Genomic DNA, 72089 nt, shown 5'->3' on the forward strand with positions numbered 1-72089 from the left:
TAAGTTAGGGACCAACAGTACAAATTACCCCAAACCAAAGGGACCATTCATGTAATTTACTCAATTTTTGAAGTCTTTTATGTGCTGTTTGTTTTTTCTAAAAAACCACTTCAGATCATTTATTGTTGCGCCGTGCAACACACGCGCAACATTTGACCTTTCGCAGCTGTTTGTTTTTCAGAAGACTTCCGACTTAAAAATTGTTGCGCGTGTGCTGCGTGGCGCAACACTAAACCAATTGCTTCAAACTTCTTCACGTCTTACTTTAACTTACTGCAGCAGTCTGCAGACGTTAAAAAACAAACATATTTTTTATTAAATGTTGCAGCCGTTTGTTTCACCTCTTCTGCTATAGAGGGTTGCAGAGGTGGTCCGCACACTGCAGACATTTTCGATTCGAAAAAACAAACAACACCTTAGTGTTACAGAATTATACTTTTGGTCCTTGTATTTTTTTAAATCCTTATATTTTTAAAGTTATATAAAATATATTTGGTTGTGTAGTTTTAAATTTAAGGAGGATTTACGGGTCGATGTATTTTTTTAATTTACAAGAGGAAATAATCAAAAGACATATTTGGTCTTTATAGCTTTAACTTTTTCAAATAAAACTTTTGTCTATAAACTTTTTAATTTGTATGAATTGTATTTCGGTCTATGTAATTTTGATTTTTCGAAATTACACTTTTGGTACGTTTAGTTTTTAATTGAGTAAATTATGCAAATGACCCCTCTGGTTTGGCATAATCTACGGGCTATCGCTAATTATTTTTTCTTAACTCTGATCGTCCCTAAAGTGTAATTTTGTTGTCGGTTTGGTCTCTTCTAAATCTTAAAATTTAGAGCTTAAAAAGACTATGCCGTTTTTTCTTTTTAAATTTTGTGATTATCATTTTCCTTTTTTAAATTGTTAATTATTATTTATTTTAACAATAAAATAAAGACAAAACTTCACAAATGGTCCCTGTGATTTCCGAAAATATCAAGTTTAGTCTGTAAGTTCAAAAAACATCACAGATGGTCCCTATGGTTTCAAAAATTTTAACAAATGGTCCTTTTCGCTAACACCGTTAGCTTTTGGCCGTTAAGTAAGGGGTATTTTTGTCATTTCACTACCCAGGGACCATTTATGAAGTTTTTTATTACTTTTTTTAAAATAAATAAATAAATTAATAAAATTTAATTTGCAGGTCTAAATGTATCCATCGTGTTCATCTATGAACAACTTAACATACAATCGGAATCGATTTGTTTAAATCTGGAAATCAAAACTCGGTGTATCAGGTTTTTCGTTTGTACATGAGTGAAGAATCTGAGAACTCGTCCGGTGAAGTTGATTCGGGTGAATCCATATTCATTTCGGTGATGCTCCAAATTCGATGGATTTTCTCTAGTAAATCCATCTTCATTCCAAGGAAGCTGATATATTTTAACAGTTTAAGAAAAGAAAAAAAAACATGAAGAAACAGACGGAAACTGATAACTGATTTCCATCTTCTGCAACTTATTTTTTTCTCCCCTGAATCCCAATGTGGAAGATGGTTCCTGGTCCAACTCCGACAGCCATTTTTTCTGGCCAACAACTCGCTGGAAAAGAAGAGAGAAAGGTTTGGTGTCTAATCTCCACTACAGATCTCATCGGATGAGATGAATCAACCTAATTCCTTATTGGGTTCTTCTCGCAGGACTTCAAATCGGAAAACTCATCAACCAATAAGTTGTTTTGAATATAGGGGAAAAAAACCCAACAGGAGATGTCAATTTAGCGTATCTTTGTTTGGGTTTCAAGTGATCTGGCTGAAAGATACAGATGATATGGATGAAGGTTAAGATGATTTAGTGTTTGTATGCGTGCTGTTTTTAGTGGATCCCAAAGAAGACGAAGATGCATATGTTCTCCAAAAACAATGGTGTAGAGAGAGAGAGAGAGAGAGAGAGAGAGAGAGAGAGAGAGAGAGAGAGAGAGAGAGAGAGAGAGATGCATATGTGCTGTTTTTAGTGGATCCCAAAGAAGACGAAGATGCATATGTTCTCCAAAAACGCGCGAGAGAGAGAGAGAGAGGTGAGGCCCTTTAATATTAAATAATTATATTTTTTTTTCTTTTTTTTTTTTTAAAAAAAATATGGCAAACTTCATAAATGGTCCCTGTGGTTGTGAAATGACTGAAATACCCTTCACTTAACGGTGTTAGCAAAAAGGACCATTTGTTAAAAGTTTTGAAATCAGAGGGACCACCTGTGAGGTTTTTTGAACTTAAGGACTAAAGTTGATATTTTCGAAAACCACAGGGACCATTTTTGAAGTTTTGTCTAAAATAAATTAAAAATAATCCCTGTAATATATCTTATCTCTTCTGTAAAGCAAACGGAGAACATAGGGAGAACCCCATTAGACGCTAGTCGGACAACATCCGCCGGAAAACACTGGAATCGACGGACCGCCGGGCCACAACATCGAAAACCCGCCGATCTGCACCTCCCCCTTCTTACTCTTTCACTCTCTTACTTCATCTTCTTCATTCCATCTATGACTCTAACCAAAATCATAATACAGTGAAGAAATCGGATTCCAAATCATTCAAGATCCAAAATTGAACCACAAATTACTCTAATGAAAAAAGTGGATCTGTGAACTCGGCCTCTTACCCTGTGCTCAAATGTAAATCAGTTATGGTTTTCTGAAGATGTAAAAATTGAAGAAATTTATTCAATAAAGATGGAGAAGTCGATTTTGTTTGTAGGTAAATGTATGGCAGGAATCGATTTTGTTCTTCTGTATCGGAGGAAAGAAGGAGAGGCTACTTGAAGATGGAAGCCGGTGGCAAATGCTTGGTGACGGAGACAAGTTGCGGTATAAAGCATTGATTTTGTGTGAAACAAAACATCAAACACCGCGGTGCTTCACCTTTCATATCCGACCAAGTGAGAGAGACGATAGAGACGATTGGCAAGTGGTGGTCGGCTTGCAGGGTCGTCGTTGTGACTTGTGAGTCACAGTCTTGCATCGATATTTAGGGAAGAAAGGTGTGATTTTGGGGTTAGGGTTCCATCAGTTATGAAGCAGGTGTGCATTGGAGATTGGATGCTAATCGATGGTGAAAACGGAAACCATATTCGTATAAGAGAGATAGAGAAGTAAGGGAGTTGGGTTCGGAGGTGGGACCTTATAGATGTTTTTGATTAAATTAGATTTTTTAAATAAAAAATAAATAATAAATAAATCTAAAAATAAAATTATAAGAATAAAATTGTTAGCAGGATCAACGTGTAACAAAATTATATTTTAAAGACCGTAGGAGTTAAAGAAAAAATACTTGAGACCAAACTTAAAGATTACCCTAATCAATGGGACCATTCGCTCTTTATAAACTTGAAACGAGTGAAATTACACTTTTGGTTCGTGTAGTTTTTAATTTAAAATGAGTGACTAGCACTTTTGGTATCTATAGTTTGCAATTTAAGTCTAGACTTTGATATTATGTACAAGAAGATTAAATTACACTTTGGGTCATTATGGCTTTTTATAATTATTTATTAAAGAAAATTGAAAATTTAGCCAAAAATCCTAATTATTTTGTGGAAAATAGCAAAAAAAACCCAAAATTGCATTTTTAACCACTAAAATCGCAGATGGATTAAACTCATCTGCGGTTTCGCCAAGCCACCTACAAATATACAAGTGGTTAAAGCACAGACGTTCTTTAGCCACTTGTATATTCGCAGGTGAGATTTTTTTTGATGTATATATATACCTTGTTTTTCAGTCTAAAATTGCAGATGGACTATGCGATTTCCTCTCGTTTTCACCTGCGATTTTTTTTACTACGAAATTGATGAGTTTGACTACGAAACAACATTATTAGATATAAACTTTTGCAAAAAATTATCAGTTTAGTTGTTATTTGTTTGGAAAATTTGTTTAAAACCTCTCTAAAAAAATGATTGAATATTTGGTTTGTGTTGTAACTGATGGGAGATAGCAAATTATTGAAATAAATCTTGAGTACGTATGTCTACAGGGAGGTTTTTTTAAATTCACTTTGATATTTTCTAAGTATATTAGTTATAGTGAATTGTATCTTTGGTGAGAAACAAAACCGGTGTGTTAGACAAATATAAAATTAGTCTTCAATTCCATCATCCTGAATTGAATCATTATATAGTCATGGTTGAAGACATGGATGTTAGATTGTTGATCAATGTAATCAAATCTAGTGAATGAAGGGCTGTGAAAGTGTTTGTGGTGGCTGATGAAGGTGATGCGGTTACAGAGGGTGGCGAGAGTGGAAATGAGCCGGTTGCTAATTTATGCAGTGATAATGGGAGCAACAATCCAATAGGTACTTTCAATACTCCTAGTGTACCTCAATTTCATAGTGTTGCTGAAAATATTAATGTTAGGTATTCACCTATTCACTATGTGGATCCTGAGAATTACAAGTATGTTGGTGATGATGATGCTGGTACATATTTTAATGACGTGGGTAGTCGTTGTGTTGATGTTCCCGAACAAGAAGTTAATGTTATGAATAGGCGTGATGAAGTTAAAAATGTGCATGCTTACGGGGATTATGTTGATGTGCATGCTTACGGGGATTATGTTGATGTTGCTAATGTAGCTTTAGATATAACCGACTAAGAAAGCAATTCTTATGGAGATGAGTTGGGTGATGAAGTTAAAGCTAAGTTTCCCGATCACCTTTTTTTACAGTATGCCCTCTATACCAGCATGTCCGGTTGATATTAATGAAGATATCCCAGCATAGATGGTAGACATCAATCTTCGAAAGATTGAATGTCTTAGTATATTTAAGAACAAAGACCTTCTAAAATGGGCTATTGGGAAAAAATGTCTTCGAGAAGGTTTTCAGACAAGGAAAAGTAGATCCACCAAATCAAGGTATGAGGTTGTGTGTGTTGGGAAACATTGTTCTTGGTTACTAAGAGCAAAAGAAATTAAAAATTCTGGCGGAATTTTCCAAGTGAATAAATTTGTTGACGTACACACATGTTCTTCAACAATTTTGCAACCTGTAAAGTATGTGTATTGTAAAAGTCGAAGTGGTTATTTCTTTTGTAGTTTCGCATATTAGTTATTTTACTAAGTCACAGTTTTATGCGAAGTGTATTGTATTAGACTTAGTATATTTTTTGTACACTCAGGTTTCCTATAAATAGGGACTGAGGTTAGAAGTAGAAAGAACTTTTGAACTCGAGTATTCTTTCTGCTTAAAGCATTGTAATCAGTCTTCATCAATATAAGATCTGATTAATATTTACTCGTTGTGTTCTTACTTTTTAATCATTCAATCATAATTGCTTTCATAATCTCGATAACAATTCACTTCAATTGGTATCAGAGCAGGATTCAAACTGCATCGATCTGATTTTCGTGTTAGAATCATTTGCTTTTTGAGTAGTAACTTTACTCAACCGCGCATTTTGGTTTTGAAAATCACATTTGATCTTCAGATTTGAATCGATTCTGCCTTTGAATTGTTTAGTCGAGTGATTGATTAGCAATTTGTGATCATTTTAGTTGACCAGTTCTCAAATTCATCAAGTCTTTCAAGCTTTCTGAAATTTTCGTGTTCATCAATGGCGAACTTCAACATGAATACGATGACTTCTTTCTCTCACTTGCTTGGTTCTTCAACCAAAATTCTGATGTTAATCCCTGAATACTATGATCAGTGGGCTGACAGAATGGAGGATTACTTAAATGGAATTGATGAAGAACTTTGGAAATGTATCAATGGAACAGTTCAAGCTCCGGCTAATGTTCAATCAATTGGACCTTCTACTACTTCTGCTGAAGTTGCTGAACAACAAAACCGTCTGAAGATGAATGAAAAGAGATGCATGAGGGAACTAAGAGGTGCTCTACCTCCTGTGGTTTACAATTACATCCATAGTTGTAAAACAGCCAAGGAGATCTGGATCACTCTGAAAGAAAAGTATCAAGGTAGCGAAAAGACGAAGATCAACTCTGTGAAGCAATGTCTTGTTGAACTGAAGGAATTCAGAAAAAAGGATGCTGAAACTCTTGAAAGTTACTATGATCGTCTGAATGAGCTTGTGTATCGCTGCAACAGGTATGGAATCACTAGGTCTCTCATGGAGTTCAATTTAACATTCATCATGGTCCTTCACAAGGAATGGCGAAGTGTGAGTATGATGATTAAGAATCAATAGAGTTTTGATACAACCAGCTTGAATGATCTCTACAATCAGTTGAGAACACACGAAAGTGAAGTTTCAGAAATGTATGAAGAATCAAAACAAAGTATAGAATGACCTTTGGCTCTTGTTTCAAAGGTATCAGAAATCGAAATTAATGAAACAGATGGTTCAGACAATGAAGGCTTCTTAATGAACTCTGATGATGAAGCTGTGGCATTCTACTCAAACAACAGAGTTAAGAAATTTTTCAAAAAGCCTTTTAATCCAAAAGGAAAGGCAAATGATGCGAAGAGTGGAGTCGCAAAAACTGGAGGAGAGGAGAATAAGAAAATGGAAAAAGTTGATGAAAAGAAAAAAGATGCGAAAGATGTGAAGAAACTTGTAACGACCCAATTTTTCACGTCCAAAAATTTCGTTTTTAAAACATAACTTAGAAAACATTAATAATTAAAACATTGTTTAATTAAATCATTTCACATCGAAAACCAAATTTGAAATCCACAACATTTAAACAACCAAAATATCAGAGTATCAATCCCAGAATAAACTCATAACTGCGGAAACAAAAGTGTGTGTGATATGCCGCTACCGCACCGGCTCCTTCCCCCTAGCTGAAGAGGTACCTGAAACAACAATTGAAAAACGTAAGCACAAAGCTTAGTGAGTTCCCCCACTGTACCACATACCATATAACCACGTAACATACATATATTGTCAAGCATATCTGGGTGCCCAACCTACCCCTTCGGTCCTCTCGACCGGATGTTGCCTAGCATACCTGGGTGCTGGCCTCCCCTTCGGTCCTCTCGACCGAGTACTGCCTAGCATATCTGGGTGCTGGCCTCCCCTTCGGTCCTCTCGACCGGATACTGGGGACTATTTCTCCCCTCTACTACTACCACATAACATGTATCACAATATCAGAATCTATCTAGCAAGGCTGGGTATGACTACCCCTTCGGCTCTATCGACCGGATATCCTGGGGACTATCTCCCCCTACTGTCACTAGCACATAGCATCATATCATACTAGCACATAAACATAACACAGGTAGTAGTAATCCCTAGATGAATATCACAGAGACAATCATCTACATACAACTCCTACTGGTGGGCCGGCATTGTGGCCGTAGACCCACCGCTACTGGAAGGTAACTCACCTCGAAAGTAACTGCGGAAGTCTGCTTGCTAAGTGCCTGACTGCTGAATCAGAAATCCTCCGGCTATAAATCATAAACATAGGTTAGCCTCTCATTCACACCCTTAGGTCAGATGACTGACCTTCCCTTCGACCCAGGTCAACCCCTTAGTCGAGGTCAACTTCCAGTTGACTGGACTCGCCGAGTCATGGCACCGACTCGTCGAGCCCTTCTCCACTAACCTGGTTCCACTCTACAAGCCCCTTCTTCCCACTACTCACTACTCGGGACGATGGGACCGGCTCGCGATCCGACTCGCCGAGTCCATGAACAACTCGTCGAGTCTATGAACAACTCGCCGAGTCCATGCGAGCAGACTTCCCACTCGCTTCCAGATCCTTATCCCAACATCCTTCATGAGGATCTGGGGTTTCTGGGACTATCAGAACCCGTTAGATTGCTAATCCTACGTGCAAACACGAAGGGTTGGACTTTTGACACTTAAACCCTTCGTACACCATAACAGTTCATACAACTCACAAAGTTTGAAGAACAACTTGTCGAGTACCAGGCAATCTTCATAGGACTCGCCGAGTTGTTCATCCAACTCGCCGAGTCTAAGTCCATATTCATAGAACTCGCCGAGTTCCACCTTGGGACTCACCGAGTCCCTTGACCCATTTCCCATATGAGCCAAATTTGAGACATGCAACTCTTCAAAACCACAGATCTAAGATCCTAAGGCATGCTTAACACGTAAAGTTGCAAACTTTACGTGCATGCATGGCCCTATAAGCTCAAAATGCAATTCCAAGCTCTTTAAGAGGCCATGCACTCCATGGGGGTCCTCAATCACTTCAACCACAGCAACTTTATGATTCTAACACGTCCATAAAGTCTAGATCTGAAGTCCTTTCGGATTATTAAGCACAAACACATGTAGTTTGGTGTTTTAGGGCTTGAAAACCACCAAATTGGGACAAAATGGGATCTAATGAACTAAAGATCAAGGTAGAGACTTTACTACCTGGATGGAAGCTTCTCCCAAAGTAGATTTCGGATCTAATCCCTCTCTTGCACTCTTCAAACTCTTCTTTTCTCCTTCTAAGCTCCAATGTGCCCCAAAAATCCTTCACAAGGCAACAAATCACTCAAACTTACAAATGGAGGCTAGGGTTTCGACAAAGAATGCTTTGAGGACGATAGAGGCTGAGATGGGGCTATAAGGACATTTAAATAGGGTGCAAACCCTAAGGATTTGGGTCTCCTCCTGATTCGCCTACTCACCGAGTCCAGGCGTGGACTCGCCGAGTAGATCACTTAAAGCCCGCACCCATCTCGACATCTACTCGGCGAGTTAGGGATACAACTCGTCGAGTAGCTCTTCCAAAAAGAACATTTAATCAAAACAAATACGTACCAGGAACTGGGCATTACAAATCTCCCCCACTTATCTTAGACTTCGTCCTCGAAGTCTGCTGACTCTAGAAACAACTATGGGTAGTGCTCCCTCATCTCCTCCTCCACTTCCCATGCCCACTCTAAACCTCTCCGGTGCTTCCACTGCACCTTCACCAACTGAACCACCTTGTTCCTCAAGGTCTTCATCTTTCGGTCTAAGATCGTAACTGGTCTCTCGATATAATTCAGGTTGCTATCAACCTGAATATCCTCCAAGGGTACAACTGCCGACTCGTCCACCAAACACTTTCTCAACTGAGAAACATGAAAAGTGTTGTGGATCTGGCTAAGCTCTACTGGAAGATCCAACCTATAGGCGGCCCGACCCACTCGGGCCAAAACCCTAAAAGGACCAATGAACCTGGGGCCCAACTTGCCCCTCTTCCGGAACCTAATGACACCCTTCTAGGGTGGTACCTTCAGGAGGACCATGTCACCCACCTAAAACTCCAAGTCTGAACGCCTTCTGTCGGTGTAACTCTTCTGCCGACTCTGTGCAGTCTGCAGCCTGCTACGAACCTGCTGGATCAACTCTGTCGTCTTGAGCACCACTTCGGTGCTCCCGATGACGCGCTGACCGACCTCGCCCCAACAAATCGGGGTCCTGCACTTTCTCTCGTAGAGCATCTCAAAAGGAGGGCGGTTAACACTCGCATGGTAGCTGTTGTTATACGAAAACTCAGCCAAGGGAAGATAGGTATCCCAACTGCCACCGAAGTCTAGCACGCACGCTCGCAACATATCCTCCAGAGTCTGGATGGTCCGCTCGCTCTGACCATCTGTCTGTGGGTGAAAGGCGGTGCTAAAATGCAAACGGGTACCCAACTCGTCATGAAATCTCTTCCAAAACCTGGAAGTAAAACACACATCCCTGTCCGAGATAACCGATATTGGCACCCCGTGCCGCGTCACGATTTCCCTGATATAGATGTCGGCCAATTTCTCGGCCGATATGCTTTCCAGAATCGGAATAAAATGGGTGCTCTTGGTCAATCGATCCACGATGACCCAAATTGAATCTACTACACGCGCAGTCCTGGGAAGCTTTGTGATAAAATCCATCGTGATATCTTCCCATTTACACAACGGGATGTCCAACGGCTGCATCTTGCCATGCGGTCTCTGATGTTCGGCCTTGACCTTCCTGCAGGTCAAGCACCGCTCAACGTACCACGCCACATCCCGCTTCATGCAGGGCCACCAATAATCTAGACGAAGATCCCTATACATCTTCGTCGCTCCTGGATGAATAGAGAATCGGGATTTGTGTGCCTCCTCCATCAAGATCTGGCGCACGTCCCCGCGATACGGCACCCACACCCTACGGTGTAATGTCAATAGTCCTCGACTATCATAATCGAAGGAGGAAAACTGACCCACTACACGCTCGCTCTTCCGATGTTCCTCCTTAATAGCCTCCATCTGAGCCTCCCGAATCTGCTCTAATAGTGGAGTTACCACTGTCATCCTCAGATAAATATCCCTGAGTGGCGCTGCCTTGCGGCTAAGCGCATCGGCCACCACATTGGCCTTCCCCGGATGGTAAAGGATCTCGCAATCATAATCCTTCACCACGTCTAACCATCGACGCTGCCTCATGTTCAGATTCGGCTGATCCATAAGGTACCTCAAACTCTTATGGTCCGTGTATATGGTACACCGGACTCCATAGAGGTAATGTCGTTAAATCTTGAGGGCGAAAACAACTGCCCCCCAACTCCAAATCATGCATCGGGTAGTTCGCCTCATGAGGCTTGAGCTGCCTCGAAGCGTAGGCAATGACATGCCCCCTCTGCATCAGTACCGCGCCCAACCCTGAAATGGACGCGTCGCAGTAAACCACAAAATCCTCTACGCCCTCTGGCAGGGCTAAGATTGGCGCCTTGCACAATCTCTGTCTCAGCGTCTCAAAGGCAACCTGCTGCTCGGGTCCCCACCGAAAGACTACGGCCTTCTTCGTCAGCCGTGTCAGGGGTACGACTATCTTGGAGAAATCCTGAATGAATCTCCGATAATAGCCTGCTAATCCCAGGAAGCTACGAATCTCAGATGGAGACTTTGGAACCTCCCATCTCATCACGGCCTCGACCTTAACCGGGTCGACTAGAATCTCGTTCTGGTTGACAGGGTGTCCGAGAAATTGCAAATCGCGCAACCAAAACTCACACTTGGAGAACTTGGCATACAAGCTCTCCCTCCTTAGGGTCTCCAAAACCTCTCTCAGATGCTCCTCATGCTCTTCCTGTGTCTTGGAATAAACCAAGATGTCATCAATGAAAACTATCACAGACCGATCCAACATCGGTCTGCATACGCGGTTCATGAGGTCCATGAACGCGGCAGGAGCATTGGTGAGCCCAAACGGCATCACCACGAACTCATAATGGCCATAGCGCGTCCGAAACGTGGTCTTCTGCGCATCCTCCTCTCTGAACCTCATCTGATGATAACCCGAGCGCAAGTCAATCTTGGAGAACCAAGATGCTCCCTGAAGCTGGTCAAAGAGGTCATCAATTCTCGGGAGTGGGTAACGGTTCTTCACCGTTACCTTGTTCAGTTCCCGATAATCTATACACATCCGATGCGACCTGTCCTTCTTCTTCACAAACAGAATTGGGGCTCCCCAGGGTGAACTGCTCGGTCTAATAAATCCCTTGTCTAGCAGCTCCTGCAGCTGCGTAGACAACTCCTGCATCTCAGGAGGAGCCAACCGATACGGTGCCTTGGCTATCGGAGCCACACCAGGAACGAGGTCAATCCTGAACTCCACCTGTCGCTCCGGAGGTATCCCCGGAAGCTCCTCTGGGAAAACATCTGCGAAATCTCGCACCACCGGAACCTCGCTCACTGTCGCCTTACCCGCCTCTCGGGTATCCATCACGTACGCGACATATCCTGTGCATCCCTGCTGAAGGTAGCGTCTAGCCCTCACTGCTGAACATACTGCAGGTCCACACTGCGGCCTCTCGCCATGAATCACTAACTCTCCCCCACCTGGGGTCCTGACTTGCACTAACTGCTGCGCGCAATCTATCACCCCCCATTAGGGCTCAACTAATCCATGCCTATAATCACTTTGTTCCAACGCAACGGAATGGGAACCAGATCCACCAAATAGCGCTCCTCGAATAACCTCAGAACACAATCTCTGAACACTGATGACGCTCGCATTGATCGGTCATCGGCAATCTCCACCTCCAAAGGGCAATCCAACATGCCCGAAGACTCAGTGAACTTCTTGCTAAGCGCAAGGGAAACAAACGATCGGGTAGCACCCGAGTCGAACAACACTTGGACTAAGATACCGTTCACATGGAACGATCCTAGCACATATATATATACATATACCGAGCACATATCAATATCATAACATCATATAAATAAATGAGAGGGAAAGAATCATACCCGTCACCACATCGGGTGCTGCGCGTGCCTCCTCGGCGGTCAGCTGAAATGCCCGGCTCCTCACCCCTGGAGCCTCTGCCCTGCCCTGCCGGCCATCTGTGATCGGCAGGGTCGCTGGAGCTGGCGCCTTCACTGGCGCTGCAACTGTCAACTGGGGGCAATTGACCTTCTTGTGGCCCCTCTGGTTGCAGTGGAAACACAGCAACTCAGACGTCTAAATAACTGCTGCCGGAGCAGTGCAATCCTTGCTATAGTGCCCAGACTTGCCGCACTTATAGCAGCCTGATGATCCCAACCTGCACGCCCCCTCATGCGTCTTGCCGCATTTCCTGCAGCGGCCCCGTCCCTGTTGGCCTTTCGGCCCCAAATCTGATCCCTTGGGCTTCTTCCCCGAAGCCCCTCCTGACTGTCCCTCTTCTGCCTTCCGTTTCCGGATGTGCTCCAAATCTATCTCCCTCTCCCTCGCCCTGGCAATCATAGAGTCCAAGGTGGGGCAGGCTGAAAAACTAACATGCTCCCGTATATCAGCTCGGAGCATGTCATGATAGCGGGTCCTCCTCATGTCCTCATCACCCGCATATTGGGTCACCAACAACGCCCTCTCCCGGAACTTGGCGGTGATCTCCGCCACAGTCTCTGTCATCTGCCTCATGTCCAAAAACTCCCTGGCCAGCTGCTGAAGCTCGACAACCGGCGCAAACTCTGCCCTGAATCTGGTCATAAAGTCTGACCAGGTCATAGCCTCGATCGCTGAGGCTGCTAACGAGTCACCCACTGACTCCCACCAGTCTCGAGCTCGGTCTCGTAAACATCCTGCTGCATACCTCACCTTCGACCCCTCGGGGCAGAAGCTAGTCAACTGTGCAGACTCGATGTCTACAATCCATTGTCTGGCGGCAATGGGGTCCTTCACCCCATGAAAATCCGGCGCACCACTGCCCCGAAAGTCCTTAAAGGACAGTGTGCGAGATCCCGACTGGCCAGATGCCATGTCGCTCCTGAATGCCCGAAGGCGATCTTCCATCAACTCGATGATCCCCTCCTTGATCGACCCGAAGATAATGGGGGTCGACTCAAGGATACCCCTGGTGATCTCTGACGCGATGAACTCGCGTAGTCCCTCATCCACTGGCTCGGAACCTGATCCCGAACCTGACCCCTCTCCTGAACCGCCATCTATCGGCCTCGATCGTAGTACCACCATTCTGCAATACATAATAACAATCATTAGTGATTCTGATACTTCTTGAGGGATCACAACTACTTACAAGTTCCCTGGTCTTATCTTGGCCTTCCTTGGTTCGGGTACGGATCCTCTGCTTTCAGTAGTACGGGCCCATACTGCCTTCCACATCTATCTGTACCTTCTTCAAGGACTGCCTCGACTCCACCAAATCCCTTCCACTACTGCTGATCACCGCTATACTTATCCTAGGCTTGCCCTAGGGAAATCTCAGGCTCCACCCTAGCAGATCCTCAGCTGCTGAAGGCCTCCTAGTAATGCCAATTAACCATTACCTGAATACCATCACATATGGTGAGGCTCGGATAATCCCTTCGAGTAACAGACTCGTCCCTACAACGGTTAGACTCAAATGAGAGCTGCGCAATAGGGCCAAATACAGCACTCTAAGATTATTCAACCCTGATCACATGTGACGTGTCACACCCCAAAAACCAAAGGCGGAAACGTTTCTGCCTTTGGTTTTTGGGGTGTGACAGATTGGTATCAGAGCCCTTGTTTATAGTGAACGGAGTATACCAAACCTTACATGGTATAAAACTATAAACATTAAGGGGCCTAAGTGCTCTGAACTAAAAGTATCCTTCAAAATATATGTATTTTCAAAAGTATACAAGTATACCGAGCCGTCGAGATCCGTAACTACAAGTAGAACAAAACATAAGTAAATGGGTGTTATACGCTGCGGTTAAACCTGGGCAGTTATGTAGTCGTGTCTAGGGTCAATATAGCCTGGCCAACTATATTCATTCGAAACACGGCCAACATGTGCTTGGGAGTGACTTTGGTATGCGGCATACCTAAAAACTTACCCAATACCCCAAACAATGAGTCGTCGTTGTAGTGAATCATGAAATACTATGGGAGTATTTCTCGAGTCAATCCTTTGTAGAAAATCTTCGTATACGCGTTGATCCTTGATCATTCCTCTAGCGATAAAATTTTCTGCCTTGATAACTCTTTCTTGCTTTATCGTTTAATATGATGCTATATCCGTCTTGATGAGATATCCCCTATTCCATATCTCTTGATTCAATTCAGAGGACTTATGATCCTCTCTTTCCTGATCTTTTTAGATCACGATGCCTCCAAGAAAGAGACCTAGCTCGAAGAACACCAACAACCCTCCGCCACCACCTCATCCTGAATTTGACCCTGTGATGTTCCAGGCAGCTGTCAATGCCGCGGTGGCAGCTGCTATGTCTCAAAGGAACTCGGATGGTTTCGGTGGTACTCAAACCCATAATCAAGAGAACAGTCAGGGACACCGAAAAGAGGGTTCCTATAAAGACTTCATGAACGCGAAACCCACATCCTTTGATGGCACCGGAGGTGTCATTTCCCTCACCCGATGGTTCGAGAAAATCAAATCAATCTTTGAGATATGTGCCTGTTCGGAGTCAGACAAAGTAAAGTTCGCCGCCTGCACCTTTCTTGACAAGGCCCTGACTTGGTGGAACGGCCGAGTCAAATCCTTAACTCTACCTGTAGCGAATGTTATGGGTTGGGAAGCTATGAAGTCGCTTCTAATCGTAGAGTATTGCCCTCGGGGCGAAATTCAGAAGCTAGAACACGAACTTTGGAACCTAAAGATGAAGGGTTCCGACATAGCCTCTTATACTTCAAGATTCGATGATCTGGCGTTACTCTGTCCGTGAATGGTTACCCCGGAGAGTAAAAAGATTGAGAGGTTCATCTGGGGGTTGACCCAGCCAACCAAAGGGAATGTCTTGGCTGCGAAGCCAGACACCTATGACAGCGCTAAATTTCTTGTGCAAACCCTGATCGATCACGAAGACAACTCTGATGAAGAGGCTACCACTCCCGAACCGGTCATAAGTGGAGGTGGAAGCAAAAAGAGATTCTGGAACAAGAGGAAGGCCCAGAGTACGCAAGGGTCTTCTATGAAAAAGCAAACAGTAGTAGTCCATGCTGCTACTGCCCCTATTGCTGTTTCGACTGTCGGTTCCACGACCCAAACTCCTACCAGTGGATACACTGGTACCCTTCCTTGGTGTGGTAAGTGCAGCTACCATCACCGCATTCCTGGTCCATGTCGCGAAAGGATCTGTGACAACTGTGGCAAGAAGGGCCATCTTGCTCGAACCTGCAGAAAACCAGCCAAATCAACGAACCAATCATCCGGAACGGGAATCAGTCCAGCCTGCTATAGTTGTGGCAAAGTAGGGAACTTCAAAAGAAATTGCCCCAAAGCAGCAACAATTGGCAGCACCGGAAGAGTCCTAGCAGTAGGACGAGAGGAGACAACCGTTGATCCCACTGTCGCCGCAGGTATACTCCTCTTTGACAACTCTTATACCTACAACTCTTTTCGATTCTAGTACCAGAAGGGAAACTTGTTATCTATCCATTCGAACAATTTCTAAACTTAATCCTTCATTTGTAATCAAAATTAAGTACAAAGACGGCTAACCAGTGAGATAGAGAGCACTAACTTCGTACCTGTAAATTGTATTCTCAGTCTGGGGGATTATTCTATTCCATTCGATTTAAATGGGAAACTTTTCACGAAATACTTTGATGCTATGTTTGACATGAAATGACCGAGTCTCATTCATGTTATTATCCTTGGTTTCGAAAGGGTCGCCCGTTTAGATCTTTTCCCCGACCCAACTCTCGTGATCTTCGGCATCAAACCTTCGTATCATTTCATGCCTTAAAGCTCAAAAGTTTTTCCCGATATGAATTACCACGCATCCCTCGTTTCTGTGATCATTAAGAAACGGGAAGTTAGCAGCTCTTTCCCCTAAATGTCTTTCCCGAAGAATTCTCGAGAATTCCTTTCGAACGTTTAGCTTAGTTCCACATCGTCCTAATCTCTGGATCTACCTCGTGACCGAACCTCAGTGTGAATGACGTGTTCAAAACGGTGACCAAGAATTGATATGATCACTATGGATTAGTAGTGGTATCCTTTCGGTCAAATCTCTTTCCCTCGATCATGTAGCCAAGCAAAGTAGTCGTAACCATGTACTTTTCCAACGTCTAAGGCGATAAGGAATTAGTCGGCACCGAAAATACCTATAGAAACCTGTCGATTCTTGGGTCCCATCGACTAATATCGCAGTCTTACCCATAAATTTCTTCTAAAGCCATCAAACCCTTAGCTACCCGGCTCCATGAAGACGTGCCTTCCTGTTGGAGCGTGTGTCCTGTTGATGGTTTTATCCCAGAAAAGCGTGATACGCTTTGGGGAAGTGTAAAATACTTCTGTCGTGATACATCAGACCTTTCGAGATCTTCGTAGAAATCGATTCTGCAATCTTCAGATTTCGGATGCCCTTAGAGCTTGGTAACATCTATCCGGTACATCACGTCTCGAATTCTTAGAAGTACCTACCCGACGAAACCTTAGTGATTTCCTTTGAGGAAACCGAAGTCGTCCAGGGTTGAAACTTCCATGAGAGAACCGATTGAGATCGTAGATTGAGAGAGAGTCAATGTGCGAAACAAAGTCGCATCCTGATATTGAGGGTTCGCTGGAACACCAAGCGGAGACCTGATTCCACTTGAGAACGTGAAGATCCGAGGCAACAAATCCATTCGCGTCTCATTCCAATTCATAATCTATATCTTAATCTTTGAATTTTGGGATGAAATTCCCTCTAACGGGGGGATAGTGTAACAAACCGAAGTTGTTCATTGCCGAAAACCCCGTTCTACCCGTAAAGATTCGCCGAATATCAATTCGTTCCAATTTCGTTTTTGGGTTAAATTAATTAAACTTATATGTTTATTTGATGCTAATGAATGTTCAAACCCCTTAGGAACTCATGAAATTAGCCCAAAATAGTTATTTCAAAAATTTTAGAAACGTTCCCGCCTAGTAACGAAAACTTAATCGGGTGCAACCAAAAGCCCCGTTTAATACCGGTATCGGGTAGAATTCCTCCGTGTCCAAACTTTGGGACCTATTTAAACATGTTTAAACATTCATTTGAAGCCTTTTCTTCCTCTCTCTACTCTCTCTCTAACCTCTCTCCTAAATCCAAGTTGAAGGGTCCAAATCTCAAATTTAAGGCTTCAAATCCCTAAGGTACCTTCCTTAACTCATTTTATATCATATTTGACCTTCAAATTCGGGATTAAAACATGAATTAAGGCCTTGTATATGAGTTTACGGTCCTGGAAGGAGCTTAGGCCGTAAACACATAATTAGAGGGTTTTTAAGCCCTAAAACCCTTCCTAGACCCCAACAAGACATAGATATGACTTCTAGAATATTGGTTTTAGCCTTAGAACACTTTAAACATAAATTTTGAGGGAAAAATGAGAGTTTACGGACAAGGCTTATGCTTGGGCCGTAAACCCTTCATACATGGGGAGTAAACTCCTCTAAAAGTGTTAAAATGCCACTTTAACACATCTAAAGCCTTGGGATAAATTCTAAAAGTGCATTCAAACAAGTTTTAGACCTTAAAACATAATAAATCACACATTAAGGGAGTTCACGGCCATGAAGGGGGTTCATGGGCCGTAAACTCCAAAAACCTTGTCCACAGTCCCTCAAAAATCCCTACAAGGCTATGAAAAATCATTAGAATCACATGTGATTAATTTGAAGACATTAAAACACTTATTCAAGGGGGTATAGGAGTTTATGGCTGTAAGCTCCATGCTACGGCCGTAAACTCCCTTAAGTGTTGTCATTGGTGTTTTAAATTAATTCCAAGCCTTGAAACCAACCCTAGAAATTTCCTCTTAACTGTTTCAAGCCAATTTGCACCATAAACCACCCCACCATGAGTTTACGGCCGTAAACTCATGGGGAATGGGTGTTATGGGCCGAAAACTCTTGTATGAGTTTACGCTTGAAGAGTAAACTCCATTTCCCGGTCATACAAGTCCTTAAACGCCACCCGGGTCCCTCCAAACACTTGCAATGGGGTGTTTCCGCGACTAAAAGTGTTTGTCCCTAACAATTAAATACTCTAAGTCCTAATTAGATACAAATGTGTATCTTTTCATTATACATAGGAACCTCGTGCGTTTGCAAGTCCCGAACCAACGTTTAACATCCGAAATCGTCACATTTCTCGTCCGATGAGTTCATACCCCTACCCTTTTTAAATGGTTTTTCAATGTTTTCAGGGGGGAATACAAGCAAACTATAACTGTTTTCGAATTATAACATTGATATGTTTCAGATAATATCTGGCAAACTTATAAACACTTTTACCCCTTATGTATTATGCTGAGCATAAGGGATGATTTATCAACTACAACTAAATGAATTTTAGTTAAGGAAATAACCAAACTAATCAAATTATTATGGGAATAATTTGGGGTTCTTTAGTTTTCATTTTATCATGTACTGATATGTGTATAAAGTTATTAGATAAACTATGTATGTTTCAGTTTATCTCCGCATCATTTGAATGTATCGCCAGATAGTTTCATTGTATGTATCTGTATTCACTGTATTATGTTTCATAATCTTTTATATGTTTGATATCGTTTGAGAACCCTGTGAATAGTTTAGTACTAGCTTTTGAGTTCGTCACTACCCTTTTATGGATGATCAGTAAATCCTCCCCGGAAGTGTAACCAGAGTCTCCTGGAGGGAGAGCGAGGAATTTGTGAATAGATCTATTCGGGACTGACAATCCCACACCTTTACTGCTAGCTACAGTTAGGTGGGCACGCCTGGGGTGACAAATTCTGGATATCGTTCGACGTCTGACAAACGTCAAGGAGGTCTCGTTGTCGTATCAGCATGGTTACCCGACTCACAATACGTATTAATATAAGATTATTCACGACTTTGGTTTTGGATTTGATTTTTTTTTTATCAATCTTCTATCTTTAGATCTTATATCTAGTACGGTATGGTAATCCCATGGTTTTTGGTCTATAGGGTTCATATCTATTGCAGGATGTTATTCATATGGTTAGAATCTATATCTAGTTCGGGATAGTGATCCCATGGTTTTAACAAACTATATTGTATCTAGTCCGGGATGATAGTCCCATGGTATTAAATCTATATGTAGTACGGGATGTTAATCCCAAGGTTTTCAAAATACTTTCCATCTACAGTTCACGTATAATTAAAGTATTTTATACCTAATTCGGGATAGTAATCCCATGATTCTCAATATATAGTTTTGTGTATTACACTATACTCTGTAATATTCAATCGGTCTTGCATTTAGGAAAATATGGGATTTTCCTAGGGTAACGTATAATGCGTAATTGAATTGTAATGAAGGATAACTAAACTGTTTTACATAAGAAAATATGGGATTTTCTTGGATAACAAACCTTTTCGGAAAAAACTAAAGGAAACTGGTACCTTTTTAAGAAAACAAACATCTTATGAACTCACCAGCTTTATGCTGATTTTCAAACCGCTTGTATTCTTAGGTCCACGTTAGACAGGTACACGGCGATATCTTTTGGTGAAGAAGGAGTGCTCAGAAGACTCGTCTCAACTTTTGTTCATATGATATATGTATAACACTTGTACAATTTACTTTTGAAACAAATGTAAACTTTCATATATATATATATATATATATATATATATATATATATATATATATATATATATGTAATGTAATGGTTGTTTACTTTGATTACTATGTGCATTGGATTTGATACTTAACGTGGAGTCAACCCTGGAAACGTTTCCGCCTTTGGTTTTCGGGGTGTGACATGACATGACATATTCACCTAATGGATAATTCCCACCACTCAGAGTCCCACAAAGCACAAAGCAAGCAGCATTCGAACTAAGGGAACAATCTCAAGCAAATCCGCCCTCATAGAGAGAAACTGAACTAGCATACAGAGCTAAACTCATACTATCAGGCATAACCTAACAGGCTATCCTACTACCGTCTACTCAATTCTAGCATGCAATTTTCATACACTGAAGCACATAAAGCAGACACATAAGGCATCACCCCTAGATCCTTAGTCATATTCTAGCATGCTGTTCTACTAGAACTGATAAACACAACATAAGCTTGTATGGGTACTTTGGGGAATACTTACTTGAGCTCGGCCGGTCGCGCACATCACACACTTCGTTCTTTCTCAAAAATCTTTTCTCAATTTCTAGAAAACATTTCCTTTTTGGAAAATCTTTTAATCCCTCGATTTGAGTTCAGACACCCCCGAAGGTGTGTCCGAATCCCTCAAACCAGGGCTCTGATACTAACTTGTAACAACCCAATTTTTCACGTCCAAAAATTTCGTTTTTAAAACATTACTTAGAAAACATTAATAATTAAAACATTGTTTAATTAAATCATTTCACATCGAAAACCAAATTTGAAATCCACAACATTTAAACAACCAAAATATCAGAGTATCAATCCCATAATAAACTCATAACTGCGGAAACAAGAGTGTGTGTGATATGCCGCTACCGCGCCGGCTCTTTCCTCATAGCTGAAGAGGTACCTGAAACAACAACTGAAAAACGTAAGCACAAAGCTTAGTGAGTTCCCCCACTGTACCACATACCATATAACCACGTAACATACATATATTCTCAGGCATATCTGGGTGCCCAACCTACCCCTTCGGTCCTCTCAACAGGATGTTGCCTAACATACTTGGGTGCTGGCCTCCCCTTCGGTCCTATCGACCGGGTAGTGCCTAGCATATCTGGGTGCTGGCCTCCCCTTCGGTCCTCTCGACCGGATACTGGGGACTATTTCTCTCCTCTACTGCTACCACATAACAGGTATCACAATATCAGAATCTATCTAGCAAGGCTGGGTATGACTACCCCTTCTGTAACAGCCCGAAATCTCAGGTATTGTTTAATTATGTTTTTGGGGTGAGTTAAGAGGGGACTCGGCGAGTCGGAGCCTAGACTCGCCGAGTAGGATCGCAGACTTGGTCGCGGGTCCGCGACTGGACTCGACGAGTCTAGATATGGACTCGGCGAGTCGACGCTGTTCAACAGAAACCCTAACCGTTCGGTTTTGGATCGTATATAATGCTCTTATATGCCGTCATTGTCCGTCTTTAGTCGATTGAGAGGAACCCTAAACGGTTGTGGGCATCTAGAGCAAGATTGGAGGATATTAGGGCTTGAAGAAATTGTTGGGCAAGGAGGAGAAGGGTTTTGGCTAAAGGAACGACAAGGGATTCGAATTCTGCGGTTTGGAGACACAGAGAGGGCATATTCCAGGTAATATTTCGGATTCCTTTCTGTTTGTTGATGTATGCATGGATTTAGGGTTTATGGAACCCATTTGGGTGATTAAATGAATTAGTGCCTTGTTACCCAACGACTATAATCTTGTATTAGGACCTTAAGGGTCCAGAGGGTCCCATGCTTGTGTATTTCGGGACGAGACTCATCTCAGGAAGCAGTTGATCGACTGCATGGCGTGGACTCGCCGAGTCCGATGAGCAGACTCGGCGAGTAGGTTGGAGAATTACTGGAACTCGTCGAGCTGTTCTTCAGACTCGACGAGTGGAGTCGGGGTGGCCCTGCGATTCTTCCAGGGGTAACTCGTCGGGTCGAGGAGGATACTCGACGAGTAGATAAGGAATCTCAGAAAGTTGGAGGACGTCTAGACTCGCCGAGTCGCCATGGTACTCGCCGAGTCCGGTCGAGTTGACCGTTGACCGTTGACCAGAGTTGACCTAAGTCTGACTTCTTAGGGATAGTCACACTTAGAAGATATAAGTGCTAATGAGATATGTAATGTTATAGGGAGGTTGTAGCTCGTCGGTTTGTGCACGAGTGATTTCAGGATTTGCTAGCTTTCAGCATTTACGAGGTGAGTCTTCTCACTATACTGTACCCGGAAGGGTTGACTGTGTGACCGGAAGGTCGGATATGATATGTGATATGTATGCTATATGTGGTAAGTTATTTGTTATATGTGTGCTATGTATGTCATGGGCCGGAAGGCGATTATATTATGGGCCGGAAGGCAATATGTTATGGGCCGGAAGGCGATATGTTGTGTGATGGACCGAAAGGTCGGCGTGGGTAGGACCGGAAGGTTTACCCAGCAGGGGCGGAAGTCCCCTGAGACACATGGACCGGAAGGTCAGGGCCTGGAAAGGCGTATGTGCGTAAGTTGTATATTGGGGAACTCACTAAGCATTTATGCTTACAGTTGTTGTGCATGTATTTCAGGTACTAGCGAGGACCGTGGGAAGGCGCCGCCGTGATCGATACACACTGAAGAATGCTTTTATGATCTTGGGATTTTGATTATTTGTATTTGACAGAATACTTAAACTATTTATGCCTTGTTTTGAATGGAAATAAATATATTTTTAAAACGAAAATTTGTTTGAAAATTTGCGTTGTTACAATTGGTATCAGAGCCTTGGTTTGAGGGATTCGGGTGCACCTTCGGGGGTAACTGAACTCAAACCGAGGATTTGAGGAAATTTTTTTAAATAAAGGCATAAACTTTTGTAAATGGTTTTGTGGTAAGCCAGAAAGAAGCAGTGTGTACGATCAGTCAGCGCCCGAACGGTAAAGATCCCCAAAATACCTTACAATATGATATGATATGAATTGTTATGCATGCTAGAAGACTAGGTATTCATGATAGGACTAGAGTGGCCTGATTTGTGATGCCTTAGTCTAGGGAAAATTTGCCTATATGGGATGCGTTGCTAGTATGCGGGTAGATAGTGCATATCAGAAGTAGAGTACTCACTATCCAGAGTTTGGGGAGGAAGACTTGGGATGAACGCTGATGCGGTGTGGTCGGTAGTATTGGGCTCGTACTACCGAGGACACCGGGTCAGTGGGAGACCCAAGTAAGAATCCCTGGATATCGGGGACTGAGTAGGGTTGCGTATCGAGTATGATTATACTCGATGGAGTCTCTGATGGTTTTATGTTGTATTTCAGAGACATTATGGTTAGACCACGCCACGGAGCGAGTACGTGCGGTGTGAGTGACGAGGATATTCGTCAGATGATTCACGAGGAGGTGGCGGCAGCGATCCGGGCTGAGATCCCGGAGATGTTTGGGTCTATTAAGACCACCCTGATGGAGACATTCGATGAGCGGTACGCCGCGTTGACTGAGGCTGCAACCGCTGCAGCTACCGCAGCTGTGGCCGCTGCTAGGCCACAGGGAGGTGACTCGTTGTTGTTCCGAGAGTTCAGCAACACGAAGCCACCGGAGTTCGATGGGACGCAGGATCCGATTGCTGCGATGAGGTGGATCGCGGACATAGAGGGGTGCTTCTACACGTGTTCATGCCCGGAGCACTTGAGGGTACGGTTCGCTTTGAACCAGCTCCGCCTGGGAGCGAAGGACTGGTGGAAGTTCGTGACGGCGAACTTCACTTTGGCAGAGACTACAGCGGTGACATGGGAGGGGTTTACTGCCATGTTCAGGGATGAGTACGTTCCCCCGGTGGAGAGGGAACGATTGGTGCAGGAGTTCTTAACCCTCAAGCAGGGTACTGATTCTGTTGCGGTGATTACGCGGAAGTTTCATGAGAGGGCGATGTTCTGCCCCGAGCTGGTGTCCACTGATCAGGCTAGGATGAGCCGGTACTTGGGAGTGTTGAGGAGGGATATCCGGGAGTTTGTGTCGAACTCCACCTACCATACTTTTGCTGAGCTTCAGGCAAATGCCAGGAAGCGCGAGATCGAGTTGGAGACCCAGGCCAGGGAGGAGGCCGAGTCTCAGCGGGTGGACCGGCGACCGGCTCAGTTCCAGCCGGCAGCCAAGCGGACCAAGTCCGCCGATGCGAGGACGGGAGGTTCGAAGAGCCGCACTTGCGGAAAGTGCGGCAAGGGTCATGAGGGGGCGTGTCGATCTGGTGCTTGCTACAAGTGTGGCAAGGAGGGGCACATTGCTAGGGAGTGTCCCAAGGGATTTACGGTTTGCTTTCATTGCAACCAGACTGGCCATAGGAAGGCCGAGTGCCCTCAGCTTCTTCAGGGATCTGCACCTGCTGCCGGAGCTACTGCGACTCGACCGGTGAAGGCCGAGGCCCCAAGGGCTCGGGGGAGAGCCTTTCAGCTGACTGCAGAGGAGGTCCGCGCTGCACCCGATGTTGTGGCAGGTATGTTGTAATTCATGTAATTATTTTAATGTCGAGATGTTATGCTTATGTTATTATATGCGTAGGTACGTTTCTTGTGAACTCTGTGCCTGCCTTAGTGTTATTTGACTCGGGTGCGAGTAGGTCCTTTGTGTCCTTAGCCTTTAGTCAGCATATCAGCGTTAGTCGTGAGTCGTTGAGTCGACCTTTGAGAGTTTCTATAGCTGACGAGAAAGTGATTTGTGCCACGGAGGTTCTTCGGGGATGTGTACTAGAGATTTTCGGGGTTGAATTCCCGATTGACCTGATCCCTATTACGATGGGTGATGTCTGTGTCATCGTAGGCATGGACTGGTTGAGCCGATTCGGCGCTGTCATCAACTGTGAGCGTCAGCTGGTGACCATACGAGACCATAGTGGGGGAGTCCTTTCGGTGTACGGCGAGGGTACCCGTTCGGGATCAGCCTTTTGTTCGGCCGCTAGGGCGAGGCAGTGTCTACAGCAGGGCTGTAAGGGTTTTGTGGCGTATGTGATGGATACGCAGAAGGTTCCCGAGAGACCGAAATCAGTTGAGGAGGTCCCTGTGGTGCGTGAGTTTCCAAATGTTTTCCCCGAGGAGCTGCCGGGAGTACCTCCTGTGAGGCAGGTAGAGTTTGGTATTGACCTGGTTCCGGGGGCCGCGCCTGTTGCTAAAGTGCCTTATCGTCTTGCACCTCTAGAGATGCAAGAGTTGTCCTCGCAGCTCCAGGAGCTGTTGGGAAAGGGATTCATCCGGCCGAGCAGCTCGCCGTGGGGAGCACCTATTCTGTTCGTCAAGAAGAAGGATGGTTCACATCGGATGTGCATTGATTACCGGGAGTTGAACAAGTTGACGGTCAAGAACCGTTACCCGTTGCCAAGGATCGATGATTTATTCGATCAGTTGCAGGGAGCAACTTGGTTTTCCAAGATCGATCTGAGGTCAGGGTACCATCAGGTGAGAGTGCGGGAGGAGGATGTCCAGAAGATAGCGTTTAGGACGCGATACGGGCATTATGAGTTTGTGGTGATGCCTTTCGGACTCACCAATGCCCCAGCGGTGTTCATGGATCTCATGAACAGGGTATGCAGACCGATGTTGGATCGGTCAGTGATTGTATTCATCGACGACATTCTGGTGTATTCTAGATCTAGAGAGCAGCATGAGGAGCATTTGAAGGAGGTCCTTGAGGTATTGAGGTCGGAGAAGCTTTATGCAAAGTTCTCCAAATGTGACTTCTGGCTGCGAGAGGTCCAATTTCTAGGACATGTTGTCAATCAGAAAGGGATATTGGTCGACCCGGCCAAGGTTGAGGCGGTGATGAGTTGGGAGGTGCCGAAGTCACCCTCTGAGATCAGGAGCTTCCTGGGGTTGGCAGGGTATTATCGGAGATTCATCAAGGATTTCTCCAAGATCGCAGTGCCACTCACCAGATTGACCCGGAAGGGTGTTGCATTCTCATGGGGGCCCGAGCAGCAGACCTCCTTTGAGACACTTCGCCAGAGGTTGTGCGAAGCCCCGGTATTAGCTCTTCCAGAAGGGATGGAAGATTTTGTGGTATATTGCGACACATCGATCTCGGGATTGGGTGCAGTGTTGATGCAGAGGGGTCATGTGATAGCTTATGCGTCGAGGCAGCTGAAGCCTCATGAGGCGAGATATCCCACGCATGATTTAGAGTTGGGAGCAGTAGTGTTCGCTCTCAAGATTTGGCGTCACTACCTGTATGGGGTTCGATGTACGATATATACGGACCATAAGAGCTTGAAGTATTTGATGGACCAGCCCAACCTAAATATGCGTCAGAGGAGGTGGTTGGATGTGGTCAAGGATTATGATTGTGAGATCCTGTACCACCCAGGTAAGGCTAATGTGGTAGCCGACGCGTTGAGCCGCAGGGCGGAGAGCACTCCATTGCGAGATGTATGCTTGAGACTGACTGTGATGACTCCAGTATTGGATGCTATTCGTGGGGCGCAGGCCGAAGCTGTGCGACCAGAAATGCAGAAGAAAGAGCGGGTCGTGGGATTAATTTCAGAGTTCGTTAAGGATGGGCGAGGGCTTATGACGTTTCAGGGTCGGATCTGGGTACCGTTTGTGGGCGGTACGCGTATTACTTTGATGGAAGAGGCTCAGAGATCGAAATTCTCGATCCATCCCGGTGCTACGAAGATGTATTTGGACCTGAGGAAAGAGTATTGGTGGCCCTGTATGAAGAGGGACGTTGCATGGTTCGTCGAGAGGTGCTTGACCTGCCGTAGGGTTAAGGCTGAGCACCAGAGACCGCATGGCAAGTTACAGCCATTGGAAATCCCCGGGTGGAAGTGGGAGCAGATCACTATGGATTTCATCACCAAATTGCCGAGAACTGCCAGGGGAGTTGATGCATTTTGGGTGATTGTGGATAGGTTGACGAAGAGTGCACATTTCCTTGCCATCAGCGAGAGTTCTTCAGCGGAGAAGTTGGCAGAGATATATGTGAGAGAAGTGGTATCTCGGCATGGGGTGCCGATCTCGATTGTGTCAGACCGTGATGTGCGCTTCACTTCCAGGTTCTGGAAGAAATTTCATGAGGAGCTGGGTACCAAATTGCATTTTAGTACCGCATACCATCCCCAGACAGACGGTCAGAGCGAGCGGACGATTCAGACGCTGGAGGACATGCTTTGAGCGTGTGTGTTAGACTTCGGGGGTAGCTGGGATGCATATTTACCCTTAGCAGAGTTTTCCTACAACAACAGCCATCATTCGAGCATTGGCATGCCACCTTTTGAGCTGTTGTATGGTAGGAGGTGTCGGACCCCCATTTGTTGGGGAGAAGTGGGACAGAGAGTGATGGGTACAACAGAGATCGTGCTTCAGATGACAGAGCAGATTCAACAAGTTAGACAGAGGTTATTGACCGCCCAAAGCCGACATAAGAGTTATGCTGACAGGCGCCGATCCGAGCTTGAGTTTCAAGTCGGCGACTTCGTTCTTCTGAAGGTCTCTCCTTGGAAAGGAGTGATTCGATTCAGGAAGAGGGGCAAATTGGGGCCCCGGTATATTGGGCCATTCCGTGTGATTGCAAGGATAGGCCGGGTAGCCTATCGGTTGGAGTTGCCAGCGGAGTTGGGTCAGATCCACGACACTTTTCATGTGTCGCAGTTGAGGAAGTGCATAGCCGATGAGTCGGCAGTGATTCCATTGGAGGATATTCAGGTGGATGCGAGCCTGAATTACGCGGAGAGACCAGTGGCTATCAGAGATCGAAAGATCAAGGTTCTGAGGAACAAGGAGGTACCTCTGGTGTTGGTTCAATGGCAACACCGTAAGGGATCGGGAATGACTTGGGAACCGCAACGCGAGATGCGGGAGCAGCATCCGAAACTATTTGCAGAGTGAGACTTCGAGGGCGAAGTCAAATCCAAGTGGGGGAGAGTTGTAACAGCCCGAAATCTCAGGTATTGTTTAATTATGTTTTTGGGGTGAGTTAAGAGGGGACTCGGCGAGTCGGAGCCTAGACTCGCCGAGTAGGATCGCAGACTTGGTCGCGGGTCCGCGACTGGACTCGACGAGTCCAGATATGGACTCGGCGAGTCGACGCTGTTCAGCAGAAACCCTAACCGTTCGGTTTTGGATCGTATATAATGCTCTTATATGCCGTCATTGTCCGTCTTTAGTCGATTGAGAGGAACCCTAAACGGCTGTGGGCATCTAGAGCAAGATTGGAGGATATTAGGGCTTGAAGAAATTGTTGGGCAAGGAGGAGAAGGGTTTTGGCTAAAGGAACGACAAGGGATTCGAATTCTGCGGTTTGGAGACACAGAGAGGGCATATTCCAGGTAATATTTCGGATTCCTTTCTGTTTGTTGATGTATGCATGGATTTAGGGTTTATGGAACCCATTTGGGTGATTAAATGAATTAGTGCCTTGTTACCCAACGACTATAATCTTGTATTAGGACCTTAAGGGTCTAGAGGGTCCCATGCTTGTGTATTTCGGGACGAGACTCATCTCAGGAAGCAGTTGATCGACTGCATGGCGTGGACTCGCCGAGTCCGATGAGCAGACTCGGCGAGTAGGTTGGAGAATTACTGGAACTTGTCGAGCTGTTCTTCAGACTCGACGAGTGGAGTCGGGGTGGCCCCGCGATTCTTCCAGGGGTAACTCGTCGGGTCGAGGAGGATACTCGACGAGTAGATAAGGAATCTCAGAAAGTTGGAGGACGTCTAGACTCGCCGAGTCGCCATGGTACTCGCCGAGTCCGGTCGAGTTGACCGTTGACCGTTGACCAGAGTTGACCTAAGTCTGACTTCTTAGGGATAGTCACACTTAGAAGATATAAGTGCTAATGAGATATGTAATGTTATAGGGAGGTTGTAGCTCGTCGGTTTGTGCACGAGTGATTTCAGGATTTGCTAGCTTTCAGCATTTACGAGGTGAGTCTTCTCACTATACTGTACCCGGAAGGGTTGACTGTGTGACCGGAAGGTCGGATATGATATGTGATATGTATGCTATATGTGGTAAGTTATTTTTTATATGTGTGCTATGTATGTCATGGGCCGGAAGGCGATTATATTATGGGCCGGAAGGCAATATGTTATGGGCCGGAAGGCGATATGTTGTGTGATGGACCGGAAGGTCGGCGTGGGTAGGACTGGAAGGTTTACCCAGCAGGGACGGAAGTCCCCTGAGACACATGGACCGGAAGGTCGGGGCCTGGAAAGGCGTATGTGCGTAAGTTGTATATTGGGGAACTCACTAAGCATTTATGCTTACAGTTGTTGTGCATGTATTTCTGGTACTAGCGAGGACCGTGGGAAGGCGCCGGCGTGATCGATACACACTGAAGAATGCTTTTATGATCTTGGGATTTTGATTATTTGTATTTGACAGAATACTTAAACTATTTATGCCTTGTTTTGAATGGAAATAAATATATTTTTAAAACGAAAATTTGTTTGAAAATTTGCGTTGTTACACATTCGGCCCTATCGACCGGATATCCTGGGGACTATCTCACCCTACTGTCACTAGCACATAGCATCATATCATACTAGCACATAAACATAACACATGTAGTAGTAATCCCTAGATGAATATCACAGAGACAATCATCTACATACAACTCCTACTGGTGGGTCGGCATTGTGGCCGTAGACCCACCGCTACTGGAATGTAAGTCACCTCGAAAGTAACTGCGGAAGTTTGCTTGCTAAGCGCCTGACTGCTGAATCAAAAATCCTCCGGCTATAAATCATAAACATAGGTTAGCCTCTCATTCACACCCTTAGGTTAGATGACTGACCCTCCCTTCGACCCAGGTCAACCCCTTAGTCGAGGTCAACTTCTAGTTGACTGGACTCGCCGAGTCATGGCACCGACTCGCCGAGCCCTTCTCCACTAACCCGGTTCCACTCTACAAGCCCCTTCTTCCCACTCACTGAATCGTCCTTAACTCACTACTCGGGACGATGGGACCGGCTCGCGATCCGACTCGCCGAGTCCATGAACAACTCGCCGAGTCCATGCGAGCAGACTTCCCACTCGCTTCCAGATCCTTATCCGAACATCCTTCATGAGGATCTGGGGTTTCTAGGACTATCGGAACACGTTAGGTTGCTAATCCTACGTGCAAACACGAAGGGTTGGACTTCTGACACTTAAACCCTTCGTACACCATAACAGTTCATACAACTTGCCGAGTTTGAAGAACAGCTCGTCGAGTACCAGGCAATCTTCATTGGACTCGCCGAGTTGTTCATCCAACTCGCCGAGTCTAAGGTCATATTCATAGAACTCGCCGAGTTCCACCTTGGGAATCGCCGAGTCCCTTGACCCATTTCCCATATGAGCCAAATCTGAGACATGCAACTCTTCAAAACCACAGATCTAAGATCCTAGGGCATGCTTAACACGTAAAGTTGCAAACTTTACGTGCATGCATGGCCCTATAAGCTCAAAATGCAATTCCAAGCTCTTTAAGAGGCCATGCACTCCATGGGGGTCCTCAGTCACTTCAACCACAACAACTTTATGCTTCTAACACATCCATAAAGTCTAGATCTGAAGTCCTTTCGGATTATTAAGTACAATCACATGGAGTTTGGTGTTTTAGGGCTTGAAAACCACCAAATTGGGACAAAATGGGATCTAATGAACTAAAGATCAAGGTAGAGATTTTACTACCTGGATGGAAGCTTCTCCCAAAGTAGATTTCGGATCTACTCCCTTCTTGCACTCTTCAAACTCTTATTTTCTCCTTCTGAGCTCCAATGTGCCCCAAAAATCCTTCACAAGGCAACAAATCACTCAAACTTACAAATGGAGGCTAGGGTTTCGACAAAGAATGCTTTGAGGACAATAGAGGCTAAGATGGGGCTATAAGGACATTTAAATAGGGTGCAAACCCTAAGGATTTGGGTCTCCTCCTGATTGGCCTACTCGCTGAGTCCAGGCGTGGACTCGCCGAGTAGATCACTTAAAGCCCGCACCCATCTCGACATCTACTCGGCGAGTTAGGGCTACAACTCGCCGAGTAGCTCTTCCAAAAAGAACCTTTAATCAAAAAAATACGTACCAGGAACTGGGCGTTACAAAACTGAAAGGTGATTCGGGAATCTATTGTCACTACTGCAATGGAGCAAATCACTTCGCAGCTGACTGCATGTTGCGAAAGAAAGAGGAGAAAAAGTACAAAGTGAAAGATGAAGCTTACTATTCGGAAAAGATTGAAGAGTTGCGTGAAAAGACAAAAGGAATGTCACTAGTTGCGAAGGGTGAGTCTGATGAGGAAGAGAGTGGAACATATCAGATCTGGTCTTCAGGATCTGATGACGAAGAAATGAGGCATCCAACTCATGGAGCTATGTTTGCAAGCTTTGAAGAAAATTGCGAAGAGGATGTTTCAGGTCGGTGTTTCGTATCCAAATCAACAGAAAAATCACCAATGACCACCAAGGTACGTGCTATTCTTGAATCTTTTAATATTCCTTTATCTGCTTATGATGCTTAAATTACTTCTTTTGATGATACTGTTGCTTATTTTGATTATGTTATTGTGTCTGCTAGCACTGAAGCTCAAAATTTAAATATGCAACTAGTTGAGACACGAAGAGAGTTAGAAATAAAACGAAGCAGAGTAGAGAAACTAGAAATACAAATCAAAAATGTAAATTGTGATAGGGACAATCTTGGAAATGAAGTTAGGTTGTTGCTAGCACAAAGAAATATATATTGTAACTTTGCTAAGCATTTGTATGCAAAATTAACTGCTTTACATCATTCATCTGACATTAGCAAAGAAAAACATAGGAAACTTTTACCTTTTCTTGAATATGATCGTGAAAAAGTTCATGTTGTGTCTTATGGTTGCGAAAACACAATTGCTCAATTTGACAAAATACCTGATGATAGATTCGCATATGGTATTGTCAAAATTGATGAATTTTTGAATGCTGATGAGTTGGTTAGTATTGTCAATGAAAGTTTGACAAAGAATGAACAAGTGAAAATCTTAAAGAAAACCGAAACCTCAAATCTTGATTCTCAACTCAATTATGCTGATGTCGATGAAAATTCAGATAATGTGAGTGAAATCAGTGAAATTGAAGAGGAAGAAGAGGTTGATTGTTCTCAATTGTCGATCATTAATATCACATCTAAGATCAAAGGTAAAGAAATTATAGTTGATTCGATAGTCAAAGATGAAATTGAAAAACCCTCTACTTCGCAACATTGTAATTTTGATAATGTGGAAGTTGAAAGCTGGAAATCTGATGACACTGATGAAAACAAAGAATATGTGAAGGACTCACATGAAATACCTCCACGAGTTGTGGTTGATCAAGTGTTTGGAGATACAAAAGAATTCGACAAAATTCTAAGTGACAAAGGTGCACATTATTTGGAAACTAACACTGTGGTTTATCCAAATTTTATATGCACTGATAACACCATTTTTCCAAATCAAATTTTTGTCACTACTGGGAATGCTGAGAAAATTAACCCTGAATTCAACAAAATGGTTGAAAAAGATAATCAAAGGTTAACTACTGAAGGTTTCTTCGCAAATCAAAACACAGTAGAAAACAATTTAACTCAAAATTCTTATGTTTTTCAAAGACAAAAATCATCACAAAAATGGGTGGTTAAAGGTGAAAAAGCAAACAAAGTTTTTGAAAAAGTTGAAAAACCAAAGGTTGAAGTGAAATTAAATTCTCATGAATTCAAATTGATGGTTGGGAATTATTCAACAGAAAATAATGTTTCAAAAAGAAAAGCAAGAAAAGCAATCTTTTGGCAAGTTGTGTCCAATGATAAATCAAAAGTTGAAAAAGAACAAATTTCAAAGTCAAAATCATCAAAATTTCAAAGCAGAAATAAATAAAAGGATACAAGTTTTTATAAACCAATAAATTCTGTTGACAAAATTCCAATGAAAAATAATGATAAACTTGTTCGCAAATATGACAACAACCGAAAATTTGAGACTTCGCAAAAATTTGTGAAAAATCAAAAGTTTCATAATGGTGACAAATTCACGAATAATTCATCATCTTTGAATGTCACAACTCAAACAAAAATGAAGTTTTCACCTAAACAACCAAATTTTCCAAATCCTTCAGTCTCAAAATCGACCAAAGTTTCGTATACAAAAGGAAAATCTGATGTTTGTATCATCAATCATTGGCTTGAAGGGAAAGGAAGAGAATATCAAAATGGGAAGTTTTCAGAGCAACAAATAAAGAATGCATTTGACAAGTTCGCAAATAACTCTTCCACTGGTAGTTCATCATCTTATAATTCGCAAGTTCCGGTACAAAAATGGAAACCAGTTATCAAAGTTGCGAATGTTGTGAAAGATGAGATGAAACTCAATGAAAATCCAAAACTGTTGAACAACTATATTTCAATATCTCGATCTGATGATGTTGATATAATTGATAGTGTCACAGACAAAGTGAAAACATGGTTTTTAAATTCAAAGCATTTGTTTAAAAATACTAATGGGGGACCCAATTTGTCTTGGGTTCATAAATTTTTTCAATAAATGTAGGTGATGTGTGACGAGAAATATGATGCGAAATGGTATATTGATAGTGGTTGCTCTGGTCACATGATTGGAAGAAAGGAAAACTTGCGAGATTATCGAAGCTTGGAAAATGCAGGAGTAGTCAAATTCGGAAATAATCACAAATGTCAAGTGAAAGGCTATGGGAAAGTAACAAATGGACAATTCACTGTTAACAGGGTTGCTTATGTTTAAGGTCTTCAACATAACTTGATTAGTGTTTCGCAACTTGCTGTGGGTACTGGAAACCAGGTTGTGTTTAATGAAGAAGGAAGTATCATTTCAAATGTGAAGACAAATGAAGTACTTCTCAAATTCAAAAGATATGGTGATATGTTTACACTGGACATCAAACCAATCGTGGGCAAACCTGTTGTGTGTTTACTATCAAAGGCATCTAATGATGTCAGCTGGCTTTGGCATAGAAGATTGTCACATTAGAATTTTCGAAATATTAACAAACTTGTCACTGAAGATTTAGTTCGAGGTTTACCTGTACTAAAATTTGACAATGATTCTCTATGTGCAGCTTGCGAACAAGGAAAACAACATAGAAAAGGTCATCCGATTGTAATAGATTCAAAAATCGTAGAACCATTGGAACTTCTTCACATTGACTTATGTGGACCGTCGACTGTTGCTACAATCAATAAAAAGCGGTACATTTTAGTTATTGTTGATGATTTTTCTCGATTCACATGGGTATTTTTTCTCAGGTTAAAATATGAAGTTGCTTAGACGATGATTGATTTTATCAAAATGATTGAGATTAGCCTGAAAACGAAAGTTCGCAAAATTAAAAGTGATAATGGTTCTGAGTTTAAAAACCAAACTCTTGATTCATTTCTCATAGGCAAAGGAATTTCACATAATTTCTTATCACCATATACTCCACAACAAAATGGTGTTGTTGAAAGGAGAAATCGATATCTATGTGAAGCAGCCAGAACCATGATAACATATGCGAATCTACCTCAATATCTTTGGCCTGAAGCAGTTTCAACTGTCTGCTTTACTCAGAATCGATCATTCATTCATCGCAGATTCAATATCACTCCATATGAAATACTCAACAATCGAAAACCTAATGTCAAATTTTTTTTCATGTTTTTGGTTGTAGGTGTTTCATAATGAATCTCAAAGATAATTTGACAAAGTTCCAAGCTAAAGCTGATGAAGGCATATTCTTAGGATATTCGCAAAATTCAGTAGCATACAGGGTGCTAAACAAACGAATAAGAAAAGTTGAAGAAACTTTCAACTTAACTTTTGATGATTACTATCTTAAACAAACGGATAGTAAATTTGAAAATAAATCAATTATTGTTGATTCAGATACACAAATTGATAATTCTGAAATAAATGATTTTGATTATGACTTAATTTTTGGAATTCCTAACAGGGCAATTAATGCGGAAAACAATGCTCCTGATAATCAAACATCAGAATCCTCAAAACATACTGATGATTCAACAATCACTACAAGTTCAATATCTTGCAAAAGTGTGCCTGAAGTTCGTATGGAGGGGGAGCATACAATTAACAATGAACACAGACAACAAACTTTCGAGGGGGAGAATGAAAATTTGAATCATCAAGTTGAGGGGGGGCATTCGCAAATTCAACAGGATCATCATTTTGAGGGGGAGCATCAAGATGAACATCATGTTGAGGGGGAGCATGATGAAACAGAGACAATTAATCTTGATGAAAATGATGAGTTTCATGAACTAAATCATAATTTTTATGTTGCAGGATCTGAAAATGAAGATATGTATGAATATGCACCATTGGAATTTAATCCTGATTATCCACCACTTGAGAAATGGACAAGAAATCATCCAAAAGAACAGGTAATTGGCAATCCACAAGATGGTGTGTTGACAAGAGCTCAAATTCGTGCGAAAAATGATGTACTGAATGCGAACCAAGAACTGTGTATGTTTAATGTCTTTATTTCGAAAATAGAGCCAAAGACAGTAAAGGATGCTATGGAACACTCAGATTGGGTTGTTGCTATGCAATCTGAACTGGCTGAATTTGAACGAAACAAGGTTTGGAGATTAATTCCTAAACCTTCTGATGTTTCAATTGTCGGACTAAAATGGATTTTTAAAAATAAAACTGACAAAGATGGCAATATTATTTGAAATAAAGCTAGACTAGTTGTTAAAGGTTATTCGCAACAAGAAGGAATAGGCTATGAAGAAACATTTGCTCCTGTTGCAAGACTCGAAGCAGTTCGCATATTTTTAGCTTATGCAGCTCACAAAGACTTTGATGTTATTCAAATTGATGTTAAGTGTGCATTCTTAAATGGAGAACTTGAAGAAACAGTCTATGTTGAACAACCACCAGGATTTATAAATGATGAACATCCTGATCATGTCTACATTCTAGACAAAGCAGTGTATGGGTTAAAACAAGCACCAAGAGCCTGGTACGCAACACTTACAAATTTCTTGAAACAATCTAAATTTAAACAAGGATCAGTTGACCCCACTTTGTTTCGCAAGAAAGTTGGGGATCATCTTATGATTGTTCAAATTTATGTTGATGATATTATTTTTGGCTCAACTGACCCAGCATTGTCAATTGAATTTGAAATCTAATGAAGAGTCAATTTAAAATGAGTATGATGGGAAAAATTAATAATTTTCTTGGATTGAATATAAGACAGAACAGGGATGGAATTTTAATCAATCAAGAAAAATACACGAAGAATTTGCTTGAAAAGTTTGGAATGACCAACAACACGAAACTGAGAGTACCAATGGCAGTGGGAACAAGATTAACTCCTTCGTTAGATGCTCCTGCTGTTGACTTAACACTTTATCGAAGCATGATAGGTTCTTTATTGTACTTAACTGCAAGTAGACCTGATATTATGTTTTCGGTATGTAATTGTGCTAGATATCAAGCTAATCCCAGAGAACCTCATTTGACTGCAGTGAAAAATATTTTTCGCTATCTTAAGGGGACAGTTTCGTTAGGACTTTGTTATCCTTCGAAATTGGGATTCTTCATTCAAGCTTTTTCAGATTCAGATCTAGGAGGATGTACTTTGGATAGAAAAATTACAAGTGGTGGTTGTCAACTGGTTGATGGGAAGTTGGTGAGTTGGCAAATGAAGAAGGAAAATTGTGTTGCTATATCAACTGCTGAGGTTGAATACATTGCAGCTGTTGCTTGCACTTCGCAAATCATTTGGATTCAGAGTCAACTTCGTGATTATGCTATCAATATGAAAAAGATTCCTTTGTATTGTGATTCTCAAAGTGCAATTCGCATTTGTCATAATCCAGTACAACACTCAAAGACAAAACACATAGCTCTTCGATATCATTTATCAAAGATCATGTGGTAGATGGGGATATTGAAATTCATTTTGTTAAAACCACAGAACAACTTGCTGATATTTTTACTAAACCTCTTGATGAAAAATCATTTGTAAGAATTTTAGCAAGTTTGGGGATGATTGATGTGAATTCAGTTTCAAAATCAATAACTTAAGTATGAAAGGTCCGTTCAGAAGCTCTGAGTCGGAATTGTTCAAAAGTTACTGTTCATTCAGAGGCTTCGCATGGCTTCGCATCCACATTTCTTCGCATTCGCACACATAACAACTAAGGTTAGGTTTACAATTCATTTTGTGTTTTTAAAAAAAAAAATTGAAAAATTTGAAAAATCAAAAATATTTTTTTAATTCATTTTCATTTTCGAAAAATCAAAAATCCAAAAAGATTTTATTTTGTTATGTTCTTATTTTTGAAAAATTTAAAAATCACAATTTTTTTTTTGTTCTTTAAGTATTGTGTATTTTGAGTGTAGTCCAGGGCTTAATGCGAAAAGGTCATGCTTATATGTTTCTATGGGAAGGTATCAATTCTCTCAAATTTGTACTAGTTAGGATGTCCCTAGAAGCATGCTGCAGCATGTTGACGTAAGCCTCATATGACTCTATGTGTGAGAAAAAAAAAGCCTTAATGAAATTATCACTTGAAAATTTCTTCCCAATAAGGCTTGTATTCACATAAGTCAAAAGAGCTACCTTACTCTTCTCATATGAGTTAAGAGTTTTCTATTTGGTCCATATATAATAGAGGGACATTCAATCTGATAACCAATCTTTTTCATCACAAAATTCTTCACACAAATCACACACAAAGACGTATGTCCGAGAGGTCTCTGATCAAACACATCGAGACTCAGATATACAAAAATTCTGTGTTTATGATCTGACATCATGAGTCCGTGATGAAAGTGAAACCCAAAAATCCTAAACTTTGAGGAATTGACGGGGAACATTGTTCCAGAAATTGACGAAACTTTTGTTTCTATACCACAATTTTAAACTCAAAATCATATTCATTTCGCATGCGTGGTCTTGATCAAATATTCGTAACCCAGGATGTTTGTTACCAAAGAAGATCCAGTACAACAATTTTTTTATGAATATGATTTCAGTGTGAGTTTCATTCGCATATCCTAGTCATGATATATATTTTCAAAAGCTGACTTGTCACTGACTACACTGGTCATACAAGTAAATTCAGTTACAATTTCTCACCTTATGTTAAGGTTGATATGTAATGAAATTTGAATCCAACCCAAAAATCACTTTCAAAAGAAACCCTTGGATACTTCTCAAAAAGTATTCGATTGTAATTCACGGGAACATACACAAGCTGTTGATCATCTCTCTTGATGATTAATGAAGCAACCTTTGCCTGGGGTTTAGCTGCTTTCGTGTCAAATTGAATTTTTGACATCACAGAATTCCAAATTTTTGTTTATCTCTTGTTTCTTATCTCATTTCTTATCTCATTTCTTTGGAACACATCACTCATGAAATCCTTGAGGTTCTGAGTAATACCAACTCAGGCTGATGATTTCACAAGTCTGGCATATGACTTCGCTTCTCATCCCAAAAGCGAAAGAGCCTAGCCTACATGCGAAGGGTTCTAACGGTTACAATTCTATAACGGGAATATTGACAGGCTGTGTACTCTTGATGTCTGGTATTCTGCCCGATTTTCTAGGAGAAGTGACTGTTGCTTTTTGACGCATGGTTACTTTTTGCAGTAAAAGTCCGATTTTCAAGGTGCCACATCGGATAACATTAAATACATCCCGCTTTAATTTCAAATCGATTTGGATTACCTATAAAAGGGGGTTCAAGATCATTGTATACGGTTACGCGAACAAACTCTCATAATCCTAAATTTCTTAAAAATTCTTCATCTTCATCTTGTTCAAACCCTAAAAATGGCCGGTACTCAATCAAACACCGATGAAGCTCTCTCACAATCACTTATGAAGATCCAAAGCACCAACTATCAGGTTGATCCTAATGTCTCCTCCTACCCAGAAGGATTAAAAATGTTAATAGTTGCACTGAAAAGATCTCCACTGTCCACCGCCATGTTCAGTTATTTCTCATTTCCGATGACATGGTTGTCATTGGCAGCATCATTGGCTTCCTACAACTATGCCACTGACGTGATTACATTCAACCTGATGAACAACAAAAGGGTTCGACTTACGAAGAAACTGTTCGTTGAGTTCTTGAACATTCCCAACAACCCTCTATTATTCAAACCCATCAATTCCCAAATCATCTTTATGTTCAATGAGATGGGTCATCAGCCAGTACTTGAAAAGATCAGTGATTTCCGAAAATCCGGTTTACCATGCATATGGAACTTTCTCTTTGGTATTTTTCTAAGATGCTTAACAGGGAGGAATGTTGGTCTTGACAGGGGTCGTATGGAAGTTTATGCGATGGTAATGTGTATCTATTATGATATCAATGTGGATTACGGCACTCAGTTATGGAAGGAATTCATAAAAAGTCTGGAAAACACAAATTCTGAGAAAGGTATCTCTTGTGCAAGGTATTGGAGTCTGATACTAGAGAAGGTGTATGAAAAGAAAGAAATTCAAGTTCTAGAGGGTGTAGAAGTTGCAGAATTTTCATCATACCAATGTCCAAAAATGGTTGAAGATGATGAAAATATCTTCGCAAATATAACACACATTCCGGATGTGATGCTTCGTAAAGTGCCTTCCACTCACAAGGTCTTAGTACGATACATGAAGACGGTGGATCCAGCTGTGCAGACTGGGATCCTCTTGGAAGTCACTGCCGAAACCTCAAAGAAGAAGAAGACCACTAAGAAGGATGAAAAAGTTCATTCTTCAAAACAAACTCAAGAAGAAGAGGTTCAGATAGAGGAGACTTCAACAACGTCGAAGAAGGAAACAATACCCTCAAAATATGGGGTATTGAAAAAGATTCGTAAATCTTCTCCAATTCACAAAATCGAAGCAAACAGTAAGGGGGTCATAGTTCGAAGTGTTCCAGCTCCTGTTTCTCCAGGATCAAAAAGAAAAAGAGCTCAGGATGTTGCGAAACAGATGCAACAAACACTTCTGAAAAAGCGAAAGTTAATCATTCGCAACGATTCTTCTGATGAAGAGGTGGTTCTAGAGACTCCACCTGTTTCTACACCGGTAACTATTTCTCTTCCACTTGTTTCAATAACTCCTACTTCGCACATCTCTACCACAACCCCACTATCCATTCCACTTGAAATAGTCACTACCAAATCAGTTTCTGAGGAGGTACCTATTTCTGATACGGTTGTCAACGTATCTGATACGGGGGCACCTATCACAAGTGTTGAAACCACTCTGCCCATTAGCCTATCTGTTTCATTACCTTTCTCATCTGCGAAGGTATCTACTTCATTACCACCATTTTCACTTCCAACTCCTACACTTTCTACCTCATCCATTTTGACCATCCTCTACAAAATCCATTCACAACCTTATTTCCATCACAATCACCCGAAACTCCTCAACCTTCGCAACCCATGTCCGATGATGAAATCGAAGGAGGAGGTTTTGGAGGAATATTTGAGGATTTACATTTTGATTCAGAGGAGGAGGAGATACCTGATCATATGCTTATGACAGGAAAGCAATTCAAAATCCTGAATCAAAAGTTGAATGCCATTATTCAGTCACAAGCTGATTCTGGTAGAACGTCATCTATATCAGGATTGGAGGTTGATGTTATGATCAAAGCTGCTGAAAAGAGAATACTTGATAAAGTTGATCAGTCAGACAAGAACAATGAGCTTCGCATTAAAGCTCAAGGGAGTTCGTTCAATGGAGTTGTCAAGAATTACAAACTGTTGCAAAAGAACGCCATGTTCTGTTTGTGCAGGATGTAAAGAAGGTTAGGGAGGATGTGAACTTCAAGGTTGAAGAATTAAAGACTGAACTTGCGAAGGAGCTTCGAGATATTACTTCTCAGCATATTGAAGTACAGAAGAGGGTTGATGTGGTTGCCACAGACATGAACAAAGTTATTGTTGCTCCTATCCTTGAAGCAAACCACAAAGAAAACAAGGAGAAGTTTGATCAGTTGATTCAGTTGGTGACTGAGTTGAAAACCTTGGTTTCACAATCTTCATCTCAGTCCATTCTCACTCCTGAATTCTTGTCTCTCAAAGTCAATACTTTAGAACAAGCAATTCAGAAGGCACTTGCTCCTATTGCGAACTTTACCTCTTTACTACCGAAGAATGCCCCGCCTGCTTTCACAGGGGTGCAAGGGGGAGAGAAGAATACAAGTAAAGAGGATGATGCAAAGACTGCGGGGAAAGTGATATCCACTCAGCTCAAAACTACTCTTCCAATCAAAACTATGCCGATTTCCTCAACAATAATGACCACAAGACCAATAGCCAAAGGAATATCTATTGTATCAAAAGAAGGAGAAAGTTCTAGTGCGAAACCTCCAACTGATGATGTGGGAAAAGGGAAAAGGATTATGTATGAAAATTCAAAGGAGGAGAAGAAAGCTGAAGCAGAGGCTGAAATGGAAAGGCTGAGGCAAGTTCAGAGCATAATGAGGCAAAGGGCAAGTGATCCTCCCACAATGAATAAAGGAGATCCTGCGAAGCTTTATTCTTATGAAACTATAGAGTCAAAAGTGGTGGGGAGAGAGATGTACGAATTTGAGAAAAATCCAAAGAGGAGCTACGACATTGCGAATTCGGACAAATGTCAGTTGGATTTTCCGATTAATGAAATGTTTTTCATAACGGCTCAGTACAAGATTAGCGAGGAGTTTGATAATGCTGATGACTACATACACATGAAAATCAGATTTCATGTTGTATTGGGAAAGAATCCAGATGAAGTATGGTCCTTAATGAAGATTAAAAAGGTGTTGACGATTAAGAAGGATACGATGTTTGAAGACATGTTTCAGAATTTTCGTTATTTTGTGGTTCGAGCTGATAACAAACACTATGACTTCACTATAGCTGACTTCCCTCTGATGAACTGCAATGATCTTATCCAAGTAGCTTTTATTTTGAAACACATGCAAGATCACAAGCTCAAAGGATTTGAAACTGAAATGTTTAGAATCGGTTTCGCACATGTCAAGACCTTTATTGATAATTACTTTGACTGTTTGGCATTAACCGATGAAGAACTCGCAACGACCTTGGGAAGGGAAGTGAATGTCCCCTGGGAAGATACCTTGACCCAGTCAGCATTATCTAAGTATGCTGTTGGGGAAATATGCCTGAAACCTTTTGGCATGGTATTTTCAGGGAAGGATACGAATGGGAAGCCCAAGAAATTTTTGTTCAAGGTCTCTGAAGTTGAAAGATATACTTCTTCGAAATATACGAATTTTATTGTTCGTATGAATAACAACAAGAAGAATAACGAAGGATACAAGAAGGAGCTAAAGAAGGTGATTTCTTGGTATGGTGAAGTGCGAAAGACAATTCACTCAGCTGTTCAGAGGGTTATGGACTGAATAGCTTCGACTGTTTACAAAGGGGGAGATTGTAGAGTATGTGTATTGTAAAAGTCGAAGTGGTTATTTCTTTTGTAGTTTCGCATATTAGTTATTTTACTAAGTCACAGTTTTATGCGAAGTGTATTGTATTAGACTTAGTATATTTTTTGTACACTCAGGTTTCCTATAAATAGGGACTGAGGTTAGAAGTAGAAAGAACTTTTGAACTCGAGTATTCTTTCTACTTAAAGCATTGTAATCAGTCTTCATCAATATAAGATCTGATTAATATTTAATCGTTGTGTTCTTACTTTTCAATCATTCAATCATAATTGCTTTCATAATCTCGATAACAATTCTCTTCACAACCTAATCATCGACAAGCAAACAAATATGTTTTGGGTGAATATACTTCTGATGTTTTGGCTGAAGATTATAGTAGAGTATATCGGGGACAAGATATTATTAATGATATAAATGCTCAATTGAAAATCAATATCTCATATCATCAGGCTGGGCGTGCGAAACAATATGCATTGTTGTTGTTAAGGGGTACGAAAGAGGATTCTTTTACCAAACTTTCGGCTTATTTCCACAATTTGGTCAAACATATTCAGGGTACGGTGACACATATTTAAACAGATGGTGATGATCGATTTGAGTTCTTGTACGTCGCACTTGGTTGCTCGGTTATTATTATTATTATTATTATTATTATTATTATTATTATTATTATTATTATTATTATAGTGTATTTGAATAGATATACAATGTATTGTAGGTACGCGCTTTTGTCAATTTTTTGTAAGCCGACCCTTGTTGTAGGTGGAGCCCACCTAAAGGGCGAGTTCAAAGGTACCATGTTACTTGCAGTTACTAAGGACGGACAAAACCAAATATTACCGGTTGCATATGGTATATGCAAAAATGAGTGTACAGATTCTTGGACATGGTTTTTTCAAAAAATACGTGATTGCATAGGCAATATGGAAGAGCTTGCAATTATATCTGATAGGTCTCCATCTATAACGACATCTGTTGCCAACATTTTTCCTCACGCTCATCACGGAATATGTGGTGTCCATTTGTATTTCAACGTAAGTGCTAGATACGGGAAGAGTAAGACATTTAAAGGAATTTTTGGGAGGCTTGTAGGGTGTATACAGTTTATCGTGTTGATGCTGCCATGGAACTTATGAAAAAAGACAAAAGAACCGGTATGGGAATACTTAAAAAGTATAAATCTTGAAACTTGGTCTAGGGCACATTTTAGAGGGAACCAGTACAATCTTATGTCATCCAACAGTGCGGAGTCTATAAATTCATTATCTATACACGCACGTAAGGTGCCGATAGTTATGTTGATCGATTTTTTTCATGCAATAATGCAACAATGGTGGTTTCAAAGACGTAACTTTGCAGGAATTAAGTTTTAATATTAATGTTTTTGTTAAATGCTTTTGATCTTAACTGTGTAATTTTGTCTAGTTTTTAAGCGGAAATAACAATAACACTCACCCATTGGGCCGATGATATTGTAAAAGAAAATAAAAAACCTTTTAGTACTTGGGATGTTTGCATGATCTCAAGTAAGAAACGCGAGGTCAAAAAGGGGGCACAAAATGTGATTGTTGATTTGCAACAAATGACATGTACATGTAGGCATTGGAAACTTGATGGCATACCTTGTGGTCATGTCATAAGAGCGTTAACAGTCAACAATTACCAAGAATGCTCGATGTTTGCATTAAATTCTTACCATACCGATACACTAAGGAAAACATATGAGGAATCATTAAGCCCTTTGCCAAAGCCTTCTGAATGGGAGATCCTAGATGATTTGATGATTGTTAAGCCACCTATAATGGATAAACGCCAGCCAGGCAGGCCAAGAAGCATAAACCACATTCCAACCCAAGGTGAGGGTCCAATTAGAAAAGAATGTTCTACATGCGGTCAAGCGGGATACACGAGAAACAATTGTTCTGGAAGTGCGTTCAGTAGTGGAGCACGTCGCACAAGAGTTACTACAACAAAGCGGACATTTAATATTGTTGCTTCTGCGAGTTACTCACAAATCTATGACGCCGATTTTGATATAAAACAACCTCAAATTGAAGAGTTGTTAACTTATTATGTATTGTAATGTTTTTATTAAATCTTCTAAGATGTTGTTATGCTTTCAAATTTTAATTTAGTTTGTAGACTATAACAACAAATGAAGCTTTTATATTCTAAGATGTTTTTGTTATGATTTTGTTACTTGGAAATTAACGGTAAACAAACATGTTAATCTAAAAAAAACAACAAACCCATGTCATGATAATGTTACAATAATTTTTTAACTAATTATTAAACTCAGGGAACTGCAATGGGTACTTCTCTTTCTCGATTGTTATATATAGTCATCCCTATTCTCATTTTATCTTCCAAACGATCCTTTTGCACCCTAAGATGTATCATCTCTGCATCCTTGTCCGCAAGCCATTTTTTAGTCATTTTGATTGTCTTCTTAGCCCTTTTTATCCATTCTTCATGCTCCTTGATTTTCTTTTTATTGAGGTCTATCCATTCTTGAGCTTGTTTGCATTCTGATGCAATAACATTACGACGTTGACTGAGATGTCAGGATGACTCTTTATCATATTGTTGTTGTTCTTCAGCCTTTTTCAATTCTTCAAAACTTTCATTCGACATATATGGGCTTGCTGAAGAGGGTGTAAAAAAAGGGTCAACTGGATCACAGTAGTAACAACTACTTCGTTGCATGAGAAAATTTCGAACTTTGGGAGGAACTCATAATAAAGTCTTGATTATATTTAGTATTTGTAATAATAAAATGGTGCTATAAGTCTTATTTATACATACTAGTAATCTGCAAATCATAGTTCAAATGCAACCATTTCGTAGTCAGAGTTGTAATTCATAGTCAAACTTTGAAATGATTACACATAAATGACAAGTCACTGTAGTAACCTACAAATATAGTCAAACTTCGAAATGACAAAACATAAATGATAGTTTGACATGATAAGTCACTACAGTAACCTACAAGTCATAGTCCAAATGCAACCATTTCGTAGTCAGAGTTGTTATCTCCTCTTATTATTATTATAAATAGATGTTTAAGCTATACGAAACAAACACCCATATCATCTTAACGAAAACAACTCCTGTATTTAGAAATGTCGTCGAATGCAGCAAATTCTTCGAATGAAATACCTGGTTCCAATTCTGATCGACCATGGATGACAAACGAGTTGTTGGTTCTAACACAATGTTGGCTTAGTGTTAAGGAGGGTGTAACATTACTGGCTCCCTGTAACGCCCTGTTCTAAAATATTCGTTTATGGAATTTCAGTGGCCAAGGACAGGGGCGTTTTAGTCCTTTATTAAATTTGGAGTTATTATTCGAGAAGTTTTCGGGTCGGGTTATGTTTTTAGAAGCGTAGGATTTCTCGCCACCTTTCTGTGGATATAAAGTTCATCAGAAACGGATCTAGAATGAAGGAGATATGACACTTTGAAGATTTGGTGAGAATGGCCCTTATAGAGAAAAGTTTGCATGGAAGGACCTGCATGCATGTTTGGAACATGCGTGGGTACGCCCAGCGTAATTAGGCAGCTTGGTCGCGGATGTCCAAGGTGTACGCCCAACGTACGCTAAAAGTTATGAAACCCTAATTTCGGATTGAGCACTATATAAAGGATATTATGGTTCCAACCCTAGCCCCTATATGAGCCTCCCCAACCTCAGAAGAAACCCTAGAACGTCCCTACCTTCATTTTATGAGATATTGACCTTGGAGAACCCATTTTGGTGGATTAAAGCTTGGAAGCAAAGAGAAGAAGGTTGGCAAAGGGGAACCTTTGAAGCTAGAGCTTGTAGATCTGGGATAAGTGCTTCATTTCGGACCTTTGCAAGGTAAAAAGTCTTGAGCTTGATGATTAACTTCTTAGATCTCCTTAGTACAAGTTTATGGACGTTTTGGTCCCAAGATTGGGACTTTATGACTTAAGCTCGTTTCTAAGACCATGGTTGCCTCCCTTAGAGTCATATGAGTCCCAGAAGCACTAAAGTTCCAACCTTTGTGGTCCTATTAAGTCCATGCATGAGATCTAGCCCCCTTTATGGAAGTAGAAGAGTGTTTTGAGAGTTTGGGTTGGTTTGGTCCATATAAAGTCACCAAGTCAGTGACTTTATGGCTTAATGCATGGAATAAGGCTTGGATTTGAGTTTGTAGCTTCTGAATCAGGGTATTAAGAACTTATTAAAAAGTTGACTTAATGATGTTGTACGTTGGGCATACAAGGAGGTACGCACGACGTACAAGCCAACAGCCAGTACCCTCAGCGTACCTAGGAGTACGCCCCGCGTACGCTGCCAGTTTGGGCTTCGAGTGTTGGGCCTTGGTGTGGGCCGGGTTTCAGGCTTAGGGTCCTTGGGCCTTTATGGCCCATCAGACTTTAGTTGCTAAGGACCAAGGATTTAGTATTGGGCTTGAGTAAGGCCCAATAAAAGGGTTCTAGGCCCAAAATAGCAAATTGGGCCATTAATGGGCCTATAGTGGGGCCATAGATGGACTTGGAAGGAATTGAGGGTTTGGGCTATATTGTGACCCATGCCATAGCAGGGGTAAAATGGTCATTTTACCCATCAAAAGATTCCCCTTTTTATTTAGTGTTTGACTTGTCATGATAGTCGGAGAGCAGCCGGGACAGCAGTCGGGGATCTTTCACTCGAGTTTTCAACAGTCAGCACTTCGAGGTGAGTTTCCTTCCAGTAGGAATGGGTCTGAGGCCACAATGCCGGCCCATTTAGCTAGCAGTTAGTTTCCGGACTTCGGTCCGATGCAGTAGTTAGTATGTTTGATTCCTTCGTGGCTTGGGAATGATTTATGTGTTATGTGTTCCAGGCTACGGCCCGATTCAGTATGCAGTATATGTGTGTTCATGCTAGTTGAGATGTTTATGTTATGCTATGTTCAGTTAGTTTCCGGACTTCGGTCCGATGTAGGGGGCAAGGCCCCAGTTAGTCCGGACTTCGGTCCGATGCAGGGGGCAAGGTCCCAGTTAGTCCAGACTTCGGTCCGATGGAGGGGCAAGGTCCCAGTTAGTCTGGACTTTGGTCCGATGCAGGGGACATGGTCCCAGTTAGTCTGGACTTTGGTCCGATGCAGGGGACATGGTCCCAGTCAGTTTCCAGACTTCGGTCTGATGCAGGGGGCAAGGCCCCAGTTAGCCCAGACCTCGGTCCGATGCAGTGGGCAAGGCTCGGTATGTGCTTTATATGTTATTGTATGGTATGTGGTAGTTTGGGGGAGCTCACTAAGCTTCGTGCTTACGGTATCAGTTTTTGGTTTCAGGTACTCAGTTTTCAAAAGAGGAGCTCAGAAAGATTGCAGTGCACACACCATAGTCAGTTAGTTTGGGAATGTTTCACTCTGATAATGAGATTATGTTTTTGAATTAATACTCAAAAATTATGTTATGACTTATGATACAGTTTTTATAAATATGGTTTTAGTAATGTTTTAAAAGAAATTTTTAGTCGTGATTTTTGGGTCGTTTGAAGTTGGTATCAAAGCCTTGATTTGAGGGATTCGGACATACTTGAGAGTTTGTCTGGACTCAAACTAAGGAAACGGTAAAAGGTTTTCAAAAGAAAAACATTTTCGAAACGAATTTTTGGTAAAAAGGAGTTTGAGAAAAGAAAAGAATTTTAGAAAAAGCGAAAAGAGTATTTAGAAAGAAAATAACTTGAAAAGAGAAAAAGGGTGTGGTGCATGCAATCAGCCAAGCTCAAGTAAGTACTCCCAAATTACCTATACAAGTTGCTGATTATCAGTTTCAATTTCAGTTTTAGTTCCAGTTTCAGTTTCAATTTTAGTTTCAGTAGAACAGCATGCTAGTATGGGACTAAGGATCTAGGAGGATGCCTTATGTGCCTGCTTATGTGTTTCAGCCTTATGAGAATTGCATGTTAGTATTGAGTAGACAGTAGTAGGATAGCCTATGTAGGTTATGCCTGATAGTATGAGCTTAACATTGTATGCTAGTACAGTTTCTGGTCATGAGAATAGTTTTGCATAAGTATGTTTCCTTTATCTGAATGTTGCTTGCTTTGTGCTTTGTGGAACTCTGAGTGATGGGAGTTAGCCATTAGGTGAATACGTCACGTCACATGTGATCAGGGTTGAATAATCACAGAGTGCTAGATTTGGCCCTACTGCGCAACTCTCGTTTGAGTCTAACCGTTGTAGGGACGAGTCTTTTACTCGAAGGATTATCCGAGCCTCATTGCATGTGATGGTATTCATGTGGTGGCTAATTGACATTACAAGGAGGCCTTCAACAACTGAGGACTGGTTTGGGGGGAGTCAGAAGTTCCCTAGGGCAAGCCTAGGAAGGTAGTAGCAGAGATCAGTAACAGTAAAGTGACTTGGTGGAGTTGAGGTAACTCTTGAGGAAAGTATGGATAGATATGGAAGGTAGTATGGGCCTGTACTACTGTACTACTGAAAGCAGAGGTCGAATCAAGAGGGGCCGAGACAAGACCAGAGAACTTTTAGGGTGTGTGAGAGATCCCTCAGCAGCGGTGCGTATATTGATCAGTAGTGTGTTATGTTTCTAGCATGGTGACGTTGCGTGAGATACTAGTTGGCACTTCAGGTACCGGGGAGAGATCTGGCTCTGGTTATAGAGCTGGGCAGCATGATGATCAGATGAGGGATTTCATTTCCGCAGAGATCATGTGCAACATCATTGATCATGCTCCAATGATTTTTGGTTCGGTTAGAGAGGCCATCGTGGAGCTTATGGACAGTCATTTGGAGGCCTTTAGGGCCGGGATAGTTTCAGGACAGACTGGGGCTCGTATAGAGCCTGATGCTTATGGAGTTCAGGGATCCATCAGGGAGGGAGTTCCCATTTTTAGCTCTTATCATTAGGAGACAGGAGTGAGTGGGGCACCCTGCCTCTAGGAGAGGCCTCTACATGATTGGATAGTCAGGGAGGTTTTGCGAGCCATTTGCGAGGAGATGCTCGACATTGTCGTGAGGATCACTGACAGGTTGACCGCGAAGCTCCAGGATCAAACAGTTGTTGTTCAGACAATGGATGGGGTCGACGAGGTAACGCATAAGCGAGATACGGGCGGGGAGTCGGAAAGGAAGAGGAAAACGGATGAGACTCAGGTAGCCACAGGTTCAGGTAAGAGGCCCAAGGGGTCGAATTTGAGATCGAGTGACTTTCAGAGTTGCAGCCAATGCAGGAAGTGTGGTAGGACGCACATGGGTGCATGCAGGCGTAGAAGTGGTGGCGATGCTGGATGTTTCAAGTGCGGCAGATTGGCCATTTTAGCAGAGATTGTACTGTTACCATCGCCCAGGGACTTGATCCGATATGTTTCCATTGCAGTCGGAGGGGCCACAAGAAGGCCCACTATCCGAGTTTGTATTCAGCAGGGTAGGTGCCAGCTCCTGCCCCTGGGACTTTGAGAGCCACCAGCGAACATCAGGGTCGGGCAAGGGCACCTACGGCTCAGATCCGAGTATTCCGGTTGATTTCAACAAGGATTTGAGCAGCACTGAATGGTGGGGGTACGTATCTTTTACCTTCCTGTCAATTATTATTCATGATACTATTGTTATTTTGCTTCATTGATATCAATAAGCATATGTGTTGGGATATTATATTACCTGACTATGGTTAAGTTATATGCCATTTGCATACCTTGGGATTAGAATGGTGAATTGGAGGTCGTCCCCTCTAGGGCATGATATTTTGGATACAGTAACTGTAGCATGTATGTGTAAGATTCAGTAGTGCCTCACTACTTGCGTATGGTGTTAGTCGGGTAATGATAAGTTATATTCTCAGTAGTGACAATCCAGAGCTGCTAGTAGAGTAGCTAGCGGTCTATAAGGAAGTGGGTTAGAGATGTTCACCCTAAACGCGAGTTCTCGGGATGCAGTCACTAAGTAGATACAGTGAAGGATTGAAGAGTGCTCGGTTAGTTAAGCAGGAATGGTTCGGATCTGGTAAGGGTTAGTTGGAGCGCCAACAGAGGTAAACGTGGGCAGGCAGCGGATTGCCCCTTTTCATGGAAGGAAGGTTGGGGAATCCTTTCGACCAGTGAGCAGTGAGGAGTTAGCCGGATCCAAGTGGAGGAGAACCCTCCGAGTATACAAGGATAAGAGCACGTAGACCCAGAATGAGTATGCAACCTCTTAGAAGAAAAGATAGTAGCACATCGATGGATGTATTGAGGAGTTCAGGATTGGGAGTTTGAGGAACTTCCCGATAGTTAGTTCATGAAATCGAGATGGTTAGTAGCTGGTTGGGAATCCAAGATTGGAGGATCGCCTGTAGGACTCTAGTGAGTCGGAATGAGGATCTTGAGAACGGTTAGCAAGAGATGCTTCAGTGTTAGTAGCCAATGGCAGAGACAACATGCAGGGTTGTGTAGATTCAGGAGTTGGGAGTTTGGAAACTTCCCAACAATACTTTCATGTATCCGGATTAGTAGACGGTTGGTTTGGGAACCAAGCCGAAGAATTCCTCGACAAACGCTAATTGATGCAATATTCGATGACTGAGGGATGGTTTTAAGAGATCAGGATGAGGAATCACTAGTAGGACTAGGGATAGTCAGGATGTCCTCAGAATAGTAGTTAGTAAAGCAGTCAGATAGTAGTAGTGTTGTAAGTCTGTGGGGGTAGCCTTAGCATTCAGATAATAGTAGAGTGTTGTAAGTCTGCGGGGGTAGCCGTAGCATTCACTAGCAGTCAGATAGTAGTAGAGTGTTGTAAGTCTGCGGGGGTAGCCGTAACATTCACTAGCAGCTAGATAGTATTAGGGAGTTGTAAGCCTGAGGATGTAGCCATAGCATTCGTCAAGTTAATAGTCAGCATGAGCATGTTGTTTGGACGCGGGGGAAGCAGTAGTACCCACCAGTTCGGGTGCAGCAGTGAGGATATGGGAATCCACGGGTTAGATTTCGGATTTCCCAAATGGTTCAGTTAAGGTTAAGTCGGCGATTCGTCAGTTGGATCGTCACCATAGTTATGAGATCAGGAAAGCAGTGGACCGCTTGGGTTCGTGTATGTTAAGGGCTACCGTGAGTCTGGGAGCCTCCATTTTAGTCTTAGATTTGATGATGTCAGGATTCGACGTATGGACCCGGTCGGTGGGATCGGGAAGGGTCACAGTGACAGGATGACTAGTGGAAACTAGTTTCATAAAAAGATTCATTCAGAAGTCGTGGGAGCGACTAAGTGAGGAATCTTTGAACTCCACGGTTGAGTTGGAACTCGGTGTTGCAGATAATCGACGAATGATTGGAGACTAGGAAGGTCTCGGGATATTTTGGGAAGCAGCCATATAGCAGTTCAGTATTTCGTGCAGATTAGTGTTTCAGCCAGTTCAGTGCTTCAGCCAGTTCAGTGTTTCATCCAGTTCAGTGCTTCAGTCAGTTCAGTGTTTCAGTCAGTTTAGTGTTTCAGGCAGTTCAGTGTTTCAGGCAGTTCAGTGTTTCGGGTAGTTGCAGTGTGATGGCCGATATTAGTATTTGTGTTGGAATGCAAGTGCTGACAGTATGGTTGATTGATTTGGAAATGGCAAGTCTCTCACAGCAGGATCAGTTGAATCTTTTGCCAAGTATAAGTGATCTGGAAGGATAATTAGGCAGGTAGCCTTTCTTTCAGGATGGAAGGCTCGAGTTATTGGAAGTTGAGTAGTCAATGAGAGATAAGCAGGCTGGTTCCAGCAGCATCGATTCAGTATGAATGGCAGAGTGGATAGAACAGTTATAGATGGTTGGAGTACCTTCAGAAGCCGCTCGAAACGACTAGGAGGTTGCGATGGGTGTAGTGACCGGTGGGAGTCTGGTAACCCAGATATCGGTAGATTAGTTAGACTAAGGTGGGCTCAGTGCATCCAGTAGGCGGATGAGGGGCAACATAATATTCAGTCAGAGGCAGAAGTTGACAGAGGGTGCTACGCCTCTCGCAGGGTTGGATAATCTCAGAGGGGAGGGTTTGACCTTGTTGCGCAGCTCTCGTACGAGTCTTAACTGTTACAGGGATGAATCTTTCACTCGAAGGATTGTCTGATCCATTCGCTGGGACGAGTGCTCAACACTAAGTTATGGAAATAAGAAGCATTTAGTATGTACCAGCAGTAGTAACCAGCATTGAGAGTGGCTGGAGTGATGGAAAAAAGGGTTAGAGTCACTAGGCAAGGTTTCGTGACATAATCGGTCGTAGCGGACTTCGAGGACGAAGTCTAGTTTAAGTGGGGGAGAGTTGTAACGCCCTGTGCTAAAATATTCGTTTATGGAATTTCAGAGGCCAAGGCCAGGGGTGTTTTAGTCCTTTATTAAATTTGGAGTTATTATTCGAGAAGTTTTCGGGTCAGTTTATGTTGTTAGAAGCGTAGGATTTCTCGCCACCCTTCTATGGATATAAAGTTCATCAGAAACGGATCTAGAATGAAGGAGATATGACACTTTGAAGATTTGGCAAGAATGGCCCTTATAAAGAAAAGTTTGCATGGAAGGACCTGCATGCATGTTTGGAACACGCGTGGGTATGCCCAACGTAAGTTGGGTTACGCCCAGCGTAATTAGGCAGCTTGGTCGCGGATGTCCAAGGCGTACGCCCAGCGTACCAGGAGGTACGCCCAACATACACTAAAAGTTATGAAACCCTAATTTCGGATTGAGAACTATATAAAGGACATTATGGTTCCAACCCTAGCCCCCATATGAGCCTCCCCAACCTCAGAAGAAACCCTAGAACGTCCCTACCTTCATTTTATGAGATCTTGACCTTGGAGAACCCATTTTGGTGGATTAAAGCTTGGAAGCAAAGAGAAGAAGGTTGGCAAGGAGGAACCTTTGAAGCTAGAGCTTGTAGATCTAGGATAAGTGCTTCATTTCGGACCTTTGCAAGGTAAAAAGTCTTGAGCTTTATGATTAACTTCTTAGATCTCCTTAGTACAAGTTTATGGACCTTTTGGTCCCAAGATTGGGACTTTATGACTTAAGCTCGATTCTAAGACCAATGTTGCCTCCTTTAGAGTCATATGAGTCCCAAAAGCAGTAAAGTTCCAACCTTTGTAGTCCAATTAAGTCCATGTATGAGATCTAGTCCCCTTTATGGAAGTAGAAGAGTGTTTTGAGAGTTGGGTTGGTTTGGGCCATATAAAGTCACCAAGTCAGTGACTTTATGGCTTAATGCATGGAATAAGGCTTGGATTTGAGTTTGTAGCTTCTGAATCGGGGTATTAAGAACTTATTAGAAAGTTGACTTAATGAGGCTGTATGTTGGGCGTACAAGGAGGTACGCACGGCGTACAAGCCATCGGCCAGTACGCTCAGTGTACCTAGGAGTACGCCCCGCGTACGTTGCCAGTTTGGGCTTCGAGTGTTGGGCCTTGGTGTGGGCCGGGTTTTAGGCTTAGGGTCCTTGGGACTTTATGGCCCATCAGACTTTAGTTGCTAAGGACCAAGGATTTAGTATTGGGCTTGAGTAAGGCCCAATAAAAGGGTTCTAGGCCCAAAATAGCAAATTGGGCCATTAATGGGCCTATAGTGGGGCCATAGATGGACTTGGAAGGAATTGAGGGTTTGGGCTATATTATGACCCATGCCATAGCAGGGGTAAAATGGTCATTTTGCCCATCAAAAGATTCCCTTTTTTATTTAGTGCTTGACTTGTTATGATAGCCGGAGAGCAGCCGGGACAGTAGTCGGGGATCTTTCACTCGAGTTTTTAACAGTCAGCATTTCGAGGTGAGTTTCCTTCCAGTAGGAATGGGTCTAAGGCCACAATGCCGACTCGTTTAGCTAGCAGTTAGTTTCCGGACTTGGTCTGATGCAGTAGTTAGTATGTTTGATGCCTTCGTGGCTCGGACATGATTTATGTGTTATGTGTTTCGGGCTACGGCCCGATGCAGTATGCAGTATATGTGTGTTTATGCTAGTTGAGATGTTTATGTTATGCTAAGTTCAGTTAGTTTCCGGACTTCGGTCCGATGCAAGGGGCAAGGCCCCAATTAGTCTGGACTTCGGTCCAATGCAGGGGACAAGGTCCTAGTTAGTCCGAACTTCGGTCTGATGCAGGGGACAAGGTCCCAGTTAATCGGGACATTGGTCTGATGCAGGGGACAAGGTCCCAGTCAGTTTCGGGACTTCGGTCCGATGCAGGGGGCAAGGCTCCTGTTAGCCCGGACCTCGGTCTGATGTAGTGGGCAAGGCCCAGTATGTGCTTTATATGTTATTGTATGGTATGTGGTAGTTTGGGGGAGCTCACTAAGCTTCATGCTTACGGTTTCAGTTTTAGGTTTCAAGTACTCAGTTTTCAAAAGAGGAGCTCGGAAAGATTGCAGTGCACACACCATAGTCAGTTAGCATGGGAATGTTTCTCTCAGATAATGACATTATGTTTTTGAATTAATACTCAAAAATTATGTTATGAATTATGATACAGTTTTTATAAATATGGTTTTAGTAATGTTTTAAAAGAAATTTTTAGTCGTGATTTTTGGTTCGTTTCACTCCCCCGCATTGCCTAGTAGGTGATGAATGGAGCCGCATAACAGCTTTGTTCAACTATGAGATGGGAGAAAGACAACACTAACTACAATCAAATATTGTCAGTAAATGGATGGATGTAAAGGAAGAAGTCACATGGTTCAATCGAGCAGGTAATTATGCGAAAATTATGAAAACTCGTTATGCAGACGACAAAGAGTTCTTGGAAGTTGTTAAAGATTTTTATAATTTGGAGCATGAAGTAAGAGACTTCGAATATGAGGACGTTTGGAAGGTTGTTAAAAATAGTCAGTATTTCATGTAGACAACTCTACTATCGTTAAAAATAACCCATGGAATTGTTTTAAATTTGATGCTTTGTTGTTAGTAATGTTTTAAGTTTAATGCTTTATGGAATTGTTGTTAGTTTAATGCTTTGTTGTTAGTAATGTTTAAAGTTTAAGGCAGAGACTTCAAATATTTGTAATGTTTTAAGTTTAATGCTTCATGGAATTGTTGTTAGTAATGTATTGTAATGTATCGTTAAAAATAGCCCAACGAGTTTTCATAATTGACATTAAACAGAGGAAGTGCATCTAATACATGCGTAGTACATGAAAATAACCTAGTACAAACCTAATAAACAGAAATAGATATTAAATAAACTGACATATTTCAAAATATTCAAAGGGGCTTCAAACTGGAATTCCAATCCGTCACTTAATGATTTGTATTCCTCCTTAGCAGCTTCCAAGATGACCTCCTCAGTAGCATTTAAACGGGGATCATCACTTTTGGTATAAAGATCGTTGAATAATAGACTTCAGTTTTCATTTCATAGCATTTCGCTAAGATATCTAGTTCGTTACGATGGTTTGTTGTAGTTATTCGAGTTTCAGCGTTGAAGATATTGGTTAAATGAGTCCAAAACATTTGATCGTTCAACTTGCTGGTCTTGTACACATGAATATATGCACGAGTAAGAACCAAGTACTCCTCATCGGTCCATGGTATTGCAGTCATTTTTAGTGAAACAAAGAGAAAAAAATTTCAAAAGTAATATATGAATAACTAAAATATTGTTAAGTAAAATGCTTTTTTTAACTGAAAGTAAATTTATAGTAGTTTATACACAAAATCGTAGTCAAATTTTTTAATTTGTCTGCAAATCATAGTCCAACTTAACTAAAGAACGCAATGTACTTACCGAGAACACAAGAGATGATTGTTTGAGTTGACAGGCCATTGCACCGAATGACACCACAATACACCGCTGTTTGACTTGACAACACACTTTGAGTTACAACTATGAGCCACTATAAATAATAGTTCATATCCAAATTAAATGTATCACATTACTATTTTATCGTGCAACTAGGGACTCATCTGTACCACTCATATGGGGCATTATAGAGGAGGTTGCTTTGGTTCAATCATGGATTGTAACTGTAGAGGATGATTTTCCACCAGGTCTGCCACAAGTTCGCATTGGTTCATTTTGGTCTCGTGTATGCCATTTGTTTCACCATCAAATGGGTTGTAATCAATATTGAAGAATAAGAATGTCAAAGCCAAGTTTTTGTATTTGAAGAAAAGGGTCAAGAATTTTCAACGTATTTACAATGAGCTGGATAATGAACATCCGAATATGGATGAAGACATTCTCATATAAGTAGCTAGGGAGCTATGCCATTTCGAATTTGATGGTAGGGAGTTTGTGCATGGAGAAGCATGGAATCTTTTAAAGAATGTCCCTCATTTTTAACATGCATGTTAGTTTATTAAGATTAGATGTAGAATATTTGTTAGTTATGTTGTTTGTTTTTTTATGTATGTCTTGTTACTCTTGTAATGTATGTTATTTTGGTAATGATCCTAAAACATGAATTAAGAAAACACACCCATTTTCATTTCATTAAAACATTAACCCATAACTACTGCATAATAGGACATAAAATGTGAAGGGGGTACATGAATAAGTACTTCTAATTGAGAGGTAACAGGACCACCCTTTCATTTGATATTTCCCATTACGCATGTGATGGCATAGAATTCACCATCTCAGATGCAAATGCAGCTCGATACACGGAAGAAGTTAGCTTATAATCAACCATTTCATGAATGGCTGCAGACGTACGGGTTCTTAGAGATGCAATAGCGTGGCCACAAGGTATATCGATTTTTTTGCCATTTCCCATAACTACATACCCTACGTTCATGTGTACTTTGCAGGTGTTGAAATTATCATCGACTTCAAATATTTCCCCATAAATACGTCTTGCCTCCCAATTATAAGACTCGTTCAGCCACTTTTTAACCTTATTCTCAGTATAAGGGGTCACACCAACATAAATCCTCCCTGCAAAGTTTGTTAATTTAGAAATAATAAGACAACAAAAAACAAACTACAACTATAAATTTACCTGCAATTTCAGCTCGTTCAACATATTCCAGTTGTATCGAATGATTGATTAACTCAAAGACTATTGTTATAGGTATCTCATGTCTGCAAGTAGATATTTTTTTCACGATTTCAGGAATATCAATCGATTTTACATTGTAATGTACTTTAGGAAAAATGCTCGTGTCCATTTTGAAATGGGTATATTGTCAAGCCAGACAATTGGATTCCAAATGCACTTTTAAAGCCTTCCAAACATAAGTAAAATTCATGCACACTATATGCATTGCATGACTTCCAAAACAACTTTTCAACAACAGTATCATCATGATCGATATAATCTTGTATTTTTCGAGCTATATCATCATGTCCTAATGGCAACGTCTATTTTATCACATAGGTGGCCTATGAAGCCAACCTCTGTATTGTCACCTAAACATTTCTTTAACTTCCTCATGAACCATGCCCAAGATTCCTCACACTCTAAGGTTCCCAAACCAACTGCTAAAAGTAGGGGTTCATGGTTTCCGTCCAAAGCCACCACAATGTACATTGTTATCAGATAGTTGCCAACTAGGGGCAAATAACCCACATATATTAACGGTATCATGAACCTAAGGAAGGTACATATCTGCATAAAAATAAATCATACTCATATTAGAATTTATTAATACACATGCGGTTGGTATCTGCAAAATCCATTAATTAAATCTATAAAAAAAGATGACATACCACGCAGCCTAAAGCAACAAAACAGAATTGAAAGTGGTTAGTATCTGTTTTCTTGATGGTCGTGAAGGTATTAGGATTTGTTCTTTCAAGATTATGAAAGAATATTAGTAGGTTACAAAACTTCTTTCCTTGTAAGAAGTCATTTTCACATGTAATGAAAGTGTATTACGATAATCACAAATAACCCATTATTAATATAAAAAACTTGAAATTTAAAATAGATTACTTCATAGTCAAACACGTGATTTCATAGTAAACTTGCAACTAGACTATATTGATCGACAAGACAAGACATTGTACTTGTCTGATTAATACGACAAGACAGGTGTAACACCCGGAATCCAGAAAGCTAACTAAAGGAAGAAAAACCCTAAGTGAAGATGGTATACTCGTCGAGTTCATGGAGGGTAACTCGACGAGTAGAAGCAAGATCAGGACACGGGTGGAAGGACCTACTCGATGAGTCGGGGAGGGCCTACTCGAAAATTTGGTCTGGGTTTGAGAAACCCTAAATCCAGAATTTGTACCCTATTTAAGCACCCTTAACCCACAACCCCTGACCTCATTTCCAGCCACCATTGTCCAAACCCTAGATCTCAAACCCTAATGCTATAGTGAGCCATTATTGAGTGTTCTTGAGTGCTTTGAAGTTTGAGGAAGAAGGAAGAGCTTGGGGAAAACAAGAAGAGGCTAGTAGATCCAACAACACCATCTCATTTCCATCATTTTCTGGTAATCAAGTCTCTAACTTGATCGTTAGTTCATTAGATCTCTTCTTTTCTCCTTTATGAAGGTTTTTGGTCCAAGAATGATAGCTTTTGGGATTTGGATGTCCCAAGCAAAGATCTTTTCTGATCTGGAAGCACTAAGGGTGGTTAAGGAATAAAGATGCAAACTTTATGCCATTGGAACCCCCATGCAATCTTTAAGGAGTTGTTATGGCCTTTTAAGCCCCAAAATGCCATGCATGGAAGAAAAGGCAGAGGCTTTACGTGTTCTTCTGGTGTGTAAGGCCTGGATTTATGTTGATATGCTTTAGTTTGGAATACTATGACCTTTGGACAAGAATCTATGTCTTAAGGAGCTAGGGTTTGATCTAAACCCATTAATAAGGGCTAGGAGTGGGTAAAGTTGGAAACTTTACCTTTAAAATGTCATTTCTAGCATGTATACAGAGTTTGGAGCTTAGTTCAGAAGTATAGGGGCTTAATCTGTTAAGATGGCCCAAACAGACTGGGGGACTCGACGAATCCAAGGAGGGACTCGACGAGTCGAAGTGAGTTGTCCCAATTCTGTTTATGCTAGAACTCGACGAGTCTGAGGGTTGACTCGATGAGTTGACTCGATAAATCACGAAAATGAATAGCCAGGGAACTCGGCGAGTCAGGGGTTAACTCGACGAGGTGGATCGTGATTTCAGGATTCTGAGTTTTAGAACTCTACGAGTTGATGGAGCAACTCGGCGAGTTGAGTCAACTCGAAAGGTTGACTTTGACCATTGACTTTGACTTTGACCAAGGTTCACCTAGTTTGACTTTTGAGGGAATTTTGGACTAAGTGTCATTTTGGTATTGATAGCTCGCGGAGCCGAAGGATCAACAGTTCGGGGAATTTCTAGTTAGCAGCCAGAGGAGTATCAATAGGACTTTAGCAGTGCAAGGTGAGTCTCCTCACTAAGTTCATGGGTCTACGGCTACAATGCCGACCCATTTAGCTTATATATGGTAGGAAGACCCAGGGGCTAGCACTAGGCATTGCATGATAGTATGTTATTTCGTACCAAGGTCCGATGTCGGGCGGTGCCCAAGGGTTATACATATGTTATTCTAGACCAAGGTTTGATGTCAGGGCAAGCCCGAGGAATATTTGCATGATAGATTATACTTGTTGTCTTTGTGATACTTGTATGTGCATGGTAGGGATGTGAGTGTGGGCGAGGTCCCGTATCTCATCACTAGTTGAGAATGGACGGGGTTCCATATCTCATTATTAGTAGAACAGGGGCGGGGCCCGTGATAGTAGAGAAGTGAGTATGGGCGGGGGCCCGTATCTCACTATCACAAGGAGTATGGACGGGGTTCCATGACTCATCAATAGCAGTACAGGGGCGGGGCCCAAGCTAGGCGAGGCCTTAGTATAGAAAATGCATTTAGAGTATGTTTTCATTATGTGCTAGTATTTGTTATGTGATATTGTTAGTATGTGTATGGTGGGCAGGGCCAGAGACAGGCGAGGCCTGGAGAGAAACAAATATGTATACCGAGCGGGGCTCGATACCAGGCGAGGCCCGATGCTTGAGCGAGTCCGATGCAGGACAAGTCCCGATATAGCCGGTGGGGGCCTGGTACATGTGCTTATGTGTATGGTATGTGGTAGTATGGGGAACTCACTAAGCTTCGTGCGTACGATTTTCAATTTTGGTTTCAGGTACTTCCGGTAGCGGAGGGAAGAGCTCGGGATGACTGCATCTCACACACCATTGTTTTAGACTAGGATGTTTTACTCTGATATAACATGTGATTGATATGATACTCTGATTTGATATGATTTTCAATGAGTGATTTGATAACTATGGTTTTATTAATGATTTAAAACAAAATTTTTGGATTGTATTTTTGGGATGTTACAACAGTGTACTTGTCTGCACTTCATAGTCTAAAGAAAGGATTCATAGTCCAACCAGATGATTTCATAGTCAAACTTTACTGATTGACAAGACAAGACAGTGTACTTCTCTTCACTTCATAGTCAAACTAGATGATTTCATAGTCAAACTTTACTGATTAACAAGACAAGATAATGTACTTGTTTGCACTTCATAGTCAAACGAAAGCATTCATAGTCAAACCAGATGATTTCATAGTCAAACTTTACTGATTGACAAGGCAAGACAGTGTACTTGTCTGCACTTCATAGTCAAACCAGATGATTTCATAGTCAAACTTTACTGATTGACAAGACAAGACAATGTACTTGTCTGCAATAAAAAAATCTTATATAAATAGGTAATACTCACTCCATTAAAATTATCTATGAAGTCTCTCACATTTGATCAAATAAATCAGGCAAATGGCATACTGCAATTACGGAGGTCATCATATCATTAGGATATCGGGTACAACTAAAAACCCAGGAATATTATTTTACGCTTGCCTGTATATGGTATAATGATATTTAGTTCCTTAATATTTACGCCTTCATATTTATATGATAACTATTGTTCTTGTTAATCTTTCAATTTACAAGGACCAACATGCGGGTTTATCAGTTAGGTTGATGAAGAGAAGGACCAATGTTCTATGGTAATAGCTAAGGTAGCTAAGTCTAGTAAACACTTTCATTCAGAAAATAAGAAGTTGAAGATAGCCTTGGTTTGTAGTTGGGTGTTGTTTTTGGAAATTATTGTTTACAAGTTGTAAGCTTTCTAATTTTTTTTTAAAGTTGGAAGTTGTAACGTCAGTAACATTGTGTATTTGTTGTTATGTTTAAAGTTTTGAAGTTGTAACGTTAAAAAAATGGTGCAGTCGTTGTTATGTTTTAACGATTGAAGTTATTACTATATTACGCATGAAGTAATTATTATTTAACGCTTGATAATCAAATCCAACATACAATTACATATATATGTAATCTAACTACATAGGACCAACACACGATCCCCAATAAATTTTTGTCATCCTTTGACGAAACTCTAAAGCTGCATTTTTTGGGTCAATAAGTTCACGTATTGGTTGACCTGAAACTAACTGTTCCGTAAACATACAAACGAAAATACCACAATCTCCCAACTCACTACTTTTTTGGGGAACATTTGTTTCGAAAATGAATTTCATATCCAATGGAATCCTTGGGATGTTCCTTCGTGCCCAGTAGTTTATCTTGTCTAAATGATCTGCCACCTGAGCTACAAATTTGCTAAAGGTTCCATCAGACTCAAATTTTTCATAAGTACTCCTACTTATACTGTCATAAAGATGGACTTCGATTGACTCCAATCGTAGTTCCACACATAATCAGTGATTAGGATATGAATGAATTGGCATTAGGACCTATACAAAGTTTTAAAAAATAATTATGTTTACATAACACGATAAAAAACAAAACGAAAATAATGAAATTATTTTCAAAAAAATAAATAGTTGTTTACCGTATCCACATTCCACCAAGGAACCATGAAATTAGGGTATGTAGCAATACCAGACATAAACGCCCTCCAATCATAACCATCCTAGAGAACATGCCAAACAAAAAATTTGGAGGCATTATTGAATGCTGATCACTGTCAAATCGTCTATCCATCAATAGTCTAATCCAAATCGTCATATACTGTGAAAGTTACAACACTTTTGTTATTAATTAATAAATAAAAGAGATCTCTAAATAAAAACCAATGACAATAAAAAAATGATAGTTACCTCTTCATCCAACCATCCGTTGTGTGTATGCCCAAACAACGCACTCCAAAACTCTCTATCTAATACCAAATTATACAAATGGTGCTGCACGATATATGCATGAAAAAAATAATTTTGTAACACAACCTCACTGCCTGCTACATAAGGTTGGAGGCGCAACACCGAGAAGTCATGAACAACAACAAATGTTGGAGGAGGAACGAGGGTTGTTGATTTAACCTCAACCTTCTTCTTTGGTATTCGATTTTGCTTTGGTGTCGTGTGCAACTAAAGCAATATATATGTACGATTTTTTTAGAAAATCATAAAAGTTCAATACATATCGATTGAAGGAAAATGGGCAACAAGCTACGCCGCTAGTCATTTCTAGATGGAAAAACCAATTCTTTTGAAAACAACATTTGTGGATCTAGGAGATATGACGTTTGAATGCATGACCCGTTGGACTCTATTAAGGAGCTCCACCGCCTATGGTGCGAGAAAACCAAATGTATCGAATGCAAAAGGAACAAACACAAGTTGATTTTCTGTACATGCATTCTCGTGCTTTACCACTTTGCACGTAGCGGCTTTCAAAGTGGCATGCCCAGCTGCGATACCTCCGCTCCCTAAACCAACGAGAGGAGATACCCCAGTAAGATCCACGCACGCATGCTTCCCTCCTATCCATCCAAAGACCAAAATGTCAGCCGGTCTAAGTGTGGACCTGCCATCCTACGAGTCCGTCAAAAAGTTCACTGACGCTTCTTTCTTCACATGAATACTAGCACGACGACAAGCATCAAAGAGAACATACCGAACCACATCATGTCTATACTTGAAACCAGGGAGCTCTCTACAATGAACCGCGTGTTCCCCAAAGGTATCCAAACATGCCTTGCGACAAATTGGACATATCTCGTCAATTGGGAATATGGGAATCATGAGGCGGTAACGAAGGATAGTTCGGTACTCCACAGGAGACATATGCTGGTCAAGACCATCAATAGGGATAGTTAGCAAAAAATCCTGAGCATGAGGCGCCCGCAGACACTCAAAGACTGCTTTCTGTCTGACAGTCATGTCGAAGTCGACTTCTATATCTTGGACGATCTTGCTAAAAAGGACACTCACCAAAGCAATATTGAAATGTTTAAATCATTATGTTTCGAATAATTCACATAAAACTGTATAATTAGGATATAAGCTTTTAAATTCAATGAATACCTCGGTGTAAGGAGGACACCTATACTTTGATGGATATCGAGCCCTAGGTCTATCGGGTGTAATTTCGTTGCCATCAAAAACATGACCGTCAAAATGATTTACATTCCGTGTAATTATTACATCTTCCTCTAACACCTAAATTAATAACATATAATCATTAGTAAAAAAATGTATGAATCTACTAACAAACAATAAAAATAAATGTAAGTATAACAACCTGTTCAGCTTGATTATTATTAAAAGCGAACACATCATCATCGAATTGATTCGTACTTTGCCCCGCTTTGTGTATCCTCTCGTCCAACTCCTACATTAAAACATTATAATTATTAACGAAAGACGCCTTAACATTTAACAATTTAAATCATATTTGTATTATATATAATAACCTTTTCGTCTTCAATAGCACCAAAAACATTTTCATTGGCTTTATTTTTATTTATCGCTTCATCATCTAAAACCTACATTTTCAGCTATAAAATATTAACAAAAATTGACAAACTTGTTAACAAATTATATCATAAATGTAGGGTGTCACTAACATTTTCACCAAAATTTGTTTGGAATTTTGCAGGTTCATCAAAACTAATGTTGTTCCATATGTTTTCATTATCCACTTCTTCTACAAACACTTAAGCAGGTTCTCGGTTCATAAACACCTGTTGCTCGAGTGCTTGTAGCCGTTTCAACACCTCCTCTAAGCTTGGTTTCCCACTAGGTCCACCTCTATCGTAAGAGCGACCACTAGAAGATATACTAGACAAAGATTCGTCTTGTCTCCTAAAATGGTCCCGTACTGGGGATGAAACTGAATTCCGTTCACCATATACATATTGTTGACATGACATATAATAAGATGATGCAATCTCATCATTACTCGGTGACATACTATGTCTTGGTCGCCGTCCCTCCTAACACAATCTAACATATTAAATATTCAAAGGGATAATGTCATAAATGCCTTAAGTTTGACAGAAAATGTCGATTTACCCTTTGATAGATTTTTGGTTCGTTTATGCCGCAAACTTGTCATTTTTTTTTGTCGGTTTTGCCATTTTTACCGGTAATAGCAGGTTTTCAGGTTACCATAAATTATTTTTTGCGAAAAAACCCTTAAGTTTACAAATATTTTACAAAAAACGCTTACGATTATAAAAGTATAAAATATAAATATATATTCAAAATTTGATAAAACTAAATGGATTTTAAAATTTTAATTGTCAACAGCTTATACCAAACTAACATAAGTTTTATTGTATTTATATTACGAAACCAAAACTGAAATATATTTTTAGTTTTACGTACAATAAATTTTATATTGGTTTGATATAAACTTTTTATATTTGAATTTTTAAAAAGTTACCTAGTTCTATCAAAATATGAATATATTCCTTAAGTAATACTTAAACTTTTCAAAGCAAAATTAAAAAAAAAAATATTTGTTAGATAATAATTAACTATGCTAAAATAGTTAAACATATGAATAATATGACATTAATTAAATTCAGTTAATATTTTTAAAAGGAAAATAAAAACATTTTATATGTTTAAAAGGTTTGTATTTCAGAAATAATAATGTATCATATTTTTCATAAAAATAAATATATTTATATAATAAATCAGACAAATACATTTATATTTTATATGTTTAAAATGTTTATGTTTGTGTTTTAGAAATAATAACTTATACAACTAATTTTATTTTTATAAAAAATATTATGTTAATATTTTTATTTCTGAATATAAAACTTTTAAACATATAAAATATTTTCATTCTCCTCTAAAAAAAAATTCATGGAAAAAATGTCACCATTATGACTATGATCACCTCCAAAATTGTTTTACAAGTCATGGATATATATATATATATATATATATATATATATATATATATATATATATATATATATAATGAATCCAAAAAGTATGATACATTATTATTTTTGCAATCCAAACCTTTTAAACATATAAATATTTTTATTTTCCTTTAAAATATTAATTTAATTTAATTATCATATTATTCATATGTTTAACTATTTTAGCACATTTATTTACTAGCTAACAGTCATTTTTTAATTTTACTTTGAAAAGTTCAAGTATTAATTAAGGAATATATTAAAATTTTGATAAAACTAGGTAACTTTTTTAAAATATAAATATAAAAAGTTTATATCGAACCAATATAAAATTTATTGTACGTAAAGCTAAAAATATGTTTTAGTTTTGGTTTCATAATATAAGTACAATAAAACTTATATTAGTTTGATATAAACTTTTGACAATTAAATTTAAAAAAAAAAAACCATTTAGTTTTACCAAATTTTGAATATATATTTATATTTTATACTTTTATAATATTAAGGGTTTTTTTGAAAAATAATTGTAAACTGAAGGGTTTTTTCGCAAATAACAATTTATGGTAACCTGGAAACCTGCTATTACAGGTAAAAAAGGCAAAACCGACAAAAAAAAAATAACAAGTTTGCGGCATAAACGAACCAAAAATCTGTCCAAGGATAAAACCGATATTTTTCTGCAAACTTAAGGCTTTTTATGTCATTATCCCTTATATAAAAGTGCAATCATGAATTTTTTAAAATTAAAATAATATTTAAAAACCTTTGTCATGTCAAAAATCTTGTTCACATCAACCCATTTCAATTTTTGGTACCACTCCATCGTTTGATCAGAGGTGTATCTCTGTTTTTTCGTAACACAATCCACCAACACGAATAAGTGGAAGCATCTCATATATCCATATCTACAATTTTCACAATTATAGTAAAAAACAAAATTAAAATAACTAACATAGCAATAACATCTTACAAATAATAATAAATTTTATAACCTAAATGGCACTGTAAATCCTGAAACGGGGTATATAAAAGTTTGGCGACGCTCCAACAATGAAAAATATCTATCTATCTTGTTCCACGTATCCTCAAGGTCATCATAGGTAAACTTCCACAAATAGCTATCCTAAGAAAAACCGGCAAAAAAATAATAATTATAATATACATTAACATTAATAATATGAAACTTTCAAACTAGACAAAAAATACATATTCCACACATCCAAATTCTGGGAAAAAAAAACAGTCTTGCGGCACCCGATCATTTATTTCTTTTCCCAAAAATCCTTCACACAAAACGTATATAAGACACACTCTAACTGCATCATCGTTGGTAGCTTCTAAGAAAAGATGATTTAAAATAAAACTTTTCAAGTCACAGATTTTCACCGAACTATTTATATGGTTCGGAAATAGACGTTCCCACAATAAACATCTTTTTTTACTACTAACTTTTTTTTCTGAGATTTTTTTCCCAATCATTTTGGGATACACACCACAATTAAACCCGATTATCAAATAAAACTCTTTTGGTCCATAAACTATTTTCGTATCCCCGAGTCTAAAATATGACCGTTTATGCCATCTGGGGATAATACGGCATCTGACCGTAGCTGATGAAGAAACATTTTAAGGAACATCAGGCCCGTCCCCTTGTAATTGAGAGACGTCTAACAAATAACCAAACACGGTCTGTCTAAAAGTTTCGCGTCGTGCATCATGCATCACTTCCAATACTTCCCAAATGTTGCACCCTAATCCTTTTAGGTTGACAATAGTTTTAACATTTAAATTTCTATAATCATGCTGAAAAACAACAACATATTAGAAAACTAAACAACTATAAATAAACCAACAGTCAAATTACAACCATAATAATGCGTAAAACAACATTCTAATTTCTATAATAACGTTGAAAAAAACAACATATTGTAACCATTTTTTCATAGTAACGATAAATAAACAAACACTAATTTAAAAAAAAAAAAAAAAAAAACTAACCCAAATTGTAACCATTTTTTCATAGTAACAACATATTGTAACCATTTTTTCAGAAGAATCGTTATCTTATTAAAAAATTTCATTTTAATAAACTTATTAACAAAAAATTACCAAATGTACAAAACCCAATGCACACTTTACACATTGTATAATTATATATTCATATAACCACTAGCCAAATAACATCAAAACTTCAAAGTTATTATTAAATACATTATCTATCTATCAAATACAAAACAATTACCCAATAATACACAACATAGTTTTTTTTTTTTTTTTTAAACTGATATAATAAATCCTAAATAAACAAAAGCTACCCTTGATAAATGTTGATTAAAACACAAAATAAGTTAAGATCTTACCATATTGTCGGGATTGTTGAAGAAATCGTCCATGATGACTCTAAGGAAATCACACACACACACACACACACACACACAGAGAGAGAGAGAGAGAGAGAGAGAGAGAGAGAGAGAGAGAGAGAGAGAGAGAGAGAGAGAGAGAGAGAGAGAGAGAGAGAGAGAGAGTTTCTCCAAGAAAGAGAATGAAAAATGAAGAAAAGAAAACGTTTTCATACATGTTCAACTATGAAATAGCAGATGGACAGAACAAAATCGCAGATGGATTATAAGTCCAATGTATGTTTGTCATTTACATTATATGTTAAATACCCAAAATACCCCTCTACAACAGACCGACTTGGCATTACAATTATGTTGGGCCATTGGGGAACATGGAGGGGGTGGTGCATCTCACAAAGACGCAGCCCGTGAGCTTTTTGAGAGGCTAGAATTACTTCTTTATGAAAATCTTTCATCAAGGTATGCCACAAATACTCTTCATCATCAACATAGTAAACAATTTTCAAATACCCAAAATACCCTTCTGATCATCACAATCAATTAGCTCTTGGATCAATTAGCTCGACTGTTAGAAGATCATCACAATCAAAGCTTCTTTGTTTTGTTGTGACTGCAATAGCTAAGATTGCAACATACCATCGCGAAGTACTCCCGAGGGCACGTGTGTCATTAGGCAAGGTTAGTTTAGTTTTTTTTTTTTTTTTGGAGGGGGGGGGGGGGGGGAAAGGGTAGTTTGGTCATTTTACAAAGCAGTTCTGATAATTGATATTCCCAATACTAATTCTCTTCAAACTTTCAAATCACGGGTAATAAAACTCATTCTTTGCATGAAATAAAATCCAATTTTCATTTCATTGTAATATGATAAAGTTCATTGTTTTCTTATTAAGGCAGTGCACTTTGAAAAATCTACCTATTTATAGCATTGTACTTTTCTTTTTCTTTTTTGAGAAGTTTAACAGATTATAATAAAAAAAATGCATTTAATCTGAGAATTTAGTAGTTAAAGAATATGAAATGGTTTTTACAGGATGAATTGCTTAAGATTGTTGGTCAGAAGCATCCACTTTATGGAATTCTGAGCAGTCTGTCTATAAAATGCTCATACATATTGTTTAACAAGGATTATGTTAAAGATATTCTGTTGGAGGTGGACCTACACAAATCTTCCGGAAACAAACTGCTATCTCAATCTTGCATGAATTTACTTGTGGTAATATTAATATTTTATTGATAGTGAAAGTGATAGTGATAGTGGTTGTTTGTTATAATCTCGACATAAATATGATATATTTCCAGATCCTTGCATCCTTCAGGCCATCATTGCTTAGTGGGTCTGAAAAAGATTTGGTCCATCTTCTTGATGATGAGAATGAAGTAATCAAGGAAGGTGTTTTGCATGCTCTAGCAAAAGCTGGTGGAGCTATTCGTGACCAATTGGGAGAATTATCATCTAGGTTTGGTTTCAATAATAATTTTAACTTACACAATTCTTGTCTATTATTATTGTATGTTAATATTATTGAATTGCAGTAGGTTAGATCTCCTATTAATGAACCCGCGATCTGTCTGTCTGTGCTTGTGCCCACAGGACCATCAAGTGGGTCGCTACAGAAGCCGGGAATGATCAATTGGAGTGAAGGGAGAACAAAGATGATTGCCAATATACCGTTTTATGTTCTTGAGGACAAGAAGGTAATTTTGGTTTTTTATACATATGGTGTTGGTGCACCATTCATTATATGCTCTAAGCAAAGTATGTTACTTTACTTGGGCGAGTGAAACTGGAATATTTTTAATGTGTTGTAGTAAGATTTGCATAGGGTTGAATTTATAAATATATTGTAACTATAATGAACAATCACGATATGAAATTTGTACATGTATATCACATTCAAACCACAAAACATACTACATGATTGCTACATGTCGAGAAAGACAATTTAAACGAACACTAATAAAATTATTATATAAACGACTAAACAAAAGCTTTCAATTTTATAGATATCTTAATAGATTATCAACAATCTAAAATCTTTGTTACTTGCTGAACTAACAAATAATTTATATAATTGGAATTTAGTTATTAGTTTCGAATGAAAAAAAATGATAATCGGTTAATCTTTTGTTATTTGGTAATCAAGATGCCACAAAAAAATGTTTAATAATAATTTGCGCATTTTAGTTAATAGTTCTTGAGCTTTAATAATTGGAGATTTTTTTGTTTGTATACTAACTATCAATTTTTCTGCCAGAAACAGAAGATCTTCGGGGCAATGGATAAAAATGGACATGCTTAGATGAATTGGCTACATTTTTAGGCGTGCAACAAAATAGGTATTTAAGGCGTGTAATTTTCTTGATTTAATGCTATACCAATTGCTACAAGGTTGCACAATCTTAATTTTATTATGCTGTACGGATAAATGAAAGAGAGATTAGCATGAAAGGGGGTTTAATATGATGAAAGTAGACTTTCTAGGGTTCTAATAAGGGTTTAGATTTGGTTTCGTGTACATAACTTTATATTAACACATTTGTACGATATAAGCACAAAATAAATCTGAAAAGCTTAATCATAATGCGAAGTGATCTAGTTATAAATTACTTGTATTAATATAATCTTCATTCTTCAATGATGCTAATCTTTAAAGAAGTTCAATAACTTCACTTAAACTATTATTACTATAATTTTTGAAAAATAACTTAATTTATTATTGTTATTTAATTAAAATTAAATGATATTTATTATTTGTATTTTGAATTATTTTTAAATTTCATGATATTTATTATTTCTATTTTGTTTATATACAACTTATTCAATGATTAACTTTTTTATAGTTGCAATTTATTTTTATAAATTTTATTTTATTTTTTTATTTACGAAATTGGTTTTCTATTTATGCATAACAAATATCACGTTTAATTGATTCATTTTACTTTTCCAAACCAACCACAATGATAATGAAAAACGTACTGACCAAATCCGTTACCCCATTTATTTCATTCAGTTTAGATTCAATTCTACGAAATAGATCTTAAAAATATTTTTTTTGAACCTTCGTATATAATTATAAATCTACACCTGAATTCATCTATGTCCACGGCGAAACTTTAATTTAGATTTCATGTTTAACACCATATTTAACATAACAAATTAAATATAATAGATCAACAATTTAAAAATTCTAGCATTAAATTGTTAATAGTTTGTATTTAACATGTTTAATTTAATTTAATAGTATAAGTATATTACGTTGAAAGTTGAATAGTTAATGTTAAAATTAAAATAATGAATACTTTTAATATCTTAAAAAACCAAATTAGTATAATTCAAAATAAGCATATATTATGAACAGAGAAAATGATGGCCTCTTATTTACAGTATATATATATATATATATATATATATATATATATATATATATATATATATATATATATATATATATATATATATATATATATATATATATATATATATATATATATATATATATATATATATATATATAATTTGTGCAAAAGATATCACCTATCTAGTCTTAAATTTATATCCTAACTCTTTATTTTCTATTGCATCAATAGGCAACGTAACTAGTCAGAGTATAGTATAGTAAAGTAAGTTGGGGTCGAACACAGAGAACGAATTTAATTAACTAATCTAATTACTACTAAATTAATCTAGAGACAAGCAAAAGTTAAAATGGTTTTTATCCGATTTTTAAAGTTGAGACAAACTTAAACTCTTAACTAACGATTTCAATCAATTACTAAAAACACTTATGTTTAGTTTGAATCCACTTCTCCTCTATGATTAGCTACTAATTATGGATTACTTTAGTTGGTTACCAAATTTCATGTACTTAGCCATTCAAGTCTAAATTTACTAATGTTTTTAGTAATTCATGTAAACCTATGCATGGTCATACGCTAGCAAACACATAATCAGTTATAAGATATGGATAAGCTATGTAAGATTGATCAAAATAAACACAATTATAGTCATAATTTATGTTCTACAACACAACTAAATTAGTTACTTTTATCACTTATATACGATTTGGTCGATCCTAGCTCTAGCAACTTAATAGTCACTAAACTATTAGGTAACAAGTTCATGTACTTTAATGACCACTAAGCAACACAAAACTTGAATTCAAACAATCAAAGCATCAAATATTAACATGCTAGGTATAGATAATCTAACACAAGCTCAAAACCAA

The sequence above is a fragment of the Lactuca serriola genome, chromosome 5, assembly GCF_051521515.1.
Source record: "Lactuca serriola cultivar US96UC23 chromosome 5, Lser_US96UC23_V15, whole genome shotgun sequence".
NCBI lineage: Eukaryota > Viridiplantae > Streptophyta > Magnoliopsida > Asterales > Asteraceae > Lactuca > Lactuca serriola.